We start from the raw sequence: 69841 nt of genomic DNA on the forward strand, positions 1-69841 counted from the left end.
ATGTCAAGGAAATAAGCAACTATCTGAGTTTTAGAAGACATCTGAAGGCAGCCCTGTTTAGGGAAGTTTTTAATGACTGATGTTTTAATGTATATTTAATCTTTTGTTGGAAGCCACGCAGAGTGGCTGGGAAGACCCAACCAGATGGGCGGGGTATAAATAATTAAATTAGAAATGTTGGAGGGGATGGAATAGGACGCCCCTATTTTCAGGGGAGAAACGTTGTAGGGGATGGAATAGGATGTCCCTATTTTCAGGGGAGAAACGTTGGAGGGGATGGAATAGGACGTCCCTTTTTTCAGGGGAGAAATATTGGAGGGGGTGGAATAGGACGTCCCTTTTTTCAAGGGAGTAACATTGGAGGGGGTGGAATAGGACGTCCCTATTTTCAGGGGAGAAACGTTGGAGGGGATGACATTACCCAAATTAAGGGCATCATCTCTCTCCATCGTCCCATGGGCAAGATCAGGAAACTCTCCATGCCAGCTTCCGCAACACCCAGTTGCCATCGGATGAGAAGAAGGGCAGGGGAACCAAACCTGGAGCGAACGGGAAATAAACTGTCCTTGGGAAGGCTGGAGTTTGGCGCCAGTCCCGTGAGAATCCCCTTTTTTAATAGCCCATAATTGCTGGGATGCAAAGGAAAAGAACTCCAGTTTCTATTGCCCTGTGGGAATGTGGCCACGTCGAGGGTGTGGCTCTGGCGTCAGAAGCCCTGGACTTTGATTTTTGGACCTGCTCTTAAGAGCGGTTTTTCGGGTCCTAACCGTCCTAACTGAGTTGCCTCCGTCCCCGAGAGACAATCCTGTAGCCAGAGACCTTCCTGGATCGAGAACGAGGAGTCGGAACCGCATAGACGTGGTAAGAGGACTCATATTCTCCTCCTGGACCTATGATTCCCAGAGATCTTTGGGAAGAGGGATTAAATCGTTATTATTTAATTGGAAATTGTGGCCATCGTGGCATACCTTCCGATTAAAAAAAAGGGACATTGTATTCAATAATAACAATAATTTTATTATTTATACCTCACCCATCTGTCTGGCATGCCCCAGCCACTCTGGGTGGCTTCCAGCACATATAAAAAACAGAATAAAACATGAAACTTAAAAAAAAAATTCGTTCAGGGCTGCCTTCAGCTGTCTAAAAGTTGTATAGTTACTTATCTCCTTGGCTGCATGGGCCGCATAACTCCATCCCCTCCAACATTTCTCCCAGTTAAAATAAGAATGTCCTATTTCGTATCTGCCAACGTTTCTCCTGTGAAAAGAGGGACGTCCTATTCCATCCCCTCCAACGTTTCTCCCCTGAAAATAGGGGAAATTAAACTGGTTGTGTTATTATATTGTATCGTATCGCACTGTAGCATGGGGTGGGTGTGATATATAAACACGTGCTCACATGCAACACAGGTAATCTTAAGAACTTAGAATCTGACTCAGTATGTAGCAGCTTCCTATGTTCCTGCGTATTCTCCTAAAATCTTGTGGCCGTGAGTTCCGTAGGCTAGAGGTGTGCGGTGCAAAGAACCCCTTTTTCTTTTGTCTGGTGGCGCTGTGGTCTAAACCACTGAGCCTCTTGGGCTTGCTGATTGGGAGGTCGGCGGTTCGAATCCCGGCTCCCGTTGTTCTGTCCCAGCTCCTGCCAACCTAGCAGTTCGAAAGCATGCCAGTGCAAGTAGATAAATAGGTACCGCTGCGGCGGGAAAGTAAACAGTGTTTCCATGCGCTCTGGTTTCCACCATGCGCCAGAAGTGGTTAAGACCTGCCAGCCACACGGCCCGGAAAGCCGTCTGCAGACAAACGCCGGCTCCCTCGGCCTGAAAGCGAGATGAGGCCGCAACCCCATAGTCGCCTTTGACTGGACTTAACCTTTCAAGGGGCCCTTTAACTTTACCCTTTACCTAAAAACTTGTGGCCGTGAGTTCCGCAGGCTAGCGCGGCGCAAAGAAAGCCCCTTCCTTTCGTCTGGTGCCGAATCTCCTCCGGATCGGTTCCGTTGGAGGTGACCTCCCCATATCTCCTGTCTCTGCCCCCAAACTTTAAAAGAAAAAAACGCCAACTTTGCTCGCATGGTGCGCTAAGCCAGAGACCCTTGACTTCCAGGCCATTGATCCCAGATTTGTGGCTTTCTCTGAAGCTGGCAGGAGCGGAACCACCCGGGAAAGGCATTGAGCCACGAAACCGTTTTTGAAACTTGACGTTTATTTTGCCCTCCGCTCGTTCCTAGAATTCCTCGGCCGGCCAGGGAGGAGGGGTGTTTTGAGGTTCTTATCAGGCTGGCGCAGCCTGCGCACTCCCAGTGTGCTTGTGCCTCATTCGAATCCAGCTAGGGTGCCCCCTAAGAGGCCTCTCTGTGGGGTGAGACGAGGGGAGAGACAGAGAGAGTGAAAAGGCCCCGTGTGGTTTCTGCCTCTTGCGGAAAACGCTCTTTGCTCCGGGTTCAGAAACAGAGGAACGTACTTTGCTCAGCCTGCGACAGGAGGAATGGATTTCGGTTTCGGAAGGTTGGTTTCGGCGGTGGGCACAGGGATGGCGCAGGGTCCGCCCGCCCGTGGGATGGAGAGCTTTGGGTGGGATTTGAAGGGAAGGCAGAGCTGCCTCTGGGAGGATCAAGAGGGCAGCTGGCCTGACGAAAGCTCAATTAAAAAATGCATTAATTAAAAAAGGGGTCTTGCAAGCAGGTTGTGCCCAGTCCTCCTGGGGACAGCGTCAGGTGTGGGGCTCAGAGAGGCCAAAGCCCACTTGTGAACACCTCCCCTGGCATGTTAGAGGATGGAGCGGAAAGCGCTCAAGGTTTGATCCCCGTATGAGGGAGAGAGGACCGGCCGTGGCTGAAAAAGCTTGCTGACCCCTGCTTTAGGTAAAGGGTAAAGGGACCCCTCACCATTAGGTCCGGTCATGGACGACTCTGGGGTTGCGGCGCTCATCTCGCTTTACTGGCCGAAGGAGCCGGCGTACAGCTTCCGGGTCATATGGCCAGCAGGACTGAGCCGCTTCTGGCAAACCAGAGCAGCGCACGGAAACGCCGTTTACCTTCCCGCCGGAGTGGTACCTATTTATCTACTTGCACTTTGACGTGCTTTCAAGCTGCTAGGTTGGCAGGAGCAGGGACCAAGCAACGGGAGCTCACCCCGTCATTGTGGGGATTCAAGCCGCTGACCTTCTGATCGGCAAGCCCTAGGCTCTGTGGTTTAAGCCATAGCGCCACCTGCGTCCCCGACCCCTGCTTTAAAGGTTTCCAACTTGACATTTCAGTCCCTCTTGCCAATCAGAGAGGTGCCATGCCAACTCAGGAATTCCTGACCTCGCCCCGAACCTGTCCGTCTCTTTCCACTTCGGCCAAATTATTTTAAGGTGTGCACATTCCATCAGCGGTTTGCCCCTCCCCGAACTTTGCCCACCCCACGGATCTTATCTCAAGCCAAGAAGTCAAAAGTCCTTCCCGGGGCGGCGGCAGCAGCAGGGCGTTGTGAGGCTGTGGAATGCCAGCCTCGCAGGTGACGCCGCTGTCAAAATCCGACCTGACGGTGGTCCCTGATTTGAAGAGCTCTGTCGGCGCCAGGAGAAATGATTTGGAACACGTTGTTGGAAGATAGGTGCAAGCAAACAAGAGATCACAGAATGGTTGAGTTGCGAGGGACCCCCAGAGGTCATTCATCCCAACCCTCTTGCAGTGCAGGAATGGCCACCCAACCTCTGCTTAAAAAGCTCCAAGGAAGGAGAGCCCACGACCTTCCGTCCATCGCACGGTCAAGCGGCTCTCAGCACCAGAAGGTTTCTCCTAATGTTGAGCCGGGATCTCCTGTCTTGGAACTTGAAGCCAATAATAATAATAATAATAATAATAATAATAATAATAATAATAATAATTTATTTATACCCTGCCCATCTGGCTGGGCTTCCCCAGCCACTCTGGGCGGCTTCCAACAAAATATTAAAATACATTTTAGGGTTGGAATGCAGCCTGGAATAGCGTTCGCCTTTTGGGCCGCTGGTGGCGCTGTGGGTTAAACCACAGAGCCTAGGACTTGCCGATCAGAAGGTCGGTGGTTCGAATCCCCATGATGGGGTAAGCTCCTGTTGCTCGGTCGCTGCTCCTGCCCACCTAGCAGTTCGAAAGCACGTCAAAGTGCAAGTAGATCAATAGGTATGACTCCGGCGGGAAGGTAAACGGCGTTTCCGTGCGCTGCTCTGGTTCGCCAGAAGCGGCTTAGTCCTGCTGGCCACATGACCCGGAAGCTGTACGCCGGCTCCCTCGGCCAGTAAAGCGAGATGAGCGCCGCAACCCCAGAGTCGGCCACGACTGGACCTAATGGTCAGGGGTCCCTTTACCTTTATCAACTCGCTTGGGTTTTCCAAAGAGGGCGAGGAAGCAAGCTGGCGTTCTCCACCACCAGACAGAGAAACCCTGGAATTGCAAACTAATTCAGACACACACAAACACAGTGAGAGGAGAAGGAAACAAGGACTGCATTGTTCTCCCCGGTGGGAGAAAACAGTGGCTCGCAGTAGGTAACCCTACCGCGTGGTTTAATTCTCAGATCTCCCTTCCTGGGCATATTTCAAGGCCCTGCTGGGGCCAGGTGGATGAAAGGACTGAAGATGTCCTCCCTGGTGGGTGCCAGCGAAATACCACCCTCCCCGATTGCCAAGCGGCGATTTAAGCTCCTGAATCTGTTCCCCTTCCATCCCCTGAATGTTTTGCGTTGTCGCCCGTTTCCTCGGCCCCTGGCGTCAATGTCTGATGCCCTTTACAGCTTGCGAAACTCCCATTTATGACCTGCGGCTTTCTGTTAATTCTCTCTTCTGCAAAACCAGATAGGCAGGTGGGGGCCTATGGTTCTGCGAACAAAACTATGAGCAACCCAACCACCTTGATCTCGTCTCCCTGGCATTGTTGTTGTTGTTGAGTCGTTTAGTCGTGTCCGACTCTTCGTGACTCCCTGGACCAGAGCATGCCTGGCCCTCCTGTCTTCCACTGCCCCCCGCAGTTTGGTCAAACTCATGTTCGTAGCTTCGAGAACACTGTCCCACCATCTCGTCCTCTGTCGTCCCCTTCTCCTTGTGCCCTCCATCTTCCCCAACATCAGGGTCTTTTCCAGGGGGTCTTCTCTTCTCATGAGGTGGCCAAAGTCTTGGCACCTCAGCTTCAGGATCTGTCCTTCCAGTGAGCTCTCAGGGCTGATTTCCTTCAGAATGGAGAGGTTGGATCTTCTTGCAGTCCATGGGACTCTCAAGAGTCTCCTCCAGCACCAGAATTCAAAAGCATCAATTCTTCGGCATCCTGAGTGATAAATTCTCATTTCTCCCAGCAGAGGGCAATCGGTGTTTTGCTATTCTGCCAGGGTGGCCTCTAATATAAGGCAGGTCTGCCTTAGAATAATAGAATCAGAAAACTGCAGAGGGACCGTGGGCGTAGCTAGGGGTTTTTTCTTGTGGGGAGGGGCTCCAAAAAGTTGTTGTGACTCCCCCCCCCCAAAAAAACTTGGGAAGCGTAGTTTGTTAAGGGTTCCTAGAGTTAGGAGATTCTGGTTCCCCTTGCAGAACAACAAGAGTTGCCTGCAAAGAGGGATTTGATTGCTAAACCACTCTGGAAATCTCTGCCTGGAACCCTGAAATAATAAGAATAATATTTTAATATTTATACCCTGCCCATCCAGTTGGGTCTCCCCAGCCACTGTGGGCAGCTCCCAATAGAATATTAAAGAATATTAAAAAAACAATAGAATATTAAAAACGCGATAAAACATCAAACATTAAAGACTTCCCTAAACAGGGCTGCCTTCAGATGTCTCCTAAAAGTCAGGTAGTTGTTTATTTCCTTGACATCTGCTGGAAGGGTGCCACCACCGAGAAGGCCCTTTGCCTGGTTCCCTGTAACCTCACTTCTCGCAATGAGGGAACCGCCAGAAGGCCCTTGGGAGATGGACCCTGGTGTCCGGGCTGAATGATGGGGGTGGAGACGCTCCTTCAGGTGTACTGGGCTTCAGGTTACAGACTCCGCTAACCCAGAAATAGTGCTTCAGGTTAAGAACCTTGCTCCAGGATGAAAACAGAAATCGTACTCCGGCGGCACGGCAGCAGCAAGATGCCCCATTAGCTAAAGTGGTGCTTCAGGTTAAGAACAGTTTCAGGTTAAGTACAGACCTCTGAAATGAATTAAGCTGGACCTCAGTGTCCGGGCTGAAAGATAGAGGTGGAGATGCTCCTTCAGGGATACTGGGCCGTTTAGGGCTTTCAAGGTCAGCACCAACACTTTGAATTGTGCTCGGAAACATCCTGGGAGCCAATGTAGGTCTTTCAAGACCGGTGTTATGTGGTCTCCACTCCCAGTCCCCAGTCTGGCCACCGCATTCTGGATTATTTGCAGTTTCTGGTTCACCTTCCAGGGTAGCAACACTGGGCTATATCAGCAGTCAATCTAACCCAGAAGAAGGCAGCTTGCTAGGTACTGGATGTATGAATATGAATATATAATTTCTCCCCCTCTTGCTGCCCAGGGACCACAAAGCCCTGTTCCTGATGTGAAGGCTGCGCAACGCCACTGGAACACCCAACCTGTGAAGGACATCTACAGAACATCTTCTCACTTCCTAAGGGGAAAACTCTGAGGAACCTGCTTTCGAAAACAAGAAATGTACATCCGTAGGCTTGTCTTCACCTCGTCTCCAAGCACAGACCCCGAAGACGAAAAACCGGGCAGCCCCCAGTCCGGTTCGCGAAGGGAGCTGAAGTTTGAAGAGGCGACGGGCGACGAGTATTTTGACTTGGGCCACCACCATGAGGAGAGGGCTGGGAACAGGTGGGGAATGGCCGAGCCGCCCGAAAACGGGTCAAAGTCCATCAATGGGAGGAAGGACCTTTGGACTTCACCGCCGGACAGAGAGTCCAAGCTGGAGGTGGTCAAATCTGGCTCGCTCTACGACATCCGGGCCTACAAAGGCGAGACGAAGCCTTCGAGGCTTTACGACGGGGACGAAGAGGAGTTGAGGTACAGGATCCGTCCTGAGGAGGCCTCGCCGGAGAAAGCTGAGGAGCTGGAGGAAGAACGGCGGGAGATCATCCGCAACCAAGTGGTGAGGAAGAGCACCACCATGGCTGAAAAGTGGAGCTCCACGGAGGAGCTGGAGGCCATCAACACCGGCCGAGAAGCCGCCCCGGGGACGAGGAGCTATTCCACCGGCTTCGCGGTCTGTTTCGACAACCCCTCTTCGCGCTGGGAGAGCAGCCCCGTCGACCCTCAAAACATAGACACTGAGAAGATCAATTTCGCCATGGCTCGGCAACAGTTCTTGGAGTTGGAGAAGGCCAACCCCAAGATGCTCCTGGGGCCGAGGAAACCGGCGCCCAGCTCGCGGACAACGCAAAACGTTCAGGGGACGGAAGGGGAGAAGATTCCTGATGTCTACGGCCAGAGAAGAATTGGTTGGTCTACTGAGGGGGCAGATAGTCACGTTCTCCAAAGAACAGAGTCCACATCTCCCAAGCAAGCCCCTATTTGTCAAAACTCGACTGGAGGCGGCTGGGATTATGGTCTGGCAGAAATGCCCCAGAACTCAAGCGTCGTGGCACCTGATGGAAGAAGGGTCTACATCAAAGAGGAGGCGGGAGGACCTCTGGATTGGGAGACCGGTGGCCAAGGCCTTGCTGAAGGAGATCTGGGGTCCTCGGATGAGACGCCCATCGAGCGGGAAATCCGTCTGTCGATGGAAAGGGAGGACGCCCACCGCAAAGAGAGGGGGATCCAGCGGGTCAACAGCCGGGACGAGCTGGTGGAAATCCAAACCAAGCCTCTGTTGCTGTCGGCCGACACGCCGCCGGTTTCCTCCCGGAAAGGAAAAGAAAAACACACCGTTTCCTTCTTCGTGCAGAGGGAGATTGAGCAGGAAAGCAGGCGCGAGGAGGACCTGCAGAAGGAAGGGAGGCTGCTCTCTGGGACGTACGACAAGGGGGTCCGACAGGAGTTATCGGAACGCCGGAAAGTGTTCGAAAGGGACGAGGCTGCCCCCATGACGGCAAGGATGCTGGGGGAGCCAGAGGAGGCCCAGAACGGCGACCCCGGGAAAAGGACGGCCGGCCAGGACGTGAAGTCGACCTCAGAGGCCTACCAGCCTTCTTTGGCCAGCGGAAGAAAGCAAAGGGGTGACTTGCCCCCTTTTGACCGGAACGACACAGGCCAGCGGGTGGATTCCTCTGGGTCTCGGTTACCGGAAAACTCGGGAGAGGAGCCTGCGGTTTTGCGGGAGGGACATTTTGCCATCCCGGTGAGGAAGCTCAAGTTCTCATCTACCGGCGACCAGGAACCCCTGACCTCCCGGGGGAAAGAGGGCAGGCTGGAGGGGTCCGCTCCCCGGGAGGAGCTGTACACCGTGAAGACGCGGAGACCCCGGATGTCGGCCCTGATTGACCAGGAGATCCAGGACGCTTTGCAAAGGGAAGTGGAGCTCCAGGAACAGCGCAGGAGAACTGGGACGGTGGTGCCACCCTCTCGGACGTCGTCGCAGAGCTCGGGTGAGAGGGGCAGGGTTGGGGAGTGGATGCCAGCTGGTTCACGTGTCACGGCGAATCGCATCAACTCAGCCGTCATTTCATTCACACGATGCCTTTCCGTAGCTAGAACCCCGCTCTAGGCGGCTGGCAGCACAGAAAGGTTTGCAGAATTGCGACCATAAGGAAAGGCGGTCACAAGTTACTTATCTAGTTACTTATCTCCTTGACTTGGGGGTTCCATAGTTCCATCCCCTCCAACGTTTCTCCCCTGAAAATAGGGACGTCCTATTCCATCCCCTCCAACGTTTCTCCCCTGAAAATAGGGACGTCCTATTCCATCCCCTCCAACGTTTCTCCCCTGAAAATAGGGACGTCCTAGTCCATCCCCTCCAACGTTTCTCCCGTGAAAATAGGGACGTTCTATTCCTCCCCCTCCAACATTTCTCAGATGAAAATAGGGACGTCTTATTCAGTAATAATAATAACCCATTAGTTGCCAACTTAATAATAATAATAATAATAATAATAATAATAATAATAATAATAATAATAATAATAATTTATTATACCCCGCCCATCTGGGCAGGTCTCCCCAGCCACTCTGGGCGGCTCCCAACAGAATATTAAAAACACAATAAAACATTAAACATTAAAAGCTTCCCTAAACAGGGCTGCCTTCAGATGTCTTCTAAAAGTCAGGTAGTTGTTTATTTCCTTGACATCTGATGGGAGGGCGCCACCACCGAGAAGGCCCTCTGCCTGGTTCCCTGTAACCTCGCTTCTCACAGGGAGGGAACTGCCAGAAGGCCCTTGGAGATGGACCCAGGTGTCCGGGCTGGACGATGGGGGTGGAGATGCTCCTTCAGGTATACAATAGAACATTAAACATTGCAAACTTCCCTATACAGGGCTGCTCTCAGGTTGCATAGCTACTCATCTCCTTGACATCTGATGGGTGGGTGTTCCACAGGGCTGGCGCCACCACCGAGAAGGCCCTGAGACATCTCTGCGCTTGGTTTCTTTCTTTTTTAATTTAACTCTCTCTTCTAATTCCCTCCACCAGCTGCTTCAGGAATTGCCGACAGCTACTGCGTATCAGCCGCGGCTGCTCCTGATTTCCCTGCGAGCTCGTCTCCCTCGCCGTCTCTGCGGCAAGCCTACGCGGGGAAACGATCCTCGGAACTGGACTGGAGAGCGCAGCGTCCTTCGGCGGAAGAGGAAAAGACGAAGAGGCAGCGGGAGGGAAGAAAGGTAGGGACTTGCCAGCCTCTGCTGCAATGGGGTGTTGGGGGCGGAGGTTGATGCCTTAGATAGGAGACTCGTAGCGTTGGAAGGGACCCTGCATTTTAATATTTTGTCACTGTATTTTGATATTTTGTTGGAAGCCGCCCAGAGTGGCTGGGGAAACCCAGCCTGATGGGTGGGGTACATAGCTGTCAACCGTCCCGTATTTGGCGGGACAGTCCCTTATCCCAGCGCCGTGTCCAGCTGCTGTCCCTTATTGATGATGTCCCTTAAATTTCCCGGGTTTCAAAGGAAGCAGCTCCTCTCCCTCCCTCCCTGCAGGCCAGGGAGGAGGGAGGCTCCAGCTGTGTTGCTTGGCTGCGTTGCTCACCCAATAAGGAGTCTAAGATCGACTGGGGGGTGGAGCTTGCATTCCTTGTGCCAATCAAATCGGCCACGTTGCCTGGGGACTCGCCTTTGCTCAGCGCTTCCCAGCGGAGAGGTGACGGTGGTTTTCCTTGCTGCATCCCCTTTGCCGGGTTGCTGCGCTGTGGGAACCACCACTTGAGGCTTCGCTTGGCTGCTGGCTGGGCTTTCTGCCTTTGGCTCGGAGGGGCTCAGAAGTCGAACATACCTGTACTCTGAAAATCCCTTATTTTGGCTGCTGGTCCCTTATTTCCGAGGCTGCTGGTCCCTTATTTTCAAATCTGTAAGTTGACAGCTATGGTGGGGTATAAATATATTATTATTATTATTATTATTATTATTATTATTATTATTATTATTATTATGTCCACCCCCTCTGCAACGCAGGAATGAATACACAGCTGTCCCTTACAGGGCTCGAACCTGCAACCTTGCCATTATCAGCACCACACTCTAACCAACGGAAGGGAAAGTGTCCGCTCTGCATGCAGAAATTCTCCGGTTTTGATCGCTGGCGTCTCCAGGGGGAACAAACCCCATTTTAATAATAATAATAATAATTTATTTATATCCGGCCCTCCCCAGCCAAAGCCGGGCTCCAAGCAGGCATTCCCCAAACTCAGCCCTCCAGATGTTTTGGGACTACAATTCCCATCATCCCTGACCACTGCTCCTGCTAGCTGATAGGAGTTGTAGTCCCAAAACATCTGGAGGGCTGAGTTTGGGGAATGCCTGCCCTAGCGTGCCACTACTGGCCGTCAATGCAGGCGGCGCTGAACTAGATGGAGGCCTGGCCCAGGCAGCTTCCGATTAAAAGCCGGCATTTATTTAGAATCAAGAGGGCTAGAATCTTGGATTATCCTTCGGGGAAATAAAAAGCAGAGCAGCTGTGCAGGTGGCCACCTGGTTCGACCCGCCCGGTATCTCCAGTCGGAGCTGGGAAAGTCTGAATTGGGGCGGACACCGAGCTGAGAGTTGTGACTCACCACAAGACACCTTTCCTGTGTTCCTAATTTGCAAAACACTGGGGGGTGTACAGTCAGCCGTTCCTACTGTAGCAGGAAAAAAAAACCCCCAATCATTCAGTTTGTACAAACTTCACACACACTCACATACTACATAGGCTACGCTTCTGTTATAAATTCATAGATAATCAACCATACATGGGATTTGCACTGTTCCACTTTTATTTAACTCCATGAAGGAAGGACTACAAAATGGGGAAGGTTTGATACAGGGCAGCCATAATCCCTTCAGCATCCCAGCACATCCACAGGAGCCCTGCCCAGTTGCTATGCCAACCCTGAGGGTCATAGATAGAAGACCATCAAGATCACAAAGAACTTGCATATGGGAGTGGATTCAGTATGGACTGGAACAAAGGACAATGTTCAGATCTTCCCTCTGGGGGCAGGAAACTGCAAAGTCCCCTCTGTCACCTGGAAAGTACTCATGGGGAGGGGGAAAGGGGGAACCAGCCAGGTGACAGGACACTCAGGTTACCACCACAACTCCTCCCTCAACCCCTCCTTTCTGTGATGTATGTGTGATGTTTCTGGGGGTGGGCTTGATCTACAGGGGGGCAATTTCAAAAGTCTTTATAAGCCCCTGCACAGCATTTTTCTGGGTCTTTCCACTCTCCTGCAAATGAGGGGAGCACCCTGTTGCAACAGATCAATAAAGGCCAAGCCTACAGGCTGCTGTTTTGCTCCAAGTTATCCTGGTTGGTGTCTTTGTTTTTGTCCAAGGGAGCCCTCAGATTTTTCCGTTAACACTACAGAATATTTCCCTCCCTGCCAGATTTCCTGTTCTCTTATTTTCCTCCTCTTTCCCTCCCCAGTACGCTGGCATCGATCTCCACGACGAAATCGACTCCGAGGTAAGACCGCACCCTTGCCCTGCAGGGAGAAAGCCTTACGCTGTCTTACTCAGAAGTAAGCCCCTCTGTAGTCAATGGTCCAGACTGTGCAGCCTTGCACTCCAATCCTAGGCGTTTTTTTTACTCAAAAGGAAGTCCCGCTGAGCAGTGGCGTAGCGTGGGTTGTCAGCACCCGGGGCAAGGCAAGTAATTTGCGCCCCCTAACCCATGGATTTGCACCCCTAACCCGTGGATTTGCGCCCCCTAACCTAAGCCTCAGATGTTGCGCCCAGTGCGGCCGGGCTCCCCTGCACCCCGCGCGGTACGCCACTGCTGCTGAGTTCAATAGGATTTACGCTCTGGTACGTTCCTGGTCATTCTCACAGTTCCTGTTACAGTGGAGCCTCGGTTGTCAAACGTAATCCATTCCGTTCGACTTCTGAAACGTCCGACAACCGAGGCACAAAGGGTGGTCTCCAAAATCAATGGAAAAAAATTGAAAAACGTGCAGCAGAAACCGTTCTGCTTCCGAGGCGTGTTCAAAAACGGAGGCATTACTTCCAGGTTTTTGGCATCCGGAAACCGAAATGTTTGGCTTCCGAGACGCTCGAAAACCAATGTAAAAAGCTAAAGGGACCCCTGACCACTAGGTCCAGTCGTGACAGACTCTGGGGTTGCGCGCTCATCTCGCTTTATTGGCCGAGGGAGCCGGCGTACAGCTTCCGGGTCATGTGGCCAGCAGGACTAAGCTGCTTCTGGCGAACCAGAGCAGCGCACGGAAATGCCGTTTACCTTCCCGCCGGAGTGGTACCTATTTATCTACTTGCAGTTTGACATGCTTTCGAACTGCTAGGTGGGCAGGAGCAGGGACCGAGCAACGGGAGCTCACCTCGTTGTGGGGATTCGAACCGCCAACCTTCTGATCGGCAAGTCCTAGGCTCTGTGGTTTAACCCACAGCGTCACCCATGTTCTATCATCATCATTATTATTATTTCCTGCCTTTTTCCCCCTGGTAGGGACTCAAGGTAGCGTACACCTAGATTTTATTTCACCATTGGCACACGGCCCCCGGGAGCTCATCTGCCAGGCAAGGCGGCCCTTGTTCTCTTAACTGAGCCGCCGATTCCTTTTGCAGGTTGTGAAATCCACCAAAGTCGTCTGCCAGAGGGGACTCCTGGCTCAGCTTTGGGAGACGGGCCAGATCCGCGGGGCCATCGACGACAGCGACTGAACCTTGGAGAGGAACTAGAATTCCCAAAGGCGGGATTGGGGCTTTTCTTTGGTTTTTAATTCTCTGGTCCCCCAAGTGTTTTTCTGTTCGATCTCTTGCCGGGTTCGGCCAGTGGTCGGATCCTGCCGACCCATCTATGTCCGATTAAAATTCTGCGTCTCTTTGATTGCGAGAGAGACGGCCCAGAATTGATCCTGGCGATTCCACAGGCTCTGGGTTGCGATGGTGAGGTCTAGCACCTTAACCTTCCTTTTAGGGGGAGGTCAGTGGCAGTGCCGAAGACCCCCGAATTCAGCCCCTGGAGCTGCCAACCAGTACTCAGGCATATGGTCTCAGTGATGGGCAGCTTCCCACTTTCCCCTTAAAATCAGTTCATGAGGACCTGTTTATCTACTTTTAAAAGGAAAGGAAAGAGCTAGGGCTTGGGACAGAGGCACCGCTTTTGGACGCAGAAGCTCCCAGATTTTAAACCTTGGCAGCTCAATGTAGGTCTGGGTGAGAGGCGTGCTGCCTGACATAGCTGCTGCCAGTCCGTGTGGGGAAAGCTGAGCTGGGTGGAATCTTAATATAGTGTAGTTTCCTTCCTTCCTGGCAGTGTGGCTGAGTGGTGGCAGCACCTTCTGTTGTTTTGTGGCCGGGGGGTCCTAAGAATAATAGCAATAACAATAATAATGATTTCTTATTTATACCCCACCCATCTGGCTGGGTTTCCCCAGCCACTTTGGGCAGCTCCCAACAGAATTAAAAGCGCAATAAAACATCAAACATTAAAGGCTTCCCTAAACAGGGCTGCCTTCAGATGTCTTCTAAAAGTCAGATAGTTGTTTATTTCCTTGACATTTGATGGGAGGGTGCTCCACAGGGCGGGCACCACCACCGAGAAGACCCTCTGCATGGTTCCCTGTAACCTCGCTTCTTGCAGGGAGTGAACCACCAGAATACCCTCGGGAGAGGGACCCCGGTGTCTGGGCTGAACGATGGGGGTGGAGATGCTCCTTCAGGGATACTGGGCCGTTTAGGGCTTTCAAGGTCAGCACCAACACTTTGAATTGTGCTCGGAAATGTCCTGGGAGCCAATGTAGGTCTTTCAGGACTGGTGTTATATGGTCTCCACTCCCAGTCCCCAGTCTGGCTGCCGAATTCTGGATTAGTTGCAGTTTCCGGGTCACCTTCCAAGGGGGCCCCACGGACAGTGCATGGCAGGAGTCCAAGCAGGAGATAACCAGAGCATGCACCACTCTGGCCAGACAGGGTACCCTTGATAGGGTAGGAACCTTCACGGCTTTACCGGGACTTGAACCCAGAGCTCCAGCGTCCAAATCTTAACTTCCTTTTTACTACATTTCCAGTGTCCTTGTAGAGGGCGGGTTCTATTTGTTTCCCGGCTAAGGAGGTGGCCCCGATCCATGCATGTAGCATCAGTGCCTCACCCTCAAATCTCGAGACACCCCTGGGACCCAGCGGTCTCTCTCTCGTTTGGTTGCTGCATGGTCACAACGGGCTCATATATGTATATGTGTATAATTTGTATACGATCAAGAAAGAGGAATAAATCGTTTCGTCTCCGTCCTTTTGCAAATGTTAAGTCCCGTGCTGGATTTATGTAGAAGCTAAACAAGCTCTAGCCTAGGGCCCCAGTCTTTTGTGGGGCCCCCCAAAATTAAAAGGGGACAAACCTGGATGTACATTTCCAAAAGATAAAAAACGAATAAAATAAAACCTACATGCAACAACAGTGTTTTGTGTTGTGTGGGCTCCTAGGATGTCATGGGCCCTGCCTGCTCCCTAAAATATCCCTGGTTTGCTCATTTCTATATACTAGAGTTCTCAGGATCCTTTGTTCTGGCCAGCCTTGCGTTTGAAATATATAGCGTGGATGTGAGCTCTGCAAAAAATCACACAGGCTCAGATTATATATTTAAAAGTAAATGATAGTCCTTATGTGCTTGGAAACTCTCTTTGAAAGTAGATTGCCCTCTGCAACCCAACGTGACCTTCATCTCCGTTAATTTTATTCCCCCCCCCCCCCACTTTTCGGGGGTCCTCACTTTGTTGTTGTTGTTGCAATGCCGCCCAGCTTTCCACCAGAGGGCGGGAAGACACTGTGACAGATGTTACAGATGTCGCTCCAAATGCTGCCTCGATAAAGGGCTTGTTTCATTATAGCTTTTGTAAATCCGGGACTGGGAAATAGGGGCACTTGGAGGGTCTGCGCTACTGAGCTTAATTTATTCATCCTGTAACGTTATATGCAAGGTTATACATTGGTAAATGTAAAGGGACCCCTGACCTTTAGGTCCAGTGGTGGCCGACTCTGGGGTTGCGGCGCTCATCTCGCTTTACTGGCCGAGGGAGCCGGCGTACAGCTTCCGGGTCATGTGGCCAGCAGGACTAAGCCGCTTCTGGCGAACCAGAGCAGCGCATGGAAACGCCGTTTACCTTCCCGCCGGAGTGGTACCTATTTATCTACTTGCACTTTGACGCGCTTTCGAACTGCTAGGTGGGCAGGAGCAGGGACCGAACAATGGGAGCTCACCCCGTCACGGGGATTCGAACCGCCGACCTTCTGATCGGCAAGCCCTAGGCTCTGGGGTTTAACCCACAGCGCCACCCGTGTCCCTATACAGTGGTACCTCGGGTTAAGTACTTAATTCCTTCTGGTGGTCCGTTCTTAACCCGAAGCACCACTTTACCTAATAGGGCCTCCCGCTGCTGTCGCGTGATTTCTGTTCTCATCCTGAAGCAAAGTTCTTAACCTGAGGTAATATTTCTGGGTTAGCGGAGTCTGTAACCTGAAGGTATCACTGTATATCATTCCGGCAAGGCTCTTGATCACCGGCCAGAAGCAAGGGAACTCTTAAGACAGGAAGAAGGGACTCTGTACTGTACTTGAAGAGGCAGAGCAAGGTCAATTCGCTCTTCCCAGATGCAACATGTTGTTGTTTTCCTGTATGGCGTCATTTCTCATTGTTATTTCTGCAAGCCTTGAAGGAATGTGAACCGCTTATCTGGCTGCCTCCGCTCTGCTTCTGCAATATTTCCGCTGGACACGGCTTCCAGTTTTGCTCCTGCAAAAAAACCAGCTCCTTCCACCCAGCCAAGCTCTGTGCAAAAGCTTCCAGGTTCGGAGAAATCACGGGAGGCCGATACAGTGGTACCTTGGTTCTCAAACTTAATCCGTTCTGGAAATTCCGTTCCAAAACCAAAGTGTTTCAAAAATCAATCAATCAATCAATCAATCACTCAGTAGCTGAGCTGGGTTCCACAGTCATAAAAACAAAAGAAGAGCCACAGAAAGGAAAACGCAAAATAAATAGCAAAAATACGGCAGAACTCAGTATAACGCTCAAAACGGAAGCGTGGCACTCAAAACGGACTTGTTCAGCTTCCGAAAAATGTTTGCAAACCGCAACACTTACTTCCAGGTTTGCAATATTTGGGTTCCGAGTTGTCTGAGTACCAAGGTGTTTGAGTACCAAGGTACCACTTTAGTAGTAGCAGTAGTAATAATAATAATTTATTATTTATACCCCGCCCATCTGGCTGGGTTTCCCCTGCCACTCTGGGCGGCTTCCAGCAAAATACTAAAATACAATAATTCATCAAATATTAAAAGCTTCCCTAAACAGGGCTGCCTTCAGATGTCTTCTAAAAGTCAGAGAGTCATTTATCTCCTTGACATCTGACGGGAGGGTGTTCCACAGGGCGGGCACCACCACTGAGAAGGCCCTGTGCCTGGTTCCCTGTAACCTCGCTTCTTGCAGGGAGGGAACCGCCAGAAGGCCCTCGGAGCTGGACCTCAGCGTCCAGGCAGAACGATGGGGGTGGAGGCGCTCCTTCAGTTCTGTGAGTATGGAAGCATCCCCTCCAAGTGCCCCGGTTATCCAGGGACAATCCCAGAAGGACCCGGGGAGAGGGGAAATCCTGGGACAGCATGACAGAACTAAGGAGTGTGGGCGATCGATTGGGCGGATAAAATTTCGGCCGCCTCAAAGAGATGGGTGCAGGTGTCTGTGCAATGCACAGAAAAGCAGCAACAAGTTTGCATTTCTCAGAGAGGCCATCAGAGGAGCCTTTCCTTTTGCACAAGGCAAAGGGGTCTGTTTGTCTAAATAAGACACTCAATTTCTCGATGGGGTGGAAGAATGCAAAGAATCCGGAGAGGAAAAACCAGTTAGAGGAGAAGAAACAGAGGCCAGAGAAAGGGGCTATATTTTTTTAACGGGGGAAAGATACTTGCACCTATTTCTAGCTATTAAAGGGGAGTTTTCTCAGGCACGGTGCGGAGATCATGGTCATGGTTTCTCTACCCCAACGCCGGGACTGTGACCAGTTAGATGAGACAGTTTCCTTGAGTTTTTGCACTGTCCGTGTTTCCTAAGGAGATTGCCTCCGCCGCAAGGCATGCGTTCGGCTTCAGCTGCCTGCAGACACACAACACGTTTAAAGGATATTTCTTCCCCCCAAAATAATTCTGGGAACTGCAGTGTAACCCCTCGCTGTGCTACAGTTCCCAGCACCCGGAACAGACTGCAGTTCCCAGGAGCCTTCGGTGGGTGGGAACGAAGGGGGTGAGAAAGAAAGAAAGAAAGAAAGAAAGAAAGAAAGAAAGAAAGAAAGAAAGAAAGAAAGAAAGAAAGAAAGAACAAGTCAGATCTCAGAGGCGGCGAAGTTTAGGAAACAGACATTTCGGCTTCCTGGAACCTTCTGTTGAAGACCTTGCCCACATTGTGCCGAAGGAAGTACAAGAGGGAGACTCTTCGGCGCTGAAGGACAAGTCGTGATGGAGAACTTCTCCTAACCTCTCATCACACGTTCCACCAAATGGACCCATTATGTTTTCTTTTTTGCAAGCGACTGTCCCTGATACAATTACCAGTGCCGTTTCTCTTCTTCAAAATTTTTTCTTCTTTTTATAACACAAATAAAAAACACAAACAGAAAAACAAATTCTTGTCCTATCCTTATTTTCTTAAACATTAAGCAGGCTTCCCCAAGTCCCACCTATCTGATTTTCATTTTACTTCATCTTTATCTTTATATATCATAGTTTCTAACCATTTTTTTTAAATCACACTTAAAATAACTTCATGTTTTATCGCTTACAAATAATATTTTAAAGTACGCTGTCTTCTACTTCTAACCCTACAGCCTATATCCACTTCCAAAGCTATTCTAAGATTTTAATATTAACATGTTTTTCCAAATATTCCTTAAACTTCTTCCAATCTTCTTCCACCGTCTCTTCTCTCTGGTCTTGGAGTCTCCTGGTCAGTTTGGCAAGTTCCATATAGTCCATCATCTTCATCTTCGATAGTTGGTAATCCAGTGCCATTTTTCTGGGGAAAGAGGCGTCAGAACTCACAAGAACCCTTGTTCTCTTATAAAGTGGTACCTCGGAAGCCGAACGGAAACCATTCCAGAAGTCCGTTCGACTTCCGAAAACATTCGGGAACCAAGGTGTAGCTTCCGATTGGCTGCAGGGAGCTCCTGCGACCAATCAGAAGCTGCGTCGGACGTTCGGGTTCCAAAGAACATTAACAAACCAGAACACTGACTTCTGGGTTTGCGGCGTTCGGGAGCCGAAACGTAGAGGTGGTGGAACTGCGTTCCAGCGGGTTATGGCTGGAAAATAACAAAACAAACCCCTGATTTGGTTATTTTCACCGTGTTCTATTTTTCCAGCTGAGCCCTTGGATGACAAACAGCAATGCAGAACCCGGTTGTTGTTGTTTAGTCGTTTCCGACTCTTCGTGACCTCATGGACCAGAGCACGCCAACATCAGGGTCTTTTCCAGGGAGTCTTCTCTTCTCCTGAGGTGGCCAAAGTCTTGGAGCCTCAGCTTCAGGATCTGTCCTTCCAGTGAGCACTCAGGGCTGATTTCCTTCCGAATGGAGAGGTTTGATCTTCTGGCAGTCAATGGGACTCTCAAGAGTCTCCTCCAGCACCATAATTCAAAAGCATCCATTCTTTCGTGATCAGCCTTCTTGATGGTCCAGCTCTCACTTCCATACATCACTCCTGGGAAAACCAGAGCTTGAACTATACAGACTTTTGTCAGCAAGGTGATGTCTCTGCTTTTTAAGATGCTGTCTAGGTTTGTCATTGCTTTTCTCCCAAGAAGCAGGCGTCTTTTAATTTCGTGACTGCTGTCACCACGAAATGCCAATTTCAAAGAAGGACCACGTTTTGTTCCGCTCATTGTTTTGGGAATTAAGCATGCCCGCTTTTAGATGCGAACCAGAGCCGATTTCTGCCCCTCCCCTGCTCCAGAGTAGGCCCACTGAAATTAACAGCCATCTCCGTTAATTTCTACTTGTTTAAGGACCAACGACGGGTGCAAATTTGTGTGTGATTTTCACTTTTGTTTGTTTAAAGGGTTGTTCAGATGCTGTAGACAAGTTGGAATTTAAGGATGGCTTTCTGAAACCACGCCGGGCCGTTTCCATCTGTTTGCTCCGACGGGAAGTTTCCATGACACTCGGATGAGATGAAAGGAGCTGGCGGGCATGAATAAACCATCGCTGCCCTGAATTATTTAGCGATGGACCTTGCGGCGTGCGGAGGGCGGAAAATGATCCCTTCGTCCCTCGTTGATGTTTCTGCCACCTCTGTATATAATATATAAGCCAGCCATCGCTGAACTTTATAATGCAGGCGCCAGAACGAACCGCTTTTTAAAAACTAAAGGAAGCGAATCTTGGGCGTTTGATCGTTTCCAAACAACCTGCTCGTTCGTACGCCGTTGTTTCTTGAATTTATGCCTCGCCCGCCCTCCCCAAGCAGAGGCATGGTTTCAAAGCAAAAAAAGCCATTTCTACAACAGTTGAAAACACTCTTAAAAACATCTCAGGAGGAATGGTTGAAGGAGCTGGGTATATTTAGCCTGGAAAATATGAGACGTGAGAATCACCTAGATAGCCATGTGTACAGTAGTACCTCGGGTTACAAGTCTTCAGGTTACAGACTCCGCTAACCCAGAAATAGTACCTCGGGTTAAGAACTTTGCTTCAGGATGAGAACAGAAATCGTGCTCTGGCGGCGTGGCAGCAGCAGGAGGCCCCATTAGCTAAAGTGGTGCTTCAGGTTAGGAACAGTTTCAGGTTAAGTACGGACCTCCAGAACGAATTAAGTACTTAACCTGAGGTACCACTGTATAGATGATACACAGCCCTGATACAAGCATGCAGAAAGCGAGCTTCTGGAATTCCTACCTTCTGCTGAAAAGCTGCATTAAGGAGCCAAAGGTAGCAGGTCCTTTTCGGTGGTGGCACCCTGGCTTTAGAATACCCTCCCGAAAGAAGGAAGGAGGTCTTCTACAAAGCGTTCTTTTCAGCCCTAGGTGTATTCACCTTTTTGTACACACATATAAAATGGAATGCATTTTTATTTTACCGCATTTTTCGCACTATAGGACACACCGGTCCATAGGACGCACCTAGATTGGGGGGGGGAATAAAGGGGAAAAATTATTTCCCCCTCCAAGGCACGGAACCCAGGGCCCTTCCCCCCTCCCCCAGAACGGGACCCAGAGCGCTGCTTTGGCATCGCTCTGGGAGCTTGCGGGGCTGGGGGAGGAAGAAGCCCTCCGCCAGCCTCCAAACCATGTCGGGAGACAGCGGGATGGCGCGCTGCGCCTCTCCCACTGTCTCCCGAGTTTGCGGGGCTGGCGACGGGGAGGAGCAGGCTTCTCCCCCCGCCAGCCTTCTAGCCAAGTCGGGGGACAGCGGGATGGCGGCGTTCCGCCTCCCCGCTGTCCCCCGAGCTTGTGGGGCTGGCGGTGGGTCTCTCCTGAAGCCTGGAGAGCGAGAGGGGTCAGTGCGCACCGACCCCTCTCGTTCTCCAGGCTTCAGCGAAAGCCTGCATTCGCACCATAGGACGCACACACATTTCCCCTTCATTTTTGGAGGGGGAAAAGTGTGTCCTATAGTGCGAAAAATACGGTATATTTTAGGAGTGGTGTGGAAACTGCCGAAATAAACTGACCGGTAACGGGGAGGATGCCCAGAACGTTGCACTTTCTGCAAAAAAAAAAAAGCTGTTTGAAACCATTTGCCGTGCTGGGGAGTCTAGGTTCTGGCATTTTGTACTACTGTAGCTTGTGGTTTCAACAAAATTCCGCACCACAATAGGCAGGAAATGGCTGGCGTGGTTCCCCCCCACCCCCCTCTCTCTTTTCATAGTGTATACGAGGAAATGAGTAATCAGAAAGGAGCAGCCCAAAGCAGGAAAGTGTCGAAATTATATGAACAGAAAATGCCAAAACAAGATGGAGCCTCGCCCGTTTGCAAAATTTTTGGGAGATTTGGCAGGGTGCAGAATCTGCTGAAAATTGTTCCTTGCCTTTGGGGTTTTTTGATTTAGTTCTCGTTGCTTAATCAGAAGCACACACATCAGAAAGGTTAGGAAAATCATACGGCCGGCCGACACACCATACCGTTAAAGGAATTTGGCTTCCTGGGAATTGTAGTCCCTCACAGAGCTACACTTCCTGGCACCCTTAAACTACAGTTCCCAGGATTTTATTTTATTTTTTTAGGGAAGGGAGTCTTAAATGTGCTTCAAGTGCACGCTGTGTGTGCAGTCTCGTTGTTGTTGAGACATTTAGTGGTGTCCGCCTCTTCGTGACCCCCTGGACCAGAGCACGCCAGTCCCTCCTGTCTTCCACTGCCTCCCCCAGTTTGGTCAAACTCCTGCTGGTAGCTTTGAGAACACTGTCCCACCATCTCGTCCTCTGTCTTCTTCTTGTGCCCTCCATTTTTCCCAACATCAGGGTCTTTTCCAGGGAGTCTTCTCTTCTCCTAAGGTGGCCAAAGTCTGGTTTGCCAGAAACGGCTTAGTCCTGCTGGCCACATGACCCGGAAGCTGTACGCCAGCTCCCTCGGCCAATAAAGTGAGATGAGCGCCACAACCCCAGAGTTGTCCGCGACTGGACCTAATGGTTTAGTTAACTCGGTTTAGTTAAAATCACTGGGTCTGCACTGAGGAAAAGCTTTGTTGACTACAACCTCTGATGTTTGCAACGAGATCTGAGTAAGAAACACACTCGGTTTTCCAGGATTCCTTTCAGTCGCAGAGCCCAGATTTCTGCCTCTTGCAGAAGGTTTGGAGTTTAGTGCCCTGGCGGGCCCGCAAGTTCACAAGTCTCTCGGCTAAATGGGGGGTAGAGGGGAGGGCGATTTCATCCTGCCACGGGCAAAGAAAGACAACCTGGCATTGAAATTACATCCCACCCGGCCGAAACCGAATACAGCCGTGTAACAGAATAAGCGTGCGCCACTGTTGCTGCCAAACAGCTGGTGAACTGGAGACGGGAGCCTGAAATGAAAGCAAAGAAAACTGAATTTAAAACGCCTTTCTTGCATTCCCATTCTTCATTCCCCAACCCCAGGTCTCCTTCCCCAACTACCATGTAGTCATTTCTCCCGGTTTCTGCCTCACGCGCCTTATGTTCTCCCTCCGCGGTTGACAGTAGCTATAGTTGCCATCGAAATTATTCAACCCCCATTGCAAACCAGGTTTGTTTTCGAAAGTTACAGGCTTTCTGCTGTCTGCAATGAGCAAATCGAACAAAAGCAATTGAAATAGCTGGACACAACGGTGGTTCCCCCAAATTCGGCTGGAAATTTCTCCAGGGCCAACCCGAGATGGGAGAAAATTACTGAGTCTCACTGGCCCCCAAAATGGTGGTGCAGGAGCAGCGCCAGCCCCAAAGAGGCAGTGCTTGACATGTTGTTGTTGAGTCATTTAGTGGTGTCCACCTCTTGGTGACCCCCTGGACCAGAACACGCCAGGCCCTCCTGTCTTCCACTGCCTCCCGCAGTTGGGTCAAACTCATGCTGGTCCTTTTGAGAACACAGTCCCACCATCTTGTCCTCTGTCGTCCCCTTCTCCTTGTGCCCTCCATCTTTCCCAGCATCAGGGTCTTTTCCAGAGAGTCTTCTCTTCTCCTGAGGTGGCCAAAGCCTTGGAGCCTCAGCTTCAGGATCTGTCCTTCCAGTGAGCACTCAGGGTTGATTTCCTTCCGAATGGAGAGGTTGGATCTTCTTGCAGTCCATGGGACTCTCAAGAGTCTCCTCCAGCATCAGAATTCAAAAGCATCCATTCTTCAGCGATCAGCCTTCTTTGTGGTCCAGCTCTCACTTCCATACATCACTACTGGGAAAACCTATTATTATTATTATTATTATTATTATTATTATTATTATTATTATTATTATTATTATTAATTTTATTATTATTATTAATCACCCTATACCTTGCAGTTCTCACAGGATACAATATAAAAACACCAAACACGTAATCAAAATAAAAACAACCCCCAGCACATTTTATGGAGCACATTTTCTATGGATATCTAACCCCTCTTTGGGAATTGCTAAAACCTTTTACCAGAACGACTTCCTTGTGGCAGGGAGTTCCATAGTTCTACAAATCACAGAATCATTTCCTGAATTTTTCCTACCCCTTTTTTTAGGGGGACTCAAAAGAGACTATGAAATCCAGGGTCTAAAATTACTTGTTTTGTTGTTGAATTGTCAGCACCTGAACTCGGGGTCCAGCTACAAATGTATTACAGTACTGGAAACATATATAGTTCGATATGCCCGTTCTCAAAATGGCCGCGGGAGCCTCACGTGCCAGGCTTCCGACGCCCGCCGCGTTCGCTTCCAAGACCCATCCACGCGCTTGCATTCTTTTGCCCATACCCAAAATGGCCGCCGGCGGGCCGCCCACGCTGGAAGACCGAGCGGGCAGCGAGGCGAGCCCGCCCCCAAAATGGCCTCCCGCCCGACGCTCGAGGCGACGTCGTCATCGCGCCAATCGCAACGCGCGCCGGAGCCGGAGCCCGCCCCCGTCGCCTAGCCGCACCCAATGGGAGCCACGGAGCGGGAGGAGCCCCGCCGCCCGCCTCGTCAAGGTGACAGCTCCGCCTAGCCAATGGGGCCCCGGCGCCTCAAAAGGAGCCGAGGGCGGGTCCCGCCCCGCGCCGCCATTTTGTGAGTCTATATAACACGTAGCCGTTGAGCCCGCTCCTGCTATTCCAGCGCGTCCAGCTCCGCTTCCCTTTCGGGTCGCCTTCGTGTGCCATGGACGGGTGAGCGGAAGGGAAGGGGAGCGGGGGACGGTTTGTGAGGAGAAATTACCTCAGAGAGAGAGAGAGAAGGGGGGAGGGGCGGCGGAGAGGGGGCGAAAGCCAAGCGCGGAGCTTACCTGAGGGGATTCGTGAGGGGGGAAAGTCCCGCCTGAGGGGAATTCGAACCCGGTTCCGTGAGGGGAGGGGGGGAGAAAACTAGGCCTTCTGAGGTAGAAAGTGAAATATAGGACGGGGGGGGAGGGGGCGAAAGGGGAGCGGGCACGCGCACGCGCGCCACCGCCTCCCTCCCTCTTTCGAAAGTTCTGTATGCGCGCGCATATGCGCTGCCCCCACCCACCCACCCCGCGCGAAAGTTCTAACCGGCGCGCACGCTCCCGATCGGTGAACGTTCTGAGGGGGCGAGCGCGCTCCCGCGGCAACGTTCGATCCGCGCGCGCGCGCGCGGCCCCGACGTTCTAAAGTTCTTCTTTCGCTGCTCCTCCGGATAAAGTAAGGGGTGGGGGAGCAGGCCGGAGGAGCGTCGGAGGAAGGCGCATGCGCTTCAGCACCCACCTAAACTCACAACCCGCTCCGTGGATGCTCAGTCCGCCTGTGTTTCGAACCCACCCGTGAAACTTCGTTCCCAAGTGTCTTAAGTCTGCTCTTAGACACGCCCACTTTTCTCTCACTTTCCTTCTAATTCCCCTCCCTTCCTCTTTCCTTACTCTGCCCCCCCCCCAAGACTTTTTGGGGGGGGCGTTTACATGTGCATACCCTCCAACGTTTCTCCCCTGAAAACAGGGGCGTCCTATTCCATCCCCTCCAAAGCTTCTTTGCGGAAAATAGGGACGTCCTATTCCATCCCCTCCAACATTTCTCCCCTGAAAATAGGGACGTCCTATTCCATCCCCTCCAACGTTTCTCCCCTGAAAATAGGGACGTCCTATTCCATCCCCTCCAACGTTTCTCCCCTGAAAAGCGGGACGTCCTATTCCATCCCCTCCAACGCTTCTCCCCTGAAAATAGGGACGTCCTATTCCATCCCCTCCAACGTTTCTCCCCTGAAAATAGGGACGTCCTATTCCATCCCCTCCAACGTTTCTCCCCTGAAAAGAGGGATGTCCTAAGGAACAGAAGGACACGGGTGGCGAGTGGGTTAAACCACAGAGCCTAGGGCTTGCCGATCAGAAGGTCGGTGGTTCGAATCCCCACAATGACGGTGTGAGCTCCCGTTGCTCGGTCCCTGCTCCTGTCAACCTAGCAGTTCGAAAGCACCTCAAAGTGCAAGTAGATAAATAGGTACCACTCCGGCGGGAAGGTAAACGGCGTTTCCGTGCGCTGCTCTGGTTCGCCAGAAGCGGCTTAGTCCTGCTGGCCACATGACCCGGAAGCTGTCTGTGGATAAACGCCGGCTCCCTCGGCCTATAGAGCGAGACGAGCGCCGCAACCCCAGAGTTGGTCAGAACTGGACCTAATGGTTAGGGGTCTCTTTACCTTTAAGGAACAGTGGTACATTCCTTGATTTCATCAGAAACTGAGAGTGTCCCCGGAAAATAGGGGCGCTTATAGGGTCTGCTTATGCCTCTTAAGGATGCAAGGACCCTTAACTAGGGGGGTGAGTCCTGCTGAACTTTGATGCACTCGGGTTTGGCCTTCTGTTGCAAGAATATGTGCCCTATCTCATGAATGAACCCAAAATCACATGAGACGGTTGTGAAAGGCCTTTGAGCGATCTAAAAGAAAAAGGGAAGTCCGTGTGTGCAATCTTGCACGTGGGTTAAAAAGAGAAGTTGGGGGGTGTGGAGAAGCCACAAGTCTAGCAAAGGGCAGTGGGCGCTTGGGCAACAGATTCGAGCGCTGGGCTGGATGACCCTCATGGGATATTTCCAGCAACTACACGGAGATGTTTGGGCTTGATCCTGGCGCCTTCTGCGTGTGAAGCAGACGCTCTACTGTTGAGCAATGGCCTTTCCCAAAACCGGGAAGCAATGGCGGCTGGGAATAAAGCTGTGTGAACTGAGCGATGGGTGTGGAAGAAGAAATAAGGGGGTGCAAAGCTGTGAAAGGATGAAGAAGAAAATTTTTGGGGCTTGTCTCTTCAGTCACCCTTTAATGTACTTAAGGAACAATTAGTGGCTTGGATTATCCTCATTAGCCTGATACAGAGTATACCTTTCACTCCCCATGGTTCCCATATTGTCTGTACTCTCCCATCTTCTCTGAATTACAGCTTTGCAGGCTTCCTTCCTTCAGTCGACTTGCTTCAAGCACCCCATTCTATGGGTCAGGGTAGCTGCCTCCTTCTCCCCACGACTTATATTTATGAAGCCTGTGTTGTGCTTCTCCCCCACTTCCTATCCTTATCTGGAAGCACATTTTCTCTTCTGAACTGCCCCTTCTCCAATGCCTTCTCCCTGAGTACCTGAAGTGTTTGGTTGTGAGCCTTTCCTCAGTCTCTTAAGTGTACTAAAAACCCTGTTCACTTCTCCCTTACTGCCAGGATAGATGAGAACTTTAAACTCATTCTCTCGCAAAGGAGTTCCATTGTCAGCATACTTTCCTGGAGATCATTGATTGACCTTGGGTCAACTTTGTAGATAGTTTTTCTCATTGCCTTGGTGGTAAGCCTGTAACTGCCTTGCAGTAACTGGTTGCAGTACTTTGCAACATGGGCAGGCCACCTTGCAAGATATCTCTCTCCCCCCCCCCAAACTATAACCCTGAAGCCTAGCAAACAGAAGTAATATACAGTGGTACCTTGGTTGCTGAACGTAATCCGTTCCAGAAGACTGTTCGACTTCTGAAACATTCGACAATGGAGGCGCAATGGGCGTTTGGCAAAGTCAATGGAGAAAATTGAAAAAAGCGCAGCAGAAGCCATTCGACTTCCGAGGCTCATTCAAAAACTGAAGCATTTACGTCCGGGTTTTTGGCATTCGGAAACCAAAACGTTCGGCTTCCAAGGCGCTCGAAAACCGAGGTACCACTGTACTCCTAACAATTAAGGAACAGGCCATGTTTGAAATTCCCCGGGCATGTTTTGCTACAGACATGGGCCCAGTTGCGACAGCGTGGAGATTTCTGGGTGTCACGTTGGTGACTGACATCTCCATTGAGCCACCTGACTCACGCACAGTCCTCCATCCACACATCAAGGAAAATTAAGTGCAGGGCTGAGTACAGATAATTTGACTCTGTTGCTGCCTTTCCACAAGCTACCCAAATGGAACTCAGACCACCGTTTAAAAACCTCTGCCTTAGTCATAAGTTAATACCGTTTCCATTTCCACTGTGTGTGTTACTCCTCCTTGCATACAGAGACACCCTTATGTACTCTTTTGCTTTGGGGGGGGAAAGGATACTCCATTTTAACCCTACCTTGTCTGCAAATGAAAGTTTTTGTGCAGTTTCATTGCTTCCCTGTCTGCTACTTAATTCTAGTTTTCTAGTTCATTCTTCATGTGGCTTTCCCTTCTGTTGTGTGGGTGCCCATTCAATGTCCCACAGGCTGTTCCCTCCCGCTTCCTCCCACTTTGAGTGTGCCAGGAAGCTTCCCACCTGTTTTTCTCTGCATTGCAAAAAAAAAAGGGGCTTGCTGGGAAGGTCCTATTTCTGCCACACCCTTCCATTTACCTAGAAAATGCTTCCTCCTATAATTTGCATGCGAATCTAAGTTTCCCCTGCAGGCGTAGTTGGGTGGGGATTTGTTGCCTAGGTGTGGAGAGCAATGTATGCCTGGGACTTCTGCTTTTCTTTTGAGTCACCTTTTAAAGGTGACCTTGAGAACCACAATAAACTAGTCAGTATATTGTCCCTGGCAGTTCCAGTCCACCGAATCTGTTCTGTCATTCCGTTTTGGTTCAGAGGTTGAACAAAGGGAAGTTATATTTCTGAGCCAGAAATCAAACTTCTTGGGCACCAGCCCTGTATAGAGCTGGAAGGAAGAAACCATCGCATCCGAGTGCCACTTTAAAATTCCAGTGTGACCGAGTGCACGAAAGTATTTCAGCCCTGGTGCCACGTTGCAAAAAATAATAATTCTGCGTCAATTGTCAATCAATTGATTTCAACTTCTATTTCCTATTGATGGGGTGAATGTTTTTTCCACACACACAGTCCTTGGTGAATGTGGAAGGAATATCCAATAAAAACAAGGAATATTTTCAGATAAATGGGAATAGGTCCCTTAAACTATGATCAGCAACCCTTCTTTACCATTCAGAACCATCTGTACTCCCAAGCCTGGATCACATTGTCTGCTCTCCAACAGAGCCTCTTATCTTTGTCAGGAATGAACCTCAACGTATTAGACCAAATCAAATACATGAGTGTATCTGGGCAAATCATTGAGGATTTCCACGGCTTCACTGTGGCACCAGGTGAATAAAAGGAAATAGAGCTGAGTATTGGCATAGTGATGGCATCTAGATCCTCAGATGACCCAAAACTTGCATTCTGTTTGATGCAGTTCTCTGTCTTTAAGAAGTGATAGCTGACTACCACTGATAGATGTAGTTTTGCAAAAAAAAAAAAAAAATCAGTTTCCTGATGGGAGGCAAAAAGTGGACTTCCTTTGGTAGGAAATCTGTCCATTAAAATGCTGAGCCTCAGGAATTGGTCCTGATAACAAAGTTCCTTTGGCTGGCAAAGTCCATATATTACGTTTCCTGTAAGTATCTCCCACCCTCCCACTCCCAGCCTTGACTCTTCCACGGGAAATAACTCCTTCAGTATGTTTTGTTGGAGCCCTGTTGATTTGCCTCGAAGATCACGCAAAAACCTACATAAAATAGTTTCTAAGCAGCTAATAACAATTTCTCATCAGGTATTACTGAGGTTTTCCTGAACCTAACAGTTGCTCGGTTATGATCAGTTTAAAACCATTGTCTCAACTTGCTGCGTGAAAAAATAATAATCCTTGAATGAGCCCTTCTCCAGAGAAGCAGGAAATAAGAGTCATTGCTCTCAGAATAACTTTTGAGAGTTATTCTGTCTTGGGAATTTCCTCCTATAGATGAACAGAAGCAAAATGGCTTTTCAATAACCCTGTATTTTTTTTATCTCTTATACAATTTGCATGATGACGAAGCAGCGAAAAGCATCTCTTTGGCTGGGCTTCTCTGCTGATTTCACAGATGGGTTTAATTAGTCCACTTGAACTAAGCATTCAAGATCTCAACAAAACCCATCTGTCACCGCTGGCAATTCTAAACACCAGTGGGATTGTAAAAATCCTGCGTTCCCTCACTTGAGCTTTTTCTTTTTTTAAAAAAAAAGCCAGTGGTTCGCAATGGCAATTGCTGCTAGCTTGTAGTACTCCTGGCAGCTAGTCCTGAATCAGACTTAACGCCAGCTGTGAACTGCTGGGGGTGAGGAGTCAGAAGTTGGCTTTTGAAGAAGAAATGCGTGGGCAGTTGGGGCAAGGGAGCCCAGTGGTTTGCTGGGATTAAACACAGAGGCAGCCTGGCCTGGTTTCTTTGAAATTGCCAAATGAGATCAATTGAAGTGAGCACGGGGAGTGGTGAAGTAAACCTTTTGTCTTAAAACTCTAGGTGTATGGCAGTACGGCTGTCTGTCTGGCCCCCTTCACACACAAACGCTAAGCCAAACCATGGCTTGGTTTGAGCAAGCAGCCACTTGCTGCTGTGTTGAGCTAAGCCATGGTTTGGCTACTGTGTTGTCCGAACCCAGGCTTCTGGTTGAGCACTCTCCAGATGAACCCATGAACTGCAACCAAGATTTGTCCTGTGGTTTCCAGCTTGTGGTTTGGGTGGACTCGGCCATGAGCCTGGATTTCTCAGGCATCCTGAGCCAGACTGTGGCCTAGCGCAACAGCAAAACAACCAAGGGGTAGACCCATTTAAATTCATAGGCTCATACGAGTTGGAAGGGACCCTGCGGATCACCTGGTCCAACCTGAATATGCAGCTGCCCCACATGGGGATCGAATCTACAACCTTGGATTTGTCAGCACCACACTCTTAACCAACTGCAACCATGATTGCCATTCTGAGAGACCTAGCAGTTTGGGGTTGCCACCATGTGCTCTCATTTTGGGATCATGCGTCTCTGAGGGACCTTACAACCTGCAGTGCGGCCCTTCTCATTTTCCTTCTGTCTTTCCCCTTGTGACTAACACTAGGGCTACCAGCAGCACTGCAGTCTTGATATGCTGGGCTGGGGAGAAGGGGGTGAGGGAACAGAAATAATCTGTTGGGACAAGTACGGACCCCATTGCTTAGGGAGCCCAAGCTCTATAGTCAGGGCTGGGAAGTTTCTTGAGTAGTTTTTTCCCTTTGATACAGTGGAAAAAGATGGACTCAGTGAGATTAGAGGACCTGATTCTAGACATGTATTTATAACAAGGGTGTCTGCAGAAAGGGATAAGATCTCAATGTCCCTTAATAAAGAGCAACTTATGCATCATTAAATGCAAAAAAAAAACCTTGGTTCTCTAAGCTGGACAGAGCTGGGTGGAAGGTTAAGAGTACAATTTGAAACAGTTCTTGTTTTCTTCACAGTAATTAACGTAAGCCAGCAATTCTCCTTTTGGGGGTGAATTGTCACTATGACTTACAGACTGAGATGTGACTGCATGTAACACATCTGCCCTTTTGACTTGGAAGTTGTGTTGTATTCTTAGAAATAGCAAGCGCTTACCTTGTTATCCATGCTCTTTGCTGTTGGAAGAAATACAGTTCGCTGTCTCGTAAATTTCTGAATACCTTTGGCGCTTGGTTCCTCATCACTATTTTAAGCATACAGAGTTTCTTGCTAAGAGTTGCATAGTTGTTTTTTTTATACCTCCTGTATTTGAAAACCAATCTAATATTTTATGTCTTGTCCTTCTCTTACAGCATTGTCCAAGATATAACAGTTGGTACAAAGGTAGGCCTTTTTCCTCCTTTCTTTCATTGCTTCAGCAAATGTATGTTGTCCTGTAAACCACCGCATTCTTACAGAAACAAGCTGCTTTTAAAAGAACTGGTGTTTTGTGACTTCTGTTACCTGGTACGAGGCTGATATAGTCGTTTCTACATGTCTGTTGTGTAGGAACTGGAACACACAACGGTAGGGAAATGTCTGGTGTGTTTTCAGGCACACATTTCAGCGTGTGCAGGGTTGTGGTGTAGGCAGACTTAAGGCTTATGTTGAGCAACTTGTGTTTTTGCTAGAACCCCAAGATCCATCAAAAAGTTCAAAAGACATCCACTCAGAAATAAAAAATTCTGAGCACAGGAATTTGTTCAGAACAGCATAACATAATGGTACTCAGTCTTTCTACAGAAAAATCCACTTCTGGTTAACACGCACACACTCAGCTTCCTTAATTTCAGCTGTATGAGAGCAGGGGTGTTTTGTTGCTAGTGTTAAAAGTCAGCAATCCTTGGCAGTTTCCTCCTAATCAAAAGTCATGCATCCACTTTGCCCATTTAGAGTGGTCCTTGAATGTTCTGTTGTATGCAGGATGTCCTTGACAATTCATAGATAGCTTGGTGATTGAAAATATAAAACAACATTGCTATTAAAGAAGTCTGGTGAGAGATCTGGACGTATTTCTCCCCGGGAAAGAACGAGTCCCTAATTTTAGGGACAGCTCCAGCTGCCTTGACGCACACCCCAAGCCTGTATTGTAAAGTTGGTTTGCGATTAAACCACCACCTATACCCTGGGAGCACAATAACGCCTGGCCTTTTATCCTGCTAGTTTCGACCCAGCCTTGAAGTAAAGCTTTTATCTACAGAAAATGGCAGTGGTTGGAACAGCGGTGGAGGCAGCATAAAAGCTGAGACAGCAAACCTCAAGGAAAGTAAAGGATAGGATGTGCTGCCTGGAAGGGATGTAGTAAAAATACTAGACTTAGCTACTGGTAGGAGTGTAAAGATGTGTTCCTTACTTAGTTGAGAGCAGTGGCACCTAGTTTGCAACAGGCTCCTGTCTTTTAAGTTTGAAATATAAAGAAAATTCTGCCCAGCAAGACCTCTGGTTTACGAAAGCTGGTTAAAATCACTTCTGAAGGCAAGGGGGGGGATGAATGTTCAGCCTGCTGTAATCACAACTTGGAAAGGAGATGGGAACCAGGAAGCGCTGTTGACTTTTGAAAGGCGATAGATCATAGGATGGGAGCTGTGCAGGCCTGTTAAAATCCTAGGTGATCAAACACTGAAGGCTGCTGGTGCCTCCATTTTCTCAGTCCTGGCCCATCGCTGAGTAATGAGCCCCTGGCTGTTCAGTCATCGGCTGGTACCTAACATAGGGAATAGAAATAATTATTTTAATCGCTGGCTTGCTCTGAATCCAGGAAAGAGAATGTGAAATCATACCTCATGGCAGACCACCGAGCCTTGGGTGGGGGGGACCCTGACGTTTTCCAAACCCCTCCCCCTTTGCCACGATGACTGAACTGCCTGTGTCCCACTATACAAACGCCACAGGCTCCGTAACGCCTTTCATTGTCCCCTCCTTTGCGAGCCGCGCTTGAGAGCAATTAGCTCTGCCTGGCTGGATAGACCTGGTTTTGTAGGGAAGCCAGGATCTTTGCCATGGGAACAGCAATTACGGCTTCGGGCCACAGGCCAAGAATGTGAGCGGAGGAATTCTGGCCCCTCAATTTACGGCTTCGGTTCAAAGGCTGCAACAGGCTGCCTCTTGGTAGACCCTGCTGGAGCGGGCTTGGCCACAGATGGGAGCCACATGTGCTGACACAAAGGGATATTGACTCACGCAGACCTTTTCTTGGCAGTCTAAAAATATGGGAAACACGTAGGGTATGCAGTTAATGTTGCTGTATATGTGTGGAGGTGCCCATCTGCGCTGCAAATGGCGAAACTCCCGTTTCCTTGGTTCTGAATGTATCTGGCACAACTTTTTCAGTGGAATCGTTGCTGGGAACAGATGACCCGAGTGACTGGGAATAGGAGTTTCCCTCATTTACATCCGTGCTAGTATTTGGGAAACGTTAAGGTAGACAAGGTCTTACCACCACAAATTGCAAGGGGGTGTTTGTGTGTTTTGGATGCTCCATCTTGTGTAAAATGCCACACTCCCTGCAAATGGAAAACTAGCCACTTGCAGTCGGAAAGGTCTAGAAAGTCGTGTTTTGTAATGCAACAGCAGCCTGGCTTTCCTTTTGCAGTATGTATGTCGATGTAAAGGGAGCAATTCAAATTATAGCCCTCACCTTTAGCCTTGAAGTGGTTCATTTTGCTGTGGCCTTGTTTATCCTCTCAATAAGATGCTTATAGCTTTGTTGATTCCTTGAAGCAAATAGGTCTGTTTTGTGTTTAACTTATACACCAGAAGCCTTGTTTGTGAGTACAGCATAGCCATCAGAAGTAGCTTTTCCATGATCTTTCCCCACTCATAAATATACAAAACATATCCATCAACAAATACATTCTATGCAACCCCTTATCCCTTAAATACCCAGCACATCCCTGCACTCTGCGGGAAAGTTTATCCTCCAAAATCCAAAGTTCTGAGGCCTGTTCCACAGTAATTTGGAGCCGTAGTTTTGCGTGGCTGCCTTCCTGTTTTGTACACTCCCTGGAAACAACTGAAGATTCATTTGTTCAAACAGGATTTTCCAGCTGAATAAATGAACCTTTAATATGAGTGTTTTGTTTTGTTTTGGCTATGTTGTATGTTTTTAAAAAACTTTTTTGCAGTTTTTCTTGTGCTTCACATTTATTGTGTAGAAGACAATAAATAAATCAATGATGATAACCAATAATAGAAAAGTTTACGGCAAGCAGTGTGCACTAATATCACTTGCATAAACGATCCTCACTGAACTTCCTCATGATAATCCTTGATACTCAGGTTATCACAATTCGTAAATCACGAGAGAACTCGGATCAAAATCCCTCTGCACCGATAATGCAAATATATAAAGTGTGTATGACCGTAGATCTGCTTTCACTGTTTGCCTGTAACCTCTCTGCCTTCTAAAAGTTCTGATAGTAAAATTGCAAAGGGGTGGAATCAAATAATCGTAAGGGCCTCATCCTGTGGTGACGATCCCAGTAGGATAGCCTACAGCAGCTAGGTGCCCTTCAGGTGTTTTGAGTCCAGCCGGCATGAGCTCCAGCTAGCATGGCTGTGTTTTCCGGGGTGGTTGGGACTTGTAGTGCAAAACATCTGGAGGATGCCAGGGTGGCGGAAGCCACTTCCGAGCAAAAAAAATGTGCTTCCATCTTACAGACTGCTAAGCTAATTGTAATCACAAACTGAATCTCAGATATAAAACACTGGGCTATGTTGCACTCAATTTCTTGCAGAGAAATGTGAGTACAAGTTAGTTCTGATTTCATTAGTTTGGTTGTACGTTCCTGTTTGCCTAATTAAAGTTATTAAAGTTTTTGCTTAGCCTCTTGAGGTTATTATCGAAGCCGGTAGTAACATAAAGCCTTACTGTTGGGAGGGGCGCCTCCTTCAAATGAGAAACTGACTTGGATGTTCCCTTCATGAAATAAACAGTGTTTCTATACTGATTGACTCTGGCCCGTACTAATAAAAACACTGTGGGAAAACTACCAAATTTGATGTAAATGAAAAGCATTCTAATTTTGCAAAGTCTTGCCTTGGGTGAGGCTGGAGCCATCAAGTCAGTACTGTACAGTTTTTCACTTCCATGTAGAAAGGCCCCTTAAAACAGTGGCCTTTCAGCATGTGGAAGAAGTACCAGGTGACTTGGAATCCCCCCTTATACTGAGACAGACCATTGCTCTATCTATTGTCCTATTGGTTCTGAATAGACCTGGCGGTGGAGCAGTGATACTGCTAGGAAGTTTGCAAAGCTGAGCAGGTATTGCAATTAAATGCACCGTGCAAGAACTGAAGAACCCAAGTTGCCCTGGTTCTGCTAGGCGCTAATTTTGTTCCCAAGTCCTGTTGGCATCAGTTGAGGCGGGAAGCATCCTGACTCTGTGTATGCCATGTGCTCGGCACATGTTTTCTTCCTTGCTAAACATGTCTTGGAAGCATGTCCCAAGGTTCTCAAGCGACCCACTTCTCTGCGGTGACCTTGGCCTCAACTCTGCAAGCTTTATTGGGATTCCTGAGCTTTTATTGGGCGGCCGTCCTCTTTTGAAGACTGCCTGGGTTATTGGGAACAGAAGCTGGCACAGGATTCTCCTGCGTTCGCCACAAAGCTTGGGTCCTGCACAGTTTTGGGCATGTTACCACTAGTTTTACACGTCAATCTTGGTTCATAGGCAAAGGCTTCAAATCACTACAGTGTGCTGTGATCGTTCTAAAATGTGATTCTGTTGCTTGGTTTCAAAATGGGGAGGCGTGTTTCTAGCCCTCCTGTAACAGAGGTTGGCAGCTAGCTGTGTGGCAGGCCAATTGGGCCCGCCATAGACCCGAAGGGCCAAGTTGCTTCCTCCTTTGCCTTGTCATCATACTATTTTTCCATAACAAAGGTGCAGTTGTGGTCCGTGCCTTTTAAATATAAGGCCCATCCCAATTCTTACATAACCTGGGCCCTAGAACAGGGGTCAGCAACCTTTTTCATCCGTGGGCTGGTCCCCTGTCCCTCAGACCATGTGGTGGGCCGGACTATATTTTGAAAAAATAATAATGAATTAATTCCTATGCCCCACAAATAACCCAGAGATGCATTTTAAATAAAAGGACATATTCTATTCATGTAAAAACACTGATTCCCAGACCGCCCGCGGGTCGGATTGAGAAGGCGATTGGGCCGCATCCGGCCCACGGGCTTTAGTTTGCCTACTCCGGCCCTAGAATTATGTCTGGCGCAAAGTTTCCCCTCTAGATACTTTTTGGCAAGTTCACCTAATTGTGTGATTGCAAGGTGAGTTTGCGGGAAGTTTTCAACATAACGCTAAAACCTTAATCTTTTGGGTTGCAGCCAGTGTTAGTTGCACTCAAAGTAAACTTGTTTAAATTGAAGGACGTGAGTAACTGAGGCCCATTCGTTTCCCTGGGTTTACTCTGAGTAGAACTTAGTTTGATGCAGCCCTTTGATGCAACAACCTGTCTAGAACTTCTGATTCCACCTTTCGCTGTGTAGCCGCTGAATTTTGCCAGCTGTTAAGGAGCGCTTTAAAATTGGGTTTAGGTCGGAACCATGGCTTGTCCCCATAATTGTAAAAGCTGCAGGCAGCTCGCTTGGGTGTGGAGTGCCCTATCAGACAAGCATGACTGCATAACTTTGGTTACTCTGAGCTCAGGAATTCTGAGCGGTTAATAACAATAGCCACACCCCTCAGATTCGCTCAAAGGGCAGGTTTGTTTCATGGCGTGTCTCCATAGTAGCTGGAAGGAGTCTGGCTGGGGCATGGAGAAGGGAGAGCAGAGTAAGACTATTATTTTCTCTTTGCCTCTCTGTAGTTGTGAACAGAACTTTTAAGAAATAGGCATATGCTGGTTGCCTGCTCTAGGATCTGGCATTAAAAAAACACACATTATAGGCCTCTGTACCATTTGAAACAGCAATACAGTATTCCAGTACAGTGATTTATGTCTACAGTGAATGTGCAGTCTCATTGGTGGAGATCTGTTTTGCCCTCATGCTGAATGCAGAAGATTTTTTTATCTGGAACGGGTAAAGAAATTACAATGCATTCCAAAACTATACCTGGCTGTCTTAGTTCAGGCATTGTATTTAGCAATGGTTTGCTGTGGGCCATAATTGAGGCTATCGCTCTTCCTCTGGAGGCAGCTGCTGTGGGAATGGCTATAGGAATAGCATGGAGATGAAATATGAAAGTGGATGTGCAGGTCTAAATTGCGGGGTTGCTGAGCCCACAGGGGAAAGCAGAGAAGCAGTTTTAAAAACGTGTGTTTGGCTGCATGTTTGGAAACACCTGCCTTCTAGCCTAGGGCCAAGGCAAGCCGTCGTTCAGGCTGATGTTTGACCCCTGCAGTTTGGCCCCCCACGGGAAATACAGGAATTAACCTATCCTTGGTAGAGAGAGAGTGCAGCCTGCAGCCATAGGGGCAAAATAGCAACCCCGAAGGGCCCACAGAGAATGTACATGCTCAGAGCTTGATCAGGGGTGTTGGCCAGGGCCCTGCTGTTTGCTTTGGGCAAACAAAATCGAGGCGAAAGGCCCTTAAGTGTTTCACTTCCTCAAAGCTTGCATGGCGTGGCCTACTTTAACAGGTTAGAGGTGTAAAGTAATGATGAGAGGTGGGAGGTGGCGAATGGCGTGAAGTAGAGGTGGGAGGTGGTGAATGGCTTCTTACATAGCCGCAACTGCTGGGAATGTCAGCTGGGTTCTGCACCCTACCAGGTAGTGTTTCAGCTAACAGAAAGCTTTCTTCTCCTGCTGTATAGGAAAGGGGACACCCAGTCGGCTTCAGGAGAGTCTGAAAAGGAAGAGCAACCAAGCTTTGTTAACAAGGCCCCATTGTGTGGCCGGTTGAAAAATCTAGGACAAGATAATCGTAGAAGGCAGCCGTAGAATTCGGGGTGGGCGAGGGGGCCCTTTCTGATTTAAAATGTGCTGATATACCCAGGGCTGGGAGTCTGGAGCTGGTAGAGACTTCAGATACGTGGGTGCCTTCAAAATATGAAGCCTGTTAGTCTTGGGGTTCTTAGATCCAACGGCAATGTCTGCGCTATTACAATCTCCGTGTTAGAAACCTCCCGGCGCTGCCGAGAACACCCCAGCAGGACTCCTGATGAATACACTCGCACAGGGGTTTAAAAATCTGGTTTAAGGTTTATACAGTCGTACTTTGGAAGTCGGACGGGATCCGTTCCGGAAGTCCGTTCGGCTTCCGAAAATCATTCGGAAACCGTAACACTCACTTCCAGGTTTCAAGATTTGTTTGGGAGCCAGGGCATCTGAGGTCCAAGGTACGACTATAGTGCAGATTGCGGTTGCTATTCCAGCCACTTCTGAGGTTAAAAACCAGCTCTTCCTTAGCAGCTGGAGGATGTTGGGGGGTTGGCGCATTACTTAGCTGCTTCCTGCCACAGATTCCTGTATGTTTGCCCTGCAAATTCTTAGTTGGGGGCAGATTACTTTAATGCCAGGTATCAAATCTTCAACTTTGTTATCTCCAGCAAAAACAAAGGCAAAGGAACTCTGAGCAAGCTCCTAGTTGTGGTTTCATGAGATGTTTTCAGTTGGCACTCGGAAGATAATAAATGCCATCAGTTAAGCATCAGGTGCTGAAAGGAGCTCTACTGTTGCTGTTCTGGGTGTGCCTCCTGACTCACACGGAAATGTTAATAGGCATCATTCTCTTCCAAGTCTCTGCTCCAAGGTAGAACTGCCTAGTCACAAATTGCACCCCTGCTTCTGTCCTTGACTTCCTGCCTTCACATTGCAGTGTTTGCCTTGAGAGGATGGAAGGCTACAGGGTCTTAAACAGACTACAGTGGTACCTTGGTTGTCGAACGTAATCCGTTTGACTCCCAGAACGGTTCAGAAAGCAAGGCGCGATTTCCGATTGGCTGCAGGAGGTTCCTGCGCCCAATCGGAAGCCGTGTCGGGAGTTCAGCTTCCAAAAAATGTTTGCAAACTGGAACACTCCCAGGTTTGCGGCGTTCGGGAGCCAAAACGCCTGAGTACCAACGCATTTGACAACCAAGGTACAACTGTATTTGCTGTCTATGTGCTCTGGTCAAAAGAATCAGCACTCTTAACTACTTTTCCCAACCTGGTGCCCTCCATATTATTTGGACTACGACACAGCCATTTTAGCTGGGGCCAATGGGGATTCATAATCTAAGCCATCCACAGCCCACCAGGTTGCAGAAGACTGCTCCAACTGCAGAGCCCATTTGCCCACCAGCTGATTCATTGTCTCACTGGGATCATTTCACAGTTGTGGAGAAGCAAACCCATGCCCTCCTGCCTTGTGAGTTTTTGCACGCTGTGAAGGGTGCGTGTCTGTAGCACTCATGCTTCTTGTTCTGAGGTGTGTGCTTAGTTACCGTAAACACTGAATGTGTGAAGGCGGTAAGTTTTTGAGAAACATAAAAGTGCCAGCAAAAAGGGCTGTTTGCTTGAGGCGTAAGCTGCTTGCAGTGGCAAGTGCGTTCTCCATTTGGGTAGGTTGAGTGTAATGGCCTCGCAACTTCAACCTGCATTAAAATGGTGCAGGTAGGCTTTCAAGCCTGCCTTCATAGCCTTTCCTTGCCTTGACCATGCCTGAGAAAGGTGTCCAACATATTATAATTCCAAGGATAGCAGAAGAGTTTGGGTTTGATATCCCGCTTTATCACTACCCGAAGGAGTCTCAAAGCGGCTCACATTCTCCTTTCCCTTCCTCCCCCACAACAAACACTCTGTGAGGCGAGTGGGGCTGAGAGACTTCAGAGAAGTGTGACTGGCCCAAGGTCACCCACCAGCTGCAGGTGGAGGAGCGGAGACACGAACCAGGTGCCCCAGATTACGAGACTACCGCTCTTAACCACTACACCACGCTGGCTGCCTTTGAGAAAATAAACTTTACCCTTGGTTATGGGCACTACCAGGGTAGCTCTGCCCTTTTACTTCCTAGGTTTCTTAACGTTGACTTCTCCATTTCATGTGGTTGAAAGAAGGGGACGGGCTTGGAAATTCCGGCTCCCCCCTTTCCCCGCCCTTCCGCTCAATTTCTCTCCCACTTCAACTCTGGATTGTCCTCCTGTTCTCGTGGTTCCTGTGTAGAATTTAGAAAAGTGCTGTCAACTTACCTTTTTTTTTCTTCTCTCCTCTCTTTCTCTTCCAGCGGGGATCTGACGAACTTTTCTCTACTTGTGTCACTAACGGACCTTTTATCATGAGCAGCACCTCTGCTTCTGCAGGTAACATTGCTAGCCCAAGGAGTTCAGCGCTTTCCTGAAGGGCCCAGTTGTCAGCGAAAGTTAGCCCTCTTCCTTATATTCCCCCTCCCAGCCACCGCCACCCCCAGTATGCTTATTCCTTCGTTAAAGCAACAGCCCTGCCCCCAAGGAAGGAACCTCTGCTGCCTTGTTAGATTTACAAGTTTCAACAGACTTGCAGCCCGCCCCCCAACCCCCAGAACGAATACCTTGACTTTAACCTGCCCCAGAGCATCTCATTAAAGATGTGTTTATACTAGCGTCCCGCACAGGTAAGGGCAGAGGACAGTTACCAGCAGAAGATAAGATTGCAAGCATACATTTCAAACACCCTGATATTTTGGCGTTTAACGAGGGGTCTGTTTTTTTGGGTCTGCTGTTTCAGGCATGCTGCTAGGATCACTACACAGGGTGCTTCTTGACAGCTGGGAACTGAATGATGCCTCTTTATTCGGGGGTGAGCTGGACTTTTGATCCTGGCCTTTTTCTGTTGGCCCCTCACTGTCGCGCCCACAGTCACCACTGACTCTTGAGCCCCACCTTTTAACATTAAAACTTCCATGCAGTATTTGAATGTCAGATGAGTGTAGGAAGAGTATTCGGTGATGTGTTGAACACTTGCCTGAGCATTTTGCAGAACCAGTCAGTGCTTGTTGCGCTGGTGTTTGGCAAACCCAGGGGCCTTGGTTTTAAACAGAAGCTTCCTTTCCTTTTATTATTGCTTTCCCACTGTCTAGCTCTGTGTCCTAAGGCTTCCGGACAGGTAGCCCGTGAATTTGAAAGCCTTAGCGAAGCGGTTACAAGTTTGTGGTTGGCCAGTCGGCGTAGCGTTGCAAGGGCACAACTCAGAAGCCCTTCTTGGCATTCCCTGGGCCCAAATTTACCGCAGCAAATTTCAGGCTGTCAGTGTTGCTTTAAAAGTCCCATTTCGGTGACCGCATCACACTTGCAAGGGTGGGGATTTTAAAGGATTGGCCACGAGTTGCTGACAGCACAGAGCTAACTTGAAGAGAGGTTATCCTCCCTTCCCAGCTGCATTTGGAAGGGGTCACAATGCAGGCTAGCTGCGCGTTTAAGAACTCAAAAATACGAAAGGATTCATAAACCTTTCCCTGGTTGTGTAACCAGACGGCTTGCACGTTTCTCAGGCTGTGCACAGCCATCTTCAAAGGCACAACTGGCTGCACTGGTTATATCGCTTCTGCCAGCCAGAAGCTACGCTCAACCCATGTGGTGGGTGGAGTTCTAGGGGCTGGTTTAAACTGGGGGTTGGGTGGGGCAGTTTTGCATGGCCACGGCATCAGTGTAATAGCTCTGCAAGACTCAGGTGTCTCCTGTATTCAGTTACCACCTTTTAGCCACAGAGGAGTTAAGGCCTCCTCGGATTACTCTTGGTTTGCGCGCTAAACTTTATGCTTACTATTGCCCAGCCTTGCTGGAGTAGCTAGCCACACTAGACAGCCACTGGGGCAGTCTGGTTCTAATACAGACTGGTCTAAATGGTGACCAGAAAGGTCTTATAAACGGGCTAGGAAGTGACGTCATTTCACGACTCCTCAATCTGACTGCCATGGGCGAGGAAGTTGCCAGGGGTTGCCCCGGAGACCTCACCTGTCCCTGCCGGATCTCTCTTCCAGCCAACGGAAATGACAGCAAAAAGTTCAAAGGCGACAGCAGAACTGCAGGAATCCCCTCGCGAGTAATCCACATCCGCAAGCTGCCCAGTGACGTCACAGAAGCCGAAGTCATTTCCTTGGGGCTACCTTTTGGCAAGGTCACTAACCTGCTGATGTTGAAAGGGAAGAACCAGGTATGTATGTGCATGTGGAGCCATTTAACTCAGGTAGAAGGGATTAGCTGTACCATAGGAATCTTCACTTTCAGCTGCAGGAGCTCCAGCCTTCAAATCGATAGCTTGATTTGCAGCTGCTTGGAGAAATGAAACTGTTTGCGTAGATGGCGGCGTTTTCCTTCCTAAGCAGGCCTAGGAACGGGCTTATATCAATTTTAGGGACCGTATTCCAGTTGGGTTGACATAAAGAAGCTAGTTTCAAATGCAAGCCACCAAGTTTCAAATTGGCTGTAAAGTGGAAGGCATAATAGCTTAGTTGAATGAGCAGACATGCAGCTTCTCAAAGCAGAAATAATAGGCTTGGCACTCTTTACTCCAGTTCTGCTGTTTCTGTGCTCCCTGGGCCTAAGCTATGGCGTAGCTTAACATTACGTCTGAACCCAGGATCGTGGTCTTCCCCCGGACAAACCATGCGTGGTAAACGATAACCTGATAATTTGAGATACTCAAAATAAGAGACTGTACTGACATCCCTGGGGCCTGGAAGTCAGTGACATCCCTTGCATGTATAAAGTTTTTTGCTTAGTTTTGTTGGCATCCCCAGTTTGAAGCTCTTGGGTAAAAACGTCTTGCCCAGGCTCACGTAAATGCTCTCGCTCACCTGGGTTCGTTTTGCAAGCTGCCCAGAAAATGGAAGTGCTGAGGAGCAATCTATGAATAATAAGAGCTATGCATTTCTGGTTGTGGAAGAGGGCAGATCAGGAAGGAGAGCGCCGAGGCGGAGGCTGAGCTTGGAGGCAGCAGCTGTGTGAGGCTACCTCATGGTGCCATGATGCCGTTGTTGTTGTTGTTGCTCAGGCTTAATTCAGACACAATTTGCAAAGGCAAACACTAGCTAATGGTAGCCACATGCAGCCTGTGTACCTCACATTTTTTTGTTGAAGACTGACCTTCCACTATCCTCGCTTATTTAAAAAAATGGGTTAGGGATCTTTCTTGTCAGTTGATGGCAATTGGATCCTAATGGCTGGGGCTTGAAGTTTTGTTAAGTCAGAAAGCACTGCTGAAAGTAGGGCGGCTATGAGGCCTACTAGCTCCCCAACTTCCAAAGACTGAACCGTCGTGAAGTCAGTGACTCCAGCACACTAAGAGCCCTGTTTCCTGTGTGGCATGCAGGCACCTTAAAAAAAAACCTTTAATGTCCCTTTAAATATGCCCAAATTAGAGTAGATTGTGATTTGGTATTTAAGGGCTCTGTGTGTATGAAGAAATGACTTGTTCAGAAATTGAACTGCAGCCTTTGGGCTAAGATTACTTAAGGCTGATGCAGCACGTGTTCTACGTCCGTCTATCTCAATTAGGCTTTCATAGAAATGAACACGGAGGAAGCAGCTAACACCATGGTTAGCTACTACACCACGGTAACTCCTGTCCTTCGGAGCCAGGCCATTTACATCCAGTTCTCCAACCACAAAGAGCTGAAGACGGACAACTCTCCAAACCAGGCGGTGAGTCGGGATTTCAAGCAGCAGCAGCAGCAGCAAGGCTTTGGGGTAACGTTCTGTGTCCATGGCTGTATTTAAATTTGCCGAGGAAAGAGACAAGTGACAGCAACGTTGCTGAGAAGAGGTGTACATAATTTGTCTGTAGCCCAGTGAGGTAAAGAAAGGCAGGAGAGAGTGTGCTAAGAATACTCATGCTGGATCAGATCGAAGTCCTTACTTATTTCCTTTTTACCTTACCTAGTATTTCATGGGGACACGGGTGGCGCTGTGGGTTAAACCACAGAGCCTAGGACTTGCCGATCAGAAGGTCGGCTGTTCGAATCCCTGCAATGATGGGATGAGCTCCTGTTGCTTGGTCCCTGCTCCTGCCAACCTAGCAGTTTGAAAGCACGTCATAGTGCAAGTAGATAAATAGGTACCGCTCCGGCGGGAAGGTAAACGGTGTTTCCGTGCGCTGCTCTGGTTCGCCAGAAGCGGCTTAGTCCTGCTGGCCACATGACCCGGAAGCTGTACGCCGGCTCCCTCGACCAGTAAAGCGAGATGAGCACCGCAACCCCAGAGTCGGCCACAGCTGGACCTAATGGTCAGGGGTCTCTTTACCTTTACCTTAGTATTTCATGATGTGCCTTCACATTTCCTAGTGTTGTAGGGTGCTCAAAACTGCCACGTTGCATTATCCTTACAAAAGACCCTGTAGCTTAGATCCACATTGCACTCCTACCTAAATACAGAAAGGGTATAATATAGCTGAAAGTAGCTTGCCCAGGGTAACCTAGTGAGTTTATAACGGAAACAAAGGATTCTGTCCAACAAACATTTACTCATTGAAATTAATGCACCTAAGTTAGTCACGGCCCTTAATTTCAGTGTGTCTGCTCTGGGTGAAACTTAGCCGGATCGAGCCCACACTTGACCTGAGGTCTTCCTTATTTTTCTGTGGCTCACAGCATGGTAACGTGTATTAACTTGGCCTGCACGTGCATGTTCCATTCTGGTTACTTACAGGCCATGGAAGCCATCGGTTTCAACGAATTACACATAGATGGTGTGTTAATGTCTTACCTGTGGCTGTTGGAAGAGTTCACACTCAATGTGCAGCAGGGCAGGGGAACCTGTGGCCCTCTAGGTGTCGCTTGGACTTCAGCTCGCGTCAGCCTGACCACTGGCTGGCTCCTGAGAGTCTTAACAGCATCTCGAATACCGCAGGGTCCCTGTCCTTTTGTGTACAGGATGAAGAAAACATCTTGTCTTCGTCCCTGTTCATCTCTTAAGGCTAAAGGCCAGGTTCCCAAGGCCCCCCTGCATGTCTGTCATTCAGTGTCCTGTTCAACATGATTCTGAAGCCGAGTGAGCGCTCGTCTCTTTCTCTTTCCACCTCTCTGCTTATTAACGTGCTGAAAACGTTTGGCTCCCCAGCGCGCCCAGGCAGCCCTGCAAGCGGTGAACTCCGTGCAGTCTGGGAACCTTGCGCTGTCTGCCACCGCTGCAGCTGTGGATGCTGGGATGGCCATGGCCGGGCAGAGCCCAGTCCTGAGGATCATTGTGGAAAACCTCTTCTATCCTGTCACCCTGGATGTCCTGCATCAGGTGAGAGAGGGTCCTCTGGCATGGGGAGCAGCCAGATTCCGGGGTTGTGTGTGATGTATCTTCTTAATTTAAAAAATTCCTCCCCACAGCTCATATGAAATAGGCTTGGATGGTTGTTGGCCAGAAAAGATCACCCGGTGTTCTGGCCATGTAGAAGCTTGCGAGGGAAGAGAATTAAAGAGAAAATGGGGCTGTGGGGCGGCGAAGAAAGCTCTTTTTCTCTGCCCATATTTGAGTTTTGTTTGTGGACCTGTTTTCCTTGTCTTGCAAGTCTTGGTATCTGCATAGAGGCCTGTGCACCCAAGTAAATTTGTCTCGTGACTAGGCCCGTCGACGTGGACAAGAGATGCCCTTTAATTTCAGCGGATTTTCTGCGACTAACGTTGGGTGCAAAGTCCTAGAGTTCTGCTCTTTTCTTTTCCGGGCACAGAACAGAAGGAGTTGAGCTTGCATTTTCTGGCTGTGCCTTTTGGGGGGAGAGCATGGTGTAGGCTTCCGAAAGTGTGGTTCTAAAGGTCGAAACGCGTTTTCAGAAGTTAACTGCGCTTGAAGCTGCTTGCGACACATTAACTCCTTGAGCAAAGTTTGGCTTCTTCTCTCGGCTCTCCCAGATAAGGGTGCAAGGAGCTCCCATCTCAGCTGCACACACTTGACATTGCTTATATGCAACAAAAAAACCTCCTTTTCCTGTCAGATGGGAAATGACCCTTTTTCTTTTCCCTGGCCCCATTTGCCATTAGGTCTCTTCCTGCTCTGGGTGGTCCTCTTGTTTTAAAAAGTCACAAAAGCCTCTGTGGGCGATGTGCTCTTCACTTCCTGCCCTTGCAACAGAGCCCAGGCTCCAGCTGTTCATTGTAGACTCTACGCTCCAGAAGCAGAAAGATTTGTGGGTTTCCTTACGCCTCTGCTGCCCTCTAGTGTTGCCAGGCACAGTCCGGGGCTTTGGGGCCTCTGATCCGCAGCAGCGATCTGATCTGCCTGCTGAGGCAGGTTGGGAGGAGAGCCTTCCTTGCCATTTTTTCTTTTCTGCTGTGAAACTTCATAAGCGCCTTGGGCAAATTGGCAGATCCATAGCACTTGCAGTCTTCCTGCTGCGTTGCTTTCATGTTTTTCCCTTTCAAAACGGGGAGCTTCAGTCTTGGCCAAAAACACAGCTTCCAGAGTTTACTTCACGCGACTTTTCTGTTTTGTGCGCACGCAGATTTTCTCCAAGTTTGGCACCGTGCTGAAAATCATCACCTTCACAAAGAACAACCAGTTCCAGGCGCTGTTGCAGTACGCAGACCCGATGAGCGCCCAGCACGCCAAACTGGTGAGTCCTGCTTTGCGTGGTTCCTTCCGGTCTTGAATCTGCCACGACACAAGGGGAAGCATGTTGCAAGAGGCAGCTGTTCAGGAGAAGCAGAGTAAAGCATGCTTAAACATGGGTGCTCCCACCTGTGGCTCCTGAAAGCTGTCTGCATGCGACAGCGGCCACACCCAGGGAATAGCTTCGACTGGCCGGCTGAGCCAGGTGAGGGGAGCCGATGGGTCTTAAACCCTTGATGAGTTAGGGGCTTCTCCTGCATGCGAAAACAGGCTCTGGCGGAGTGAGCAGACAAGACCAAGATTCGGTCCAAAAGGCAAGAAGGCGGTTTCTGCACATGCTGTAGAGCAGCCCTGAACCCCTAAAAAACGGGTTATCCTCCTCCCTTAAAAAGCTCAGCAACTTTGACCAGAACCCCAAAAAAGGGGGTAGATCACTGCCAGTCTTTAACCCCGAGAGTAGATCGCAGTCTCTTGGGATTTGGCCACCCCTGCTGTAAAGGGAAGTGAGGGGCAGGTGGGGCTTGTCAACCTGGGAAGGCGGACCATCTTGGTGGAGGAGAATGCTGGTCTTAAACCTCTGCTGCCTTTTTGGGGTATCTTCGGGAGAAGGAAAGGTGTGGGAGTAAACTCTACACAAATCGGGAGTGGAGTCCCTAAGGGGGTTGGATGGGTGCCTTCAGGCTCCTTCTGCAGCCAAGCCAGTGACAAACGTCTTGCTCTGCTTTCCTTTGAACCACATCAGCAAGGCCGAGGGGGGGGGGTTGTTGTCTAGGCAGCCCACTACACCTGGGGAGGTCACTAGGTGGACTCCGTTGTCTCTCGAGACGCACAGATGTAACAGTCACAATCTTAGACCCCACTGCGTCTCTTCAAAGAAGAGCTCTGAAGTTTGAATTGGCAGGCAGGCCTCGCCTCGGCCCAATCCGGGCATCCTGTCAAACAAGGGTTCGTGAAGCCAAGGGGTGCCCAAACCTCTTTCAAAGAGGGCCAGATTTGATGAAGTGAGCATGCGTGAGGGCCGACCAAAGTTGTTGAGTTTTTTTAGGATTGAAGTTGCTGATTTTTGTCCCAGGACATGTACTGCCACGGGAACCAGAATTCATCAACCACCGGATTAGACCCCCAAAACAGACTTTGGACATGCCTGGTTTAGACCATTGCAGGGTCTGAATTGGCAGCTAAAACACACCGGATGTTTTTAATAGACCGCATGCAAATTCAGAAACTATAAATCACTTTTGTTTTTAGAATCAGCGTCATTTTACCTTAATAGCAAACTTGGGCGGTTGTGTTTCTGCCCCATCTGGAAGCAAACATGGGACCAGCTGAAAATTAAGGCATTGATTTCTGCATATGTATATATGTTTTTGTGAACTGCAAGCTTGCAGGGTGCTGGTGGCGGTTAAGTTACCGGTAAGAGGCCTAAATTGCACAGGCGGGTTTGCAAATGAGACGGTTTTAGTTGAAAACGGAATGAAAAGGGGAAATGGCCTCATCATGCCACACATAGTCCTTTGGGAGAGATGCAGAAGTTGGGCCCCCACCTTGCAAAGGTGTGTTTCTTTTTTTCTAATCATCAACCCTGAGAGACCCAACAAGGATCATTCCTCATAGGGGGACGTACTCAAGTACTGTTTTACAGAGAGTGCAAATGCGCTCCTCGGGCATTCACTTTCGGTTTTTTCCCCAAGTCCTGGACAAGTAGCAATCTTTTCTTGAAGCACCCTGGTTGGCTTGAACCTAACCCGTCCTTTTGCCTCTCTTCCTCTCGTCCCCCCCGGCAGTCTCTCGACGGGCAAAACATCTACAACGCCTGCTGCACACTCCGCATCGACTTCTCCAAGCTCACCAGCCTCAACGTGAAATACAACAACGACAAGAGCAGGGACTATACCCGGCCAGATCTCCCTTCTGGAGACAGCCAGCCTTCCCTCGACCAGACCATGGCAGCTGCTTTTGGTGAGGGGCGGGTTGGGGTGTGTGATGGGGGTGAGGATTGGCTTCGGAAACATGCTATGAACTGGGAAGAGTTTTCCAAAGCTTCCCTTGGCTGTAGATTCAGAGGCTGGGCAAGCTGCTCTCAGCTTGAGCCCTTTTCTCCCCGCCTGTCATAGTAGCAGTAAATGGCTGCAAGTTCCCTTTCTGTGTCTGGCTTGGAAGAATCAAGTCCTGCTGGATTTGTCCAGTATCCTAATCTCACGGTAGCCAGCAAAATAGATCTTACAGGAAGCATGACCCTTTAATGCAAACCGGCCTTTAATTTTTGACACTAGGGTGGGCAGAATTCTAGGAATACAGTCGTACCTTGGTCTTCGAACAGCTTAGTTCTCGAACGTTTTGACTCCCAAACGCCGCAGACCCGGAAGTGACTGTTCCGGTTTGCGAACTATTTTTGAAAGCCGAACGTCTGACGGGGCTTCCGATTGGAGTTTCCTGCAGCCAATCGGAAGCCGCGCTTTGGTTTCCAAACGTTTTGGAAGTCGAACGGACTTCCGGAATGGATTCCGTTTGTCTTCCAGGGTACGACTGTGATTAAAACTCCATGTTTGCTCAGAAATAAGATTGTTTAGTGAGGCAGATTCAAAATGTATCTGCCTTAGCTTTGTATAAGTAAAGTTGTGGGTGTGCTCAGTGTGGGAGAGTCAGTTGCAAACTGTTGTTTCCTGTGCTACCTAAACACGTGTAGCTTAGCTTCTGCCATCTGAGAACTAGCAAAAAAAATAAGTGGTGAAAAGGCACCACTACTAGATGAAAGATCACCACCACAAGACAGCAAAGAAGCAACCCCTTTCTGTTCCCCCTCATGAAGATACCTTGAGTGTTTTACAGCAGGGGTGGCTAACCTTTGGCACTCTTGAAACAAGGTTCGTTTTGTTCGATCTCCAAGGAAGGGACCCAGAACTGATGTGGGGGGGGGGGCGCAGTTTCCCCCTTTAGCTTGCACGACGCTTACAGGCTGCTGCTTTGTAAGGCTGCGACATCATTCTTGCTGCCCCTTTCTGATGTACGCATCCATACGAAATCTAAATAACAGGTCCCCTTGTTCGTTCTTTTTATTTTTTGTAGGTGCTCCAGGGATCATTTCTGCCTCTCCTTACACAGGGGCCGGCTTCCCGCCCGCCTTTGCGATTCCTCAAGCTGCAGGTACTGTTCCTTTTTGAGGCGGCTGCCTTTTCCCAAACGCCACTCGCACGGTTCTGCCGTACAGACGCCGGCAGCTCCTTCCCCTTCACCCTTATGGTCTGTAAGACTCCAAAATGCAGCCAGCAAATCAGGGGCAACCCGTCTGGGAAGCTGAGGAAAGGAAGAGATTACGAAGTCCTTCAGCATAATCTGCGTTAGGCAGACCTCGGGGTTTCAGCATTTGAGCCCCTGGGGTTTTTTTAAAAAAAATAATAATAATTGTCATCCTTGAAGATCCCTGCGGGACAAATTTCCTCTTTGGTTATTAGGGCTGATTTCCTCTCTTTTTAACGTCCCAACGCTGATCTCACAAAGAGGAGGGAGGTAGGAACCGCACAGAAGTAATAATAATAATTATAATAATTTATTATTTATATCCCGCCCATCTGGCTGAGTTTCCCCGGCCACTCTGGGCAAATACTTAAGTGAATGCTTAAGCCCAGTGAATACCTAAGCGGGCATCCAAAATGAGCAAGGAGAGATGGCTAGAATTACGCTCAAGGCAAAAGGGTTTTGTATATAACTTGAAAAGCTAAGGAAGCTGCAGCAGGGGGAAGCCAGGACAAAATGCTGTGGCATGGAGTGTTCCTTTTTAGGGGTGCCAGCTAGCATTGCCCCCCCTTCCAGGATATTCTCCCCCCCCCAAAAAAAAATCTGTATTTGTTTCCCCAACAGATGCTCAGCATTCCATAGCCAGAGACTCCTATCTATTTCCCAAAAGTCCTTTTTGTACTACTTGCAAAATCTGGGAGATTGCCCCCAAGCATGCCAATGTCCTCGTGGGTACGATCCTGCCCATACTCTGCCGACCACTAAGGGTTCGGCTTTTGTACAGTAGCACAGTTGCAGCAGCAAACAGATATTTGGCCCAAGGAAGTTTGGACGAAGCACTTTACGGGGTTACCAAGGGGAGAATTTTGGAGGGTGGGAAGTATCACAGACCGTCCTGAGATTCACTGCTGCTTTTGGGGTAAGGACCCTAGTAGCAGTTGGTCTAAGTGTCTAAGCAGGCTTCCCTATAGCAATCTCGGGTGAGATTCTTTGTGTCTGAAGCTTGCTGCAAATAACAGCAGTCTGGGGGGAGCGGTGTCTGTGTGACGGGGCGCATATATTGATAATGCTTGGCCCCTGTACCTGTCTCTCCCTGCCCGTGGTGTAATCCCATGGGAAAACGGCAGAACCAACCACCCCTCCTCTTTATTTGTGTGCTGTGGCGTACAAGAGGTAAAACGTGCCTTTTGGTGTGTTTCGAGCGAGGAATTTTGACGAGTGGTAACACGCAAGGGGGCTTTTCAAACAAGCTGGCGTTCAGACGCCTGCTTTTGAAAGGCCCCCTTCTGAAAACAAAACCCTTGTAGAATTTATATGTGCGTATATATATATTTTTAAAATGCCTGGAATGCACACAGCTGTGGTTTGGTATGTGCATGATCCGACTGAATGAGGCACCTCCAGGCATGCATTGGTGGAAAGACCCCTTAGGAATGCACCGCTTTTTGTGTGTGTCGCACCCCCCTTTCCCCCGCTTCTCTCCCCAGTGGTGGAATTTTTTGCTTTAGATAAACCCGTGGAATGTTGCCGAATCCGGTTCGGAAACCAGACACACCTAGAGCTTGTCTGGTTGCCCCTCCAGCACCCAAGGAGAGAGAAAAATGCCTTTCCCCACCCCCACCCCAACTCTTGCCAGAAGCCTGAGAGCACAAACGCAGAACTGGAGAGGCTCTGTGGCCCTTTGCGTTGAGGGAGGATGGGACCGCCGAGACGCAAACCCCCTCTCTCCAAAGAAGCGCCGTGGGTCAGCCCCACGGCGAGTCGGCCGAGGATGCGCTGTGGACTTCCATTCACTGGTTAATACGCTTTAATTTTTCCAGGCCTCTCAGTCCCCAATGTACACGGAGCTCTAGCTCCTTTGGGTATCCCTTCAGCAGCGGCCGCAGCGGCAGCCGCAGGGCGGATTGCAATTCCCGGCCTTTCCGGGGCTGGGAACTCCGTTCTGCTGGTTAGCAATTTGAACGCCGAGGTTAGTGGAAGCCTTGTAATCAATCTTCTTCTGTCCAACTTTAATATCTCTCATATATATCTATATATTATTATTTACTTTTGCTTCTTCCAGTTACTTTCTGCTCTCGCCTATCTCTCCAGTCGCTTCTCACGAAATACTTTTTTTAACGCTGAAGCGTCACAATGCCGAACACCTTTCCTTTCTCTGAACTGGAATGAGAGGGAAATGAATGGGCAGCCCGGTGTAATTCTTAAGTGGGTGACTTAAAGCAAGAGGGGGGGTGAAGCTGCCGCTCCCCGGACATTGCCCCCAATTCCCATTGCCACAGGTTCCCCATCCCTGACTTAAAAGAGAGACGGGTGGAAGCCTTTATAAACCATTGTCCTCTTCCTTGCCTTACCAAGCGCAAAGGTTTAGCTGGTCTGCTCTCACTCCCAACAGCGAAAAATTCAGAATGTGAAATCTCCCCCTAAGCTTTTGTCTCTACTTGGGTCGACCTCACAGTAGCCCAGATCCTCCCCTTTGGTTTCTCCCTTTGGCATGTCATGACTTTTTAAGAACTCTTCAGTTGGAGTGACGATGTTGCTTCTGTCCCCTTCATGGGTGTCTTAATGCCTTGCCCTCCCCTCCCCTGCCAGCTTTAGCTTCATTTTACCTTTTGCAAGTTAAATATTTCCTTTGTCATGCATTGGTACATTCCCACCTTTGACCGAAATTCCTTTAAAGTTGTTGGTGTTGTTGTGCCTTACTTAATTTTTGCTCCTTAACTTTTTAAAACATTTTAAAGTTCCATTTTAACATTCCCACCCCCCTTTCCCCTTTTTTGAGTTGGAACATTTGGCTGCCTTGCAAACTGAGGCTCTCGAGGCAAACAAAAAACGAAGCCTGGTATTTTCTGTGTAAAAAAAGGATGCAATTCAGCAGAGACCCACTTTGCCTTTGAAGTGGGTTTCTGTGAAATTGCATTCAGTTGTTATTGCAATGTGTTTGTGTACATTGCTTGAGCCCCCCCCCCCCCCCGGTGCTTGAAACTGACAAGGCTGTGGCCAGAATCTTGGATTTCTGCTTATCTTGGTTGTTTCAGAAGCTCCAAAGCAGAGACATGGATGAGAGAACCACTATAAAATTTTTAAAAAAACTTAATAGGAAAATAACCAATCTCAATTTGTTTCGCTATGTCTTTTTCTGTCCACTATAACTGCTTTTTTCAGAGCATGAGGTGCTGCCAGCAATTCTTGCTCCCAATTTTCAATAAAAATCAGCTTTGAAAACAGGTTCATGAAAAAGCAAAATGGATAAAATTCCTGCATTGCAAGGCAGGGTGGACCAGATGATCCAGGGTGTCTCTTCCAACTCTACAGTTCTATGAAAATCGATAGCTGAAAGTATTCTTTCTCAGGCGACATTACAGATTAAAATGAGCATCAACTTTTAATGTGTAAGCTTTCGCCTAAACCTTTTTAGGAGAGGCCCAAAAGGGATTCAGGGAACTTGTAGTAGTGAGGGAGTTCCGGTTTCTTAAGAGGTGAAAAGCGGACATTATCCTAGAATTGTAGAGTTGGAATTACGTGGCACTCGTAAACAGGCCTGCTTTTCCAAATGGGCGTGAGTTAGTTGTGCCCCAGATTTCAGTGGGACGCGGGTGGCACTGTGGGTTAAACAACAGAGCCTAGGACTTGCTGATCAGAAGGTCGGCGGTTCGAATCCCCGCGATGGGGTGAGCTCCCGTTGCTCAGTGCCTGCTCCTGCCAACCTAGCAGTTCAAAAGCACATCAAAGTAGATAAATGGGTCCCGCTCCGGTGGGAAGGTAAACGGCGTTTCCGTGCGCTGCTCTGGTTCGCCAGAAGCGGCTTAGTCCTGCTGGCCACATGACCCGGAAGCTGTACGCCGGCTCCCTCGGCCAGTAAAGCGAGATGAGCGCCGCAACCCCAGAGTCGGTCACAACTGGACCTAATGGTCAGGTGTCCCTTTACCTTTTTATGCAGATTGTCACAAAAACTGGAACTAAGCCTTAGTCTTCAGCCCGATGGGCCTTTGAGCCCTGGCAACCAGAACCCCCTCTCCTTATTGACTAGCAAAAGAAGGCATGGAGGGGTGGTCTGCCTTGAGTAGCTCCCCTGAATTGACAGACCAGAGAGAGCGCAGAGTTGAGCTCCCAGATAGATCCTTGAATTCCTGAGCCTGTTGGAAATAACATTAGCTAGGAGGAGCATGCAAAGACTTGGCTGCATTCTTGCTGCTTGCAACCAAAGGGCTGTTATAGTATAAATCACAGGGGGAAAGCAGGGAGGTGGGTTAAAACAGGTGGGTAGGACCGCCTGGTGGCAGAACGGCCTCAGGGCGATTGACACCTCTACCAGAAAACTGCACAATACGCTAAGAGTCTGAGAGTCTTTAGGGACAGGAGAAGGAGTTACAGAATCTGAACACACCTGCCCCTTTTTTGGTGCTGCAGTTGTTTCCCAGGAAGCCCATGCAAGCACAGCAGTTGGCTGTGTTGTTGCCTGCTAAACTCTGCACCTCCAATCTCAAAACGCCACGTTCTCTTGAAATGCCCCGGTGGTTTTGTCTGTCCTGTAGGCGAATTGCTGAGCAGCTCCTCGCGCCTCTTGCGTGTATGTTCCTCCGACGCTCCCTCATCCATCCAGCTTCTCTCCTTTTGGGCTAAAAACCTCGATACCTGTAGTGAAGCTGTGAACTAACGTCTCCTCGACCTTTTTATTTTTTCCATTGCTTGTATAATCAGTGTTGTAGAAACTTAATCTGTGCATACTGTTTGGAGGGGCAGTATTCTCCAGAGGGAATCCTCCCGTTCCCCACCACTGTCACCAGGACCCACCAGTATCGATATGGCAGGTGGCTAGTCTGAGGAGCACGGAGACCCTTCTCTCCAACCCTTGATCGGTTCCTGCGCTGGAGTTTCTCGGCTTAGCAAGTTGGCGGCGAGTCGGGGAACCTTTTTGTAAGCAGAAGGGGGTTAAGCTCAGTTTCGCTCGGGGGACATGCAAGCTCCACCAGGCAACTCCCTGGCTCACGAGGAATCCTGAACTCAGGCCTTCTCCATCATCGCAGCCTGCCGTACTGAAGGGGTTCAGTGGGGCAGGCCTTTTGTGGCGTCCCCCAGATGCTGTTGGCACGAGGGTCCTCCCATCGTCCCCAGTCAGTTTGGCCAAGTCTCCAGGGGTGGTTGGTGTTACAACCTGACAACATCTGGGGAATAATAATAATATGCCGCCCATCTGGCTGGGTTTCCCCAGCCACTCTGGGCAGCTTCCAACAAAATATTAAAATACACTAATCCACCAAACATTAAAAGCTTCCCTAAAGAGGGCTGCCTTCAGATGTCTTCTAAAAGTCTGGTACTAGTTGTTCTTTGACATCTGGTGGCAGGGCATCGGGAGCCACCACCGAGAAGGCCCTCTGCCTGGTTCCTTGTAACCTCGCTTCTCGCAGGGAGGGAACCGCCAGAAGGCCCTCGGGAGAGGGACCCAGGTGTCCGGGTTGGAGATGCTCCTTGGTCTACTGGACCATTTAGGGCTTTCAAGGTCAGCACCAACCCTTTGAATTGTGCTTGGAAACGTCCTGGAGGCTGACCTGGACCTCGTCACCCCACGTGACTGTTCTACGTGGTCACGATCCTGAGTTTGCCCTCTTGCCTGGGAATCCCTCTGTTGCAATACTGCCTCTCCCTCTTAGTTATACCTTACTTAAGTAAAGTGCTCTTTTTTTCTGTTGTGTTCCACTAGGTTTAAACAAAACAAAACCAAAAAACCAACCAACCACAACCTATTAACTAGTTTTTCCTCTGTAAAACCGAAGTATTGTACGTTTTTAGAAATCTATAAATCTTTTACTGATGGAACACTACATATTTCTTTTATGTATTTACTGACCTATGTTTTTTGCTACTTTTTTTTCCTTTTCTCTCCACCCCATCCCTCAATTATTATTATTTTCCCCTCCCCCCTTCTCCCCGATCCGGAATTTCTTTGCCAACTGACTGCACGGTACTTCTGCTTCCTGTTGTTGCTTGAAACAAATATATTTTTTTATATATATATTTATTTTTTTAAAAAAAAATACCCCCCTCAAACCAAAACCAAACCAAAACAAAAAACCTTCCTGCTCTTCGGAAACCAACCTGCCCTTCAATATTAACCATCTTGAAAACTTCATCATCCATCAACCAATTTCGCCATTTCCTGCGGGGACTCTACCTTTCCTTCGTTGTCGACGATTTACGCAACCTCCGCTCTCCCCTCCGATTCCTTACCTCTTCCCTGTCTCTCCGCTGCCTTGCCTCTGCTGTTCTCTAAAGAGAGTTACACCCCAATGCCTCTTTATTCTTTTCGGTACGTTATCATTCACACTTTTTTTATTACCTTTGTTTTTTAAAAAATTGTTATGATTTCACTTTGAGGTTTTGTTTTTCGGCAGGGGGGTGGGGAAGGGGCGGCGGGCGGGTTTTGCCGTTTCGATCGGATGATTTTTATTATTTGCGTTACCCTAGCTTTAGTCCCCCCCCCCCCCCCCGTTTTTAAATCATTTTTTTTTTTGTTTCGTACATCATTGTGCATGGTTTTGATTGCTTTGCATGCCTGTTTCGTTGGGTCAGGAAGAGAGAGCATGTGCAGATGGCCCCTCCAGGCTCCACGGGTGACTTTTTGGGGCACACTCCCCCCCCCCCAAGATAAAACATGTGTTTTATAACTCCACCTAAAGATCGTTCCACCTTTTTTTCTGCTGCTGAGCAGAACAAACCCCAACTTTCGAGCGGGAGTGAGAGCAATGGTGGGGGGTTTGGAAGTGCCTTGATTGGATTTTGGGCTAGAGGCAAGCGGATTTCTTCCTTGATAACCTTTTTTTTCACCACCGCCCCCTCTCCCCTTGCTTCCTCCCAAGGCGTGTATGGTGATGTGCAAAGAGTGAAGATCTTGTTCAATAAGAAAGAAAACGCCTTGGTTCAAATGGCAGATGGCAATCAAGCCCAGCTGGGTAAATAATAAAATTATTATTATTATTAATTAATCCCCTCTTCTCTGAACGTTGGGGAATAATAGTGGCGCTAACAAAGGGAGCTGCCTTCTGTGTTGTTGTTTATTAAATTTGTATACAGTACCTTGGTCCTCGAAGAGCTTGGCTCCTGTACAAATCGGCTCCCAAATGCCGCAGACCTGGAAGCAAGTGTTCCGGTTTGCAAATGTTTTTCAGAAGCCGCGACTTGGTTTTAGAACAGTTTCGGGAGTCGAACGGACTCCCGGAACGGATTGAGTTCAAGAACCAAGGTACCACTGTCCTGCCCGTTCATCTTAAGATCGCGGGGCACTTCACAACATAAAAATACAATTGTGAAACCACCAAATAGATAGCAAAACAATAAGAAAACAATAGCCCCTCTCCTCTGCAACAGATAGATCAAAAAGGCCATTGAATGTTAAATGTCTGGTTGAGGAGAATCGTTTTTGCCCGGCTCTTGTAGATACATACTGAAGATTTAGGGGCCCGTGTGTAAGGTGAAATCGCTCCAGTTGGATCCAGAGTTGCCCTCCTGCAATTGGAAGGGCTCCTTCCATCCTCAGGAGGGACTGAGAAGCAGCGGGGTTTTGCATTTGGGAAAGTCGGGAGGCGATTTCTGCCATTTCCCACAGAGCCCCCAGCGCCACCTCCCCATTGGTTATGGGACACAGTGGAGTTTGGGTCGCAATGAGCTAACCGTTGCATGCAGCAGACCCACTGAGATGAATGTTCCTGACCAGTTTTGGTCCATTAATCTCAGTGGGTCTGCTGTGAGTAAGAGTTACCGTATATTTCGCTCTATAAGACTCACTTTTCCCCTCCTCAAAAGTAAGGGGAAATGTGTGTGCGTCTTATGGAGCGAGTGCAGGCTGCGCAGCTATCCCAGAAGCAAGAGGGATTGCTGCTTTCGCTGCGCAGCGATCCCTCTTGCTGTTCTGGCTTCTGAGATTCAGAATATATATATTTTTTTGTTTTCCTCCTCCAAAAACTAGGTGCGTCTTGTGGTCTGGTGCGTCTTATAGAGCAAAAAATACGGTAGTTTGATGCAACCACTACCTTCTATTCCTCTGCCCCCGGGCATTTCCGCAAAGCCAGACTGTTGGTTTCCCTAGCTTACGATCAGCATCTGGGGGTGGGGGTGGGGTGTTTCTCCAGCGTTTCCTCTTGCCCCCCCAAAAAAACTTTTCGTGGGGCACGTCTGAGTCTGCTCTGCCCTCCGAACCTAGATACAGCCCCATCGTTTCCTTAACACTCTCTTTCTCTCTCCAGCCATGAGCCACCTTAATGGACAAAAGCTTCACGGAAAGCCCATCCGCATCACTCTGTCAAAGCACCAGACAGTACAATTGCCCCGCGAAGGGCAGGAAGACCAGGGGCTGACCAAGGACTACGGCAACTCCCCCCTCCACCGTTTCAAGAAGCCAGGCTCCAAGAACTTCCAAAACATTTTTCCCCCTTCCGCCACCCTCCACCTCTCCAATATTCCGTAAGTCGTCGTCTTTGGCGATCCCTCGTAGCCGAGTAAGATTGTCTTCCATGAACACTGTTTTAACAGTGAGTCCGTAAGTGACTGTGGAGGCCAATTCTGGATCCCCACGTCCTTCCATGGCGGGGACATTGGTTTCCGGGCAGGAATTGATCCTGGTGAGGGTTTGCCAAGCGTCCCTTCCCCTTGGCACGTTTCTCCCTTGCGTCCTGAGTTCGAGTGTCTTCAAAGCCCACAACACCTTTGGTCAAGGCTGTTCTCCAACTGGAGCGCTCGCAGGCCAGTGTTTCCCAGTTGTCGGTGTTTATACTACATTTTTAAAGATTTGCCTTGAGAGAGTCTTTGAACCTCTTTTGTTGACCACCAGCATTACGCTTTTCATTTTTAAGTTCGGAATAGAGGAGTTGCTTTGGGAGAGGTTCTTTGATATATCAGGACCTAATATCTCAATGTGAAGCAAGCAGTGAATTTCATGTTTATTTTTCCAGAGGTTGTTGAATTGGGCCCTTTGAATGTGTGAAGCAACTCCAGAGCTCAGACCTTAGCATAATCATATTCTCCTTCTGTTCCCACAGGCCTTCGATAATCGAAGACGACCTCAAGCTGCTGTTCTCCAGTAACGGTGGGATGGTGAAAGGCTTCAAATTCTTCCAGTAAGTGTGGATCCCCGTTGCCTTGCGGAAGCTGCCGCTGGTAGCTACTCTACTGTGTTGCATTGGGCGGATGAGCTCGGCATTAGAAATTTAAGATGCAGTCCTGGAGCCCAGGCAGATTGCCCTGTAAGAACAGGGCTCTGAAATGTCTTCCCTTTTCCTGACATGAGTATCTGCACTGGGCCAGTTGCCTGCGGGTCTCCAGATATCATCAACCTTTTATTCGACCGTCAGTCAGAAAAAGTACATTTGTCAATACACAGTTAAACATCCAGGAAGATTTTAGAGCTTAGCCAACACTAAAATGGGCTAAACAGATAGCCCCATATCAATACAGTCAATTATAGTCTTGCGACGCTTAAAAGCTAAAAAAAGAAATTTGGCCACCAAGGAAGGTATAGCTCTAGTGACATTATTCAGCAAGTGTAAAACCTGGTTTTCTCCAGGTAGGAAGCTAAATTGACATAGGAGTGGATCTATAAAATTTTGTCTAAGCTCTGCATAAGAAGGGCAAGTCAAGAGAATGTGTTCGGTGGACTCAGCCACACCCATGGTACAATGACAGGTTCTCTGGGCGTATGGTACTCCCCTGTACCTTCCCCACAATATCGCAGAGTCAAGGACATTTAATCTAGCCGCTGTAAGAAGTCTGCGGTATTCCACATAGTGGATTTCTGCAAGATAGGGGGCTGGTATGGTCCGATAAATCTGGTCCCCTAGGAACATCCCTGGTTTTACCTGGGCTATGTCCTCTTGTCTGGCAATGTCACTCACGGGTCTCCAGATACAGCGTTATTCAGACTACAGGCTCCTCCTTCCCCCCACACCTCAGAGGGAAGGAGCCGCAACACAGTGGCACGGAAAATACTTTTTGATGGGTTGCCCATACCTGATTGCCAACGTTCCCCTAGTTCATTGTTTCCCCGATCTGATTCGGGGCACATTTCAAATTCAACCTTGGTTTTGGTCCAGATCACAAAAGCTGAAAATGGAGTGGCTTGCCCCGTGGTGAGGCAACCCACTAAACGGCCAGCCTTCCCTCTCCCGATGTTTGCCGTAGGGTTTCAGAATTGGAAAGGGGCCCCCAGAGGTCATCCAAACCCACCCCCCCGGGATTGCCAGCTCCTGCCCTCTCTCTCTTCCTTAGCCTTGAACTTGGAAACGGGTATCTCACGTGTGGTCTCTGTGTGCACGCTCCCCTTCTCTGACCCAGAACGCTTTTGTTTCCCCCGGCAGGAAAGACCGCAAGATGGCTCTCATCCAAATGAGCTCCGTCGACGAGGCCATCCAGTCGCTCATCGACCTCCACAACCACGACCTGGGCGAGAACCACCACTTGCGCGTCTCCTTCTCAAAGTCCACCATCTAGGCGGGGGTTTTCCGGAGGCGCCCGCGCGGCAGAATATGGACCCTGACTGAGAAACAAAACAAAACAACAAGCCAGCGCCGTCGCCACCCTTCCTCGTGGCCTCGGCGTCCTTTTTGTCCCAAGGGCTGGGCCACCGGCATGGGGGTGGGACAACTTCCGTCATTCCAGAAACAAGAAGCCACTTTAAAGAGAGAGAGAGAGAGAGATTGAGATTGCAGCTGAAGTGACCTTAAAAAAGACAACAGATTTTATTTTTTTAAAGATAAAACAGTTTACCGGGTGTTCCTTTTTATAAAAAGAAAAATGCAAGTTCTTAATTCACGTCGCTATAACCTTTCTTGCAGTGAGTGGGGTTGACTAGATATAGATTTGACCAAGAAAACCCAACAAACCATCAACTTAGAAGTTTACAGTTCTTGGTTAGAAGCCTCTCCGGGAGTTTCTCCCCCCTCTTAAGAAAATAACGAAAACCCCCCCATTCCCAGAAAGCTTACCAGCTTCACAGCAATGCCTTTTATCTCGAGCCTGACCCTTTCTTAAAATACTTTTTTTTCCTGAACACAGATGCCTTCCTTTGTTGGGGGGGGGCGGAGAGCCCTTTCCCCTATGCCTTGCATCAAGCATCTTGTGCCTTAGACGCTTTTTCTGTAAAAATAAAAAAGGGGGGAGAACAGCAGCCATTGGGAAAATTCTTAAAAGTTGCGAAGAGGGGGGGTGGGTGGCGGAGAAAGCCTTCCTCTAATATATCTCTGCGTAAAACGTATCTTAACTTGCAGACTCAGTTGGGGTTCCTCCAGCCCGCAAAGTTCGCAAAATCGGGCCGATAATGTATTTGTGTTTGAATTTGGGGGGGGGGCGTCCTTTGCCCCATCAGCCAGCGTTTCAGCGAAAAGGGGGTCCCCCTTTTCGCATTAAGTATTCCCCAGAGCTGCGGGAACTGTAAATTAGTTAAACCGGAGCAGCCAGCTTCTCCAAATCTGTGTTCAGAATCTTAATTTGGGGCTCGTCCCGAAAGGGTTGGTCTAAGATTCCTTTTGTAACCTCGATTTCACTCTTTAACCACCAACATATATCTCTGATCTCAAACTATAGTAGTTTCAGCTTCTTGTTTTAACCCCTTTCTTACTATAATTTTGTTCTACAAGTCTTACCTTTGCCTAGCAATATTTCCAGTTGACCAAATATTCTAATTAATTCATACGTATATATCTATATATGCAAAATGCAATAGCGTAAACTTTTTTTATATAGATGGTATAAATATATCTAAACCTGCTCTTTCTATTACCCATGTATCCTGTACTCTTGTAATATTTTTTTTTCTTCGTTCGTAAGCTGAAAAAAAACAACTCCCAACTAGCACATAATTTTAGTTTTATCGAGATGAAGTGTCGTTTCCGAAGATTAACGTTGTACTTTGAAGAAGTATTTAAAGTAGCAAATTCGAGAGAAGGAAAGGACCCACATTTAAAAGGAGTCATCTTACTGTAATAATCCAAGCTTATCTATATTATTTAAAGAAATGCAAATTGCTTTCTTCCTCTGCACCAAGATAGTACCTAAAAACACAATTCTTCTGTGACCTCCAACTTTCCCGGGTTGATATATTGCCTTCTTTATATTCCGATGTTGCCTTACATTACCCTCTCGGCTCATGTGAGATTTTAAGATAACCAGAATCTTTCTACTTAATATCAGGGTTATAGTTCCTCAAATTGTGGACCAAAGTTGTTGTTCGTTTTTGTTTTTTTTTCCTTCTCTTTGACGTATGTGGTGTTGTCTCTCAAGTCGCCCGCGTTCCCTGCTTTGCTGGATCCGTTGGACGACTTGCTTTTCCCCCCCTTTGTCACTGTGGGTTTTGGAAAGGAAAGAAAAAAAAGTCTTAAATCTTCTTTTTTTAATAATCTATATATCTATCCCAGTATCACAGGGATGCAATCTATGCTGGAGGTGTGTATGGATGTCTTTTTGAGTCTGGATTTGTCCTTGGGTCGCCCGCGTAAAGGGGCGGGGGGAGAGCCTCTTGGCTGGCAGACCTCCCCGGGGCTCACAATAACTCCATCCGCGGAAAAGAATCTGCGAGGGCCGATCCGAAGCCGTCGGGCGGCCCTTGCTTTCTCGGCTGACCCTGTGCACGTCGCCTTTTGTGCATGCTTTGGGAAGAGGCAGGGGGCTGTTTGATTTGGCGGGCGGCCGTCTCCCCTGCCTGCTTGCCCCCCGATCCGTAGCTGGCGTCGAGAGCGCCCGCCGGCCTTCCCAGCAGCTGCTCTCCAGGTTGAGAAACGTAGCGTGCCACCCCCTTCGCCCTGCTCTAAAGGCAACGGACTCCGGACGGGGGAAGAGGGGTCTGGGGTGGGGCGGCTCATTTAGCGCAGCGTGGAGGTCCGTCCCTGCGTCCCGTCCCCCCACCGGTTGATTTAGGAAGAAGGGGGCCACCGTTATACCACAAGGCACACCCCCCCCCCCCAGCGGCGCCCAGCAAAAGTACCACTTTAAATGCTAACCTTGGTTACGAACGATCTCGAGTGCCGTTTTTATGTTTTAAAAAGCGTCCTTTGCGTCTTGGGGGGGTCCGCTCTGACATCACAACCCCTCTCCCCCTGCCTACGTGTTTTTTCTTTTTAAGAAGTAGCTTAAGAATCAGTCAGCAAACCTTTGAGGACTTCTATATCCGCGTGTGTTGAGTTGGTATGTTTTCAGACGCACACAGGCGTATAGCAGTTTAATTGGGTTGCCGGGGGGGGGGGAGAGAGAAGGGGGTTTTTCTCCCCTGGTTTTCCCCCCCACCTTCCCTTTCTCCTTTTCGATCCTGTGTTTTTTTGCATGTAAATGTGAGTAATGAGGAAAAAAAGGTGTAAATATTTATAATTTTTTATACCTGTTGTGAGACATGAGGGGGCAGCAGAACCCACGTTTTTTGGTAAAACAGATGTATTGTATATTTTGATAACCAGCTTATTACAGGTTCAGTATTGGGGGCTGGGGAAGGGGGGAGGGCTTACCATTCGTGCCAGAAATTCCATCGCCTGGCTCACGAGGGGGGAAAAATGTAATGCAAAAAAAAAAGAAAAAGAAATTAAAATTATTCTATACTGAACGTAGTACCTTTTCTTCTCTAGCCCATTACTTATTTTTCTTGTTTGGATTGTAGAAAGCAGTCGATTGGCTTATCTGTACTTCCTTTTATTTTGGCTCTCAATAAATGTCTTCTGTATTCTTTGCTCCTGTTTTCTTTCCTACTTTTATTATTGTACCTTTTTTTTGTTTCGTTCTCTTTTGTTTTATGCTCAACTCCCCTTCCTCCTAATATAATTCCAGCTGCCTCCCATTTTATGCACCTATTATTATTATTATTATTATTATTATTATTATTATTATTTATTTCCATGCTTCCCTGGGGATGGGGGGAACTCTGAAAGTCTTAAACACATCTCTTTTTTAAAAATTTCTGGTGGTGAAGAGGGAAAGGTGCTATACTAGAGTGAGACGACTTCCAATGGGGAAAAGTTGGCTATAGCACATCAGTATTAACCCTGTCCATCAATTTGCCTTATACTACATTTTTTAAGATTTGCCTTGAGACAGTCTTTATACCTCTTTTGTTGGCAACCAGCATTACCCTTTCCATTTTTAAGTTTGGAATAGAGGAGTTGCTTTGGAAGACGATCATCAGGCACCTGCACAACATGACCAGTCTGATGAAGTTGATGTTGAAGAATCATTGCTTCAACACTGGTGATCTTTGATTCTTCCAGTACACTGGCATTTGTTCGCCTGTCTTCCCAGGTGATGTGGAAGATATTTCAGAGACACCGTTGATGGAATCTTTCGAGGAGTTGGAGATGGCGCTTATAAGCGGTCCATGTTTCACAAGCAGACAGCACGGTTGGTTTAAAGACTGTCTCAAGGCGAAACTTTAAAAATGTAGTGTAAACACCGACAACTGGGAAACACCGGCCTGCGAGCGCTGTAATTGGAGAACAGCCTTTCCCAAAGGTGTCCTGGGCTTTGAAGACACTTGAACTCGGGACACAAGGGAGAAACGTGCTAAGAGGAAGGCACGCTTGGCAAACCCTCACCGGGATCAACTCCCACCCGGAAACCAATGTCCCCACTGTGGAAGGACATGGGGATCCAGAATTGGCCTCCACAGTCGCTCATGGACTCGCTGTTAAAACCATGTTTATGGAAGACAATCTTACTCTGCTACGAGGGATCGCCAAAGAAGAAGGTTGTAATTCAGCCCTTGGTTCTCGGGTGCATGCAAAATGCATTTTTGCAAACAAGCAAAATCTCCCCTCTCCATTAAAATAAAATTGAGTGTCCTGCAATTTTAAGATTTTTTTTTTAACTATCCCTGCATGGCAATGAAATGTTAATTATTGGATATCTGGGGACATCTGATAATTTCCCACTGGGGTTGTTATAGAGGACATCTCTATTTCCCACTGGGGTTGCTATAGGGCAGTGTTTCCCAAACTTTTTTGGGGAACGGCACACCTGTTTACTGAAAAAAAATCTCACGGCACACCACCATTAAAGCCCCGCCCCGTGACGTCAGCGCGCAGCGTCACGCCGGGAGGGACGCACGAAAGTGAAAGTTTTTTCCCTCCCCCTTGCCGGGGAACCTCCAAGCTTTGGGGGTGGGAGGAGGCAGCAGAGCGAGGGACTGAGGGACGGCGGCAACTGAGGCGGCGGCGGCTGTTGTGGTGGTGGCGGCGATAGCGGGCGGAGGAGGGGGCGGCGGCGGGGCTTGAGGAGCCGTCGCCGGGAGTTGCTGCTGCTGTTGTTGCTGCTGCTGCCCGGACATGCCGGCCTCCTCCTCCTCCGCTGTCTCGCGCTCCTCCCTTTTGCACGCGCTGCCCCGCCGCTCGGCACCACCACCGCGGAGCCGCCCCCGGCTCGACGCGGATCCTCGCCGCTGCCGCCTCTCACCGCCCGACTCGCCCGCCTCCCTCCCACGGCACACCAGCCAATGTCTGACGGCACAGTAGTGTGCCGCGGAACACCGGTTGGGAAACACTGCTATAGGGGACATCTGATAATTTCCCACTGGGGTTGCTATAGAGACCCCTGCAATGTGCCTTCGGCCACATTGCAGGGGTCTCTATAGCAACCCCAGTGGGGAAAAGCACAAAGGGAGTGGGGGGCTGGCTATTGTATTCTTGTCTTTGTTTTTTTCTCTCTCCCAGCAAGCTCTTTCCCGGGACAGCAAAGTCCTCTGCTGGCATAGAAAACGCATCAAGTGTTTTTTTGGGGGAGCTATTGTTAACAGAAAAATCCGAGGGCTCCCAACCAGGATAACTTGGAGCAAAACAGCAGCCTGTAGGCTTGGCCTTTACTGATCTGTTGCAACAGGGTGCTCCCCTCACTTGCAGGAGAGAGGAAGGACCCAGAAAAATGGTGTGCAAGACCTTATAAAGACTTCTGGAATTACCACCCTGTAGACCAAGCCCACCCCCAGAAACATCATACATACATCATAGAAAGGAGAGGTTGAGGGAGGAGTTGTGGTAACCTGAGTGTCACCTGGCTGGTTCCCCCTTTCCCCCTCCCCATGAGTACTTTCCAGGTGACAGAGGGGACTTTGCAGTTTCCTGCCCCCAGAGGGAAGAGCTGATCATTATCCTTTGTTCCAGTCCATGCTGAATCCACTCCCATATGCAAGTTCTTTGTGATCTTGATGGTCTTCTGTCCGGGACCATCAGGGTTGGCATAGCAACTGGGCAGGGCTCCTGTGGATGTGCTGGGATGCTCAAGGGATTATGGCTGCCCTGTATCAAACCTTCCCCATTTTGTAGTCCTTCCTTCATGGAGTAAAATGAAAGTGGAACAGTGCAGATTCGATGTATGGTTGATTTTCTATGAATTTATAACAGAAGCGTAGCGTATGTAGTGTGTGAGTGTGTGTGAAGTTTGTACAAACTGAATGATTGGGGGGGGGTTTCCTGCTACACTATAAACGAGCCTTTGCAAAAAGACGCTTTCGCTGGATTTGGAGGGGGCTATCCACCAAGGAACATAAGCTGCCTTTATGTCGAAAAATTGCACAAAACACATATTTTGCTGTTGTCTGCAGAAAGGGCCGGGAGGGGGGCGGGGTCTTTTTTAGCTACCTGGGGGGCACATGCCAGCAATGGACAGAGGGCAAAAAGACATAACGCTTGGGCTCAGATATCTATACTGGTTGCCACTGGCCCAAGCGATCTAAAGCCAACAACGATAATTTATTTTATGCCCCAGCCACTCTGGACGTCTACCAACACGCACGAAAACCTAATAAAACGTCGAACGCTTAATAGTAGCAATCGGATCCAATATAAGACGTCGCCATAACTTGACGATAAGCAGCCAATATGAAATGAATCCGTATTCGATAACCCATTAGAATCAAATAGTAAACAGTAAAATCAAACTTTGGTCCTGTGTGCCTTGCCCTGTATATGCAATTTCTTTTGGTGACGGGGGGAGATATTTTAATTGAAAATTAACGCAAAATACCAAAAGGATCGGAGTGGTCTAAGGAGCAAGAATAGTTAAGTAAGCCAGAGGGGGAGAGAAAATGAGGCCCTTTTGTTGCATTTAGTATATCCTAACATTTACCTGCATCTTAAAAAGCAGAGACGTCACCTTGCCAACAAAGGTCCGTATAGTTCAAGCTCTGGTTTTCCCAGTAGTGATGTAGGGAAGTGAGAGCTGGACCATCAAGAAGGCTGCTTTTGAATTATGGTGCTGGAGGAGACTCTTGAGAGTCCCATGGACTGCAAGAAGATCCAACCTCTCCATTTGGAATTAAATCAGCCCTGAGTGCTCACTGGAAGGACAGATTGTGAAGCTGAGGCTCCAAGACTTTGGCCACCTCATGAGAAGAGAAGACTTCCTGGGAAAGACCCTGATGCTGGGAAAGATGGAGGGCGCAAGGAGAAGGGGACGACAGAGGACGAGATGGTGGGACAGTGTTCTCAAATTACCAGCATGAGGGAGGCAGTGGAAGACAGGAGGGCCTGGCGTGCTCTGGTCCAGGGGGTCACCAAGAGGCGGACACGACCAAACATTTACCTGGGAACTTCTCCCTGTCTCTCAAGACCCTTTCCACCACGCTTTTTCATGCAAGGACATCCACCCCCCTTCCTCTGGGGTGTAGAACAAGTAGAACATTGGTAAGGAATTTATCTTTTGTTATGGTGCTTCAAAAGCTTCCGATGAAGGACACTTCCTGCCATCTGGTAAGCCTGAGGATGGGAGAAATGTCCTTTTTCCTTTATTTTTCAGGCTGGCAGGGTCACCCATGTTCTCCCCACACGCAGTCCCCGATTTATCCTCAAAGCAACCCTTCAAGGTAGGTAGGCAGGGCCAGATTTAGGTTTGATGAGGCCCTAAGCTCCTAAATCGCCACTGAACGGGAAGTTGACAAACCAAAAAACAAAACTTAAAAAGTAAAGGGACCCCTGACCATTAGGTCCAGTCGTGCGGCGCTCATCTGGCTTTATTGGCCGAGGGAGCCAGTGTACAGCTTTATTGGCCGAGGGAGCCGGTGTACAGCTTCCGGGTCATGTGGCCAGCAGGACTAAGCCGCTTCTGGCGAACCAGAGCAGCGCACGGAAACGCCGTTTACCTTCCCGCCGGAGTGGTACCTATTTATCTACTTGCACTTTGTACTTTCGAACTGCTAGGTTGGCAGGAGCAGGGACCGAGCAACGAGAGCTCACCCCGTCATCGCGGGGATTCGAACCGCCAACCTTCTGATCAGCAAGTCCTAGGCTTTCTCTGTGGTTTAACCCACAGCGTCACCCATTTCCCAAAAAACCCAAAACTTACTGGAGCGTATATGTGGAATACTTTCTTGAAATTTAATTTTAGAACTTTTAAAAGAAAAGATCTGAGGATTGTTCCTGGCAGAGTTTGACGACTTGCATGGAACCTGAATTACATGTCAAAATGGAAATGAAATTTCATTAAATTTCTAGCTTGGCTCCCCAACCTGAGCTGCTCAGGGCGTCATGGTAGCATCCAATCTCTTGGAAGGGGAGACAGAGAAGCCTGATGTTTGCAGCGATGGTGATGGAGAGAGATGCTCGGAGGAGCGGTACCCGTTGCCGCGGCAACGGCGAGGCCAGCCGCCGAGGGAGCGCATCTGTCTTCATCGCAAGGGAGTTGTGAGAACGGCTGCATGCTATGTGGGAAAAGCGAGGCGGGGGGACGTTGCCCTGGGGGGGGGGACACCTCTCCCCCCCCAAAAAAGCTGGTTTCCATCTATTCCGCCCCCTCCCCTATTAGAAGACCTCAGTGGGTGCTGTGGGCCCCATGACCTCAGAGCTATTTGCTTTCCACTCCCCTCTGCTTTCAAAATCCCTCTTTTTCTCCCACGCTCGGTCTTGTTTGCCATGGCAACCCCATCCGTCCGCCCCCCCCACCCCTCTCTGGGTGCCCACATTTAGCATTTAGTGTGGGTGATACACGCTCCCTCCTTCCCTAACCTCTTCCATCTCGGTGTCAGATCAGGAGGAGACGGGCGCATTAGTCACTCTTGCACATTGAATTTGTTCATCCTGGATAAACGGAGCGATTATTATTATGATGTTATGCGGGGGGGGGGGGACTTGCTCCTTTTCCCTTATGGTGTATCCAAGAGCCCATCTAGAGTCCTTAAGTGGCTTCCCTATCGGTAGGAGGAAACGACAGAGGTCAAGCAGACGACACAAAAGGAAAGAGGGAAGAGGAGGGAAGAGGAAAGCAAGCTAGCTCAGGCTCCGACTCTTCAACTTGTCGTTTCTGCAACCTCCAGATGTAATATCTGGTTATGCAATGTGAGAAACGTGAGGCTGGACCAGGCAGATCTTTCCTATGAGTTATTTAGGAAATAGAGGACATATTTTCATGCTCTTAAAGGTAAAGGCACCCCTGATCATTAGGTCCAGTCGTGGCCGACTCTGAGGTTGCGGCGCTCATCTCGCTTTATTGGCCGAGGGAGCCGGCGTACAGCTTCTGGGTCATGTGGCCAGCAGGACTAAGCCGCTTCTGGCGAACCAGAGCAGCGCATGGAAACGCCGTTTACCTTCCCGCTGCAGTGGTACCTATTTATCTACTTGCACTTTGACGTGCTTTCGAACTGCTAGGTTGGCAGGAGCAGGGACCGAGCAACGGGAGCTCACCCCGTCATTGCGGGGATTCGAACCGCCGATTTTCTGATTGGCAAGTCCTAGGCTCTGTGGTTTAACCCATAAGAAAAAATCTGCTCCTTTTCACTTATGGGGCATCTATGAACACGTCTAGAGTCCTTAAGAGGATTCCCTGTCGGTAGGAGGAAATAACAGAGGCCAACCAGAGAATATTGAGAAGCAAAGCAGCTTGTAAGCCTGATCTTTATTGAACTGTTGCACGATGATTCCAGGATCATCCGCGGGCTGGGTTGAGAAGGCGATTGGGCCGGATCCGGCCCCCGGGCCTTAGTTTGCCTACTCATGCCTTTGGTTATCTCCCGCTTGGACTACTGCCATGCGCTCTCCATGGGGCTACCTTTGAAGGTGACTCGGAAACTGCAATTAATCCAGAATGCGGCAGCTAGACTGGTGACTGGGAGTGGCTGCCGAGACCACATAACACCGGTCCTGAAAGACCTACATTGGCTCCCAGGACGTTTCCAGGCACAATTCAAAGTGTTGGTGCTGACCTTGAAAGCCCTAAACGGCCCAGTATCCCTTAAGGAGTGTCTCCACCCCGGACACCGGGGTCCCTCTCCCGAGGGCCTTCTGGCAGTTCCCTCCCTGAGAGAATTGAAGCTACAGGGAACCAGGCAGAGGGCCTTCTCGGTGGTGGCTCCCTCCCTGTGGAAAACC

At 49.1% G+C, this 69841-nt stretch overlaps 2 protein-coding genes across 4 annotated transcripts; both read left to right on the top strand.

Moving 5' to 3' along the window:
• Nucleotides 1–768: 768 nt before the first annotated feature.
• Nucleotides 769–13398, top strand: MISP (mitotic spindle positioning). Of its 2 annotated transcripts, none has more exons than XM_081895512.1 (5): nucleotides 769–861; nucleotides 6503–8513; nucleotides 9556–9743; nucleotides 11983–12021; nucleotides 13137–13398. In XM_081895512.1, exons 2-5 carry the CDS (start codon nucleotides 6638–6640, stop codon nucleotides 13230–13232), a joined length of 2199 nt encoding a protein of 732 aa, XP_081751638.1. In that variant the 5' UTR covers nucleotides 769–861; nucleotides 6503–6637; the 3' UTR covers nucleotides 13233–13398. The 2 variants fall into 2 exon arrangements, with proteins under 2 accessions (XP_081751638.1, XP_081751637.1); XM_081895511.1 differs by lacking the exon at nucleotides 769–861 and adding an exon at nucleotides 2314–2506.
• Nucleotides 13399–24195: 10797 nt separating this feature from the next.
• Nucleotides 24196–60388, top strand: PTBP1 (polypyrimidine tract binding protein 1). 2 transcript variants are annotated; one of them, XM_081895624.1, is made up of 16 exons: nucleotides 24196–24331; nucleotides 31168–31198; nucleotides 40010–40085; nucleotides 40489–40560; nucleotides 41741–41913; nucleotides 43257–43403; nucleotides 44817–44987; nucleotides 46189–46299; nucleotides 48080–48254; nucleotides 49362–49439; nucleotides 51350–51498; nucleotides 55800–55833; nucleotides 56384–56476; nucleotides 57767–57983; nucleotides 58559–58636; nucleotides 59873–60388. In XM_081895624.1, exons 1-16 carry the CDS (start codon nucleotides 24324–24326, stop codon nucleotides 60003–60005), a joined length of 1746 nt encoding a protein of 581 aa, XP_081751750.1. In that variant the 5' UTR covers nucleotides 24196–24323; the 3' UTR covers nucleotides 60006–60388. The 2 variants fall into 2 exon arrangements, with proteins under 2 accessions (XP_081751750.1, XP_081751751.1); XM_081895625.1 differs by lacking the exon at nucleotides 40489–40560.
• Nucleotides 60389–69841: the final 9453 nt, after the last annotated feature.

This window comes from Podarcis melisellensis (assembly GCF_964234715.1).
Source record: "Podarcis melisellensis genome assembly, chromosome: 18".
Taxonomy (NCBI): domain Eukaryota; kingdom Metazoa; phylum Chordata; class Lepidosauria; order Squamata; family Lacertidae; genus Podarcis; species Podarcis melisellensis.

What these genes read in the sequence shown, in the direction of transcription:
- MISP (XM_081895512.1), top strand. Translation starts at nt 6,638, where the DNA reads ATGTACATCCGTAGGCTTGTCTTCACCTCGTCTCCAAGCACAGACCCC. An exon ending in GACGTCGTCGCAGAGCTCGG is followed by an intron (nt 8,514 to 9,555) that starts GTGAGAGGGGCA and finishes TCCCTCCACCAG; the next exon opens with CTGCTTCAGGAATTGCCGAC. An exon ending in ACGACGAAATCGACTCCGAG is followed by an intron (nt 12,022 to 13,136) that starts GTAAGACCGCAC and finishes TTCCTTTTGCAG; the next exon opens with GTTGTGAAATCCACCAAAGT.
- PTBP1 (XM_081895624.1), top strand. An exon ending in GCGCCCAGCACGCCAAACTG is followed by an intron (nt 46,300 to 48,079) that starts GTGAGTCCTGCT and finishes CCCCCCCGGCAG; the next exon opens with TCTCTCGACGGGCAAAACAT. An exon ending in TGCGATTCCTCAAGCTGCAG is followed by an intron (nt 49,440 to 51,349) that starts GTACTGTTCCTT and finishes TAATTTTTCCAG; the next exon opens with GCCTCTCAGTCCCCAATGTA.